Source organism: Pleurodeles waltl, chromosome 5, assembly GCF_031143425.1.
Source record: "Pleurodeles waltl isolate 20211129_DDA chromosome 5, aPleWal1.hap1.20221129, whole genome shotgun sequence".
Classification (NCBI taxonomy): Eukaryota; Metazoa; Chordata; class Amphibia; order Caudata; family Salamandridae; genus Pleurodeles; species Pleurodeles waltl.
In genome coordinates, this window is record NC_090444.1 from 970576940 (window position 1) to 970647834 (window position 70895).

Genomic DNA, 70895 nt, shown 5'->3' on the forward strand with positions numbered 1-70895 from the left:
GGCCAAAATCCACAGGTAGGCACTTTGCAAAAAACACCTGTTTTCTGTAGAAAAATGTGATGTGTACACGTTGCGTTGTGGAGCATTTTTCCTGTCGCGGGCACTATGCCTACCCACACAAGTGAGGTACCATTTTTATCAGTAGACTTGGGGGACCCTGGGTGGAAGGAAGTTTGTGGCTCCTCTTAGATTCCAGAACTCTCTGTCACTGAAATGTGAGGAAAAAGTGTTTTTTTAGCCAAAGGTTTTGAGGTTTGCAAAGGATTCTGGGTTAACAGAGCCTGGTGAGAGCCCCACAAGTCACCCCATATTGGATTCCGCTAGGTCTCTAGTTTTCAAAAAGGCACAGGTTTGGTAGGTTTCCCTAGGTGCTGGCTGAGCTAGAGGCCAAAATCCACAGGTAGGCACTTTGCAAAAAACACCTGTTTTCTGTAGAAAAATATGATGTGTCCACGTTGCGTTGTGGAGCATTTCCTGTCGCGGGCACTATGCCTACCCACACAAGTGAAGTACCATTTTTATCGGTAGACTTGGGGAGAAACACTGGGTGGAAGGAAGTTTGTGGCTCCTCTCAGATTCCAGAACTGTCTGTCACCAAAATGTGAGGAAAAAAGTGGTTTTTTTTAGCCAAGTTTTGAGGTTTGCCAGGGATTCTGGGTAACAGAACCTGGTGAGAGCCCCACAAGTCACCCCGTTTTGGATTCCCCTAGGTCTCTAGTTTTAAAAAATGCACAGGTTTGGTAGGTTTCCCTAGGTGCTGGCTGAGTTAGAGGCCGAAATTCACAGGTAGGCACTTTGCAAAAAACACCTCTGTTTTCTGTAGAAAAATGTGATGTGTCCACGTTGTGTTGTGGAGCATTTCCTGTCGCGGGCACTATGCCTACCCTCACAAGTGAGGCACCATTTTTATTGGGAGACTTGGGGGAACGCTGGGTTGGAAGGAAAATTGTGGCTCCTCTCTGATTCTAGAAACTCTCTGTCACTGAAATGTGAGGGGAAAGTGTTTTTTTAGCCAAATTTTGAGGTTTGCCAAGGATTCTGGGTAACAGAACCTGGTGAGAGCCCCACATGTCACCCCGTCCTGGATTCCCCTAGGTCTCTAGTTTAAAAAAATGCACAGGTTTGGTAGGTTTCCCTAGGTGCCGGCTGAGCTAGAGGCCAAAATTCCACAGGTAGGCACTTTGCAAAAAACACCTCTGTTTTCTGTAGAAAAATGTGATGTGTCCACGTTGTGTTTTGGAGCATTTCCTGTCGCCGGCACTATGCCGACCCACACAAGTGAGGTACCATTTTTATCGGGAGACTTGGGGGTAACACTGGGTGGAAGGGAAATTTGTGACTTCTCTCAGATTCCAGAACTCTCTGTCACCGAAATGTGAGGAAAAATAGTTTTTTTAGCCAAATGTTGAGGTTTGTAAAGGATTCTGGGTAACAGAACCTGGTGAGAGCCCCACAAGTCACCCCGTCTTGGATTCCCCTAGGTCTCTAGTTTTCAAAAATGCACAGGTATGGTAGGTTTCCCTAGGTGCTAGCTGAAGCCAGAGGCCAAAATCCACAGGTAGGCACTTTGCAAAAAACACCTCTGTTTTCTGTAGAAAAATGTGATGTGTCCACGTTGTGTTTTGGAGCATTTCCTGTCATGGGCACTATGCCTACCCACACACGTGAGGTACCATTTTTAACGGGAGACTTGGGGTAACACTGGGTGGAAGGACATTTGTGGCTCCTCTCAGATTCCAGAACTCTCTGTCACCGAAATACGAGGAAAAAGTGTTTTTTTAGCCAAATTTTGAGGTTTGCAAAGGATTCTGGGTAACAGGGACTGGTGAGAGCCCCACAAGTCACCCCGTCTTGGATTCCCCTAGGTCTCTAGTTTTAAAAAATGCACAGGTTTGGTAGGTTTCCCTAGGTGCCGACTGAGCTAGAGGCCAAAGTCCACAGGTAGGCACTTTGCAAATAAACACCTGTGTTCTGTAGAAAAATGTGATGTGTCCACGTTGTGTTGTGGAGCATTTCCTGTCGCGGGCACTATGCCTACCCACACAAGTGAGGTACCATTTTTATCAGTAGACTTGGGGGAACCCTGGGTGGAAGGAAGTTTGTGGCTCCTCTTAGATTCCAGAACTCTCTGTCACTGAAATGTGAGGAAAAAGTGTATTTTTAGCCAAATTTTGAGGTTTGCAAAGGATTCTGGGTAACAGAGCCTGGTGAGACCCCCACAAGTCACCCCATATTGGATTCCGCTAGGTCTCTAGTTTTCAAAAATGCACAGGTTTGGTAGGTTTCCCTAGGTGCCGACTGAGCTAGAGGCCAAAGTCCACAGGTAGGCACTTTGCAAATAAACACCTGTGTTCTGTAGAAAAATGTGATGTGTCCACGTTGTGTTGTGGAGCATTTCCTGTCGCGGGCACTATGCCGACCCACACAAGTGAGGTACCATTTTTATCGGGAGACTTGGGGGAACACTGGGTGGAAGGAAATTTGTGGCTCCTCTCAGATTCCAGAACTCTCTGTCACTGAAATGTGAGGAAAAAGTGTTTTTTTAACCAAATTTTGAGGTTTGCCAAGGATTCTGGGTAACAGAACCTGGTGAGAGCCCCACAAGTCACCCCGTCCTGGATTCCCCTAGGTCTCTAGTTTTCAAAAATGCACAGGTTTGGTAGGTTTCCCTAGGTGCCCGGCTGAGCTAGAGGCCAGAATCCACAGGTAGGCACTTTGCAAAAAACAACTCTGTTTTCTGTAGAAAAATGTGATGTGTCCACGTTGTGTTTTGAAGCATTTCCTGTCGCGGGCACTATGCCTACCCACACAAGTGAGGTACCATTTTTATCGGTAGACTTGGGGGAACCCTGGGTGGAAGGAAGTTTGTGGCTCCTCTCACCTCCAGAACTCTCTGTCACTGAAATGTGAGGAAAAAGTGTTTTTTTAGCCAAATTTTGAGGTTTGCAAAGGATTCTGGGTAACAGAGCCTGGTGAGAGCCCCACAAAGCACCCCATATTGGATTCCGCTAGGTCTCTAGTTTTCAAAAATGGACAGGTTTGGTAGGTTTCCCTTGGTGCCGGCTGAGCTAGAGGCCAAAATCCACAGGTAGGCACTTTGCAAAAAACACCTGTTTTCTGTAGAAAAATGTGATGTGTCCACGTTGTGTTGTGGAGCATTTCCTGTCGCAGGCACTATGCCTACCCACACATGTGAGGTACCATTTTTATCTGGAGACTTGGGGGAACACTGGGTGGAAGGAAATTTGTGGCTCCTCTTAGATTCCAGAACTCTCTTTCACCGAAATACGAGGAAAAAGTGTTTTTTTAGCCAAATTTTGAGGTTTGCAAAGGATTCTGGGTAACAGAGCCTGGTGAGAGCCCCACAAGTCACCCCGTCTTGGATTCCCCTAGGTCTCTAGTTTTCAAAAATGCACAGGTTTGGTAGGTTTCCCTAGGTGCTGGCTGAGCTAGAGGCCAAAATCCACAGGTAGGCACTTTGCAAAAAACACCTGTTTTCTGTAGAAAAATGTGATGTGTCCACGTTGCGTTGTGGAGCATTTCCTGTCGCGGGCAGTATGCCTACCCACACAAGTGAGGTACCATTTTTATCAGTAGACTTGGGGGAACCCTGGGTGGAAGGAAGTTTGTGGTTCCTCTTAGATTCCAGAACTCTCTGTCACTGAAATGTGAGGAAAAAGTGTTTTTTTAGCCAAATCTTGAGGTTTGCAAAGGATTCTGGGTAACAGAGCCTGGTGAGAGCCCCACAAGTCACCCCATATTGGATTCCGCTAGGTCTCTAGTTTTCAAAAATGCACAGGTTTGGTAGGTTTCCCTAGGTGCCGGCTGAGCTAGAGGCCAAAACCCACAGGTAGGCACTTTGCAAAAAACACCTGTTTTCTGTAGAAAAATGTGATGTGTCCACGTTGTGTTTTGGAGCATTTCCTGTCATGGGCACTATGCCTACCCACACACGTGAGGTACCATTTTTAACGGGAGACTTGGGGTAACACTGGGTGGAAGGACATTTGTGGCTCCTCTCAGATTACAGAACTCTCTGTCACCGAAATACGAGGAAAAACTGTTTTTTTAGCCAAATTTTGAGGTTTGCAAAGGATTCTGGGTAACAGGGACTGGTGAGAGCCCCACAAGTCACCCCGTCTTGGATTCCCCTAGGTCTCTAGTTTTCAAAAATGCACAGGTTTGGTAGGTTTCCCTAGGTGCTGGCTGAGCTAGAGGCCAAAATCCACAGGTAGGCACTTTGCAAAAAACACCTGTTTTCTGTAGAAAAATGTGATGTGTCCACATTGCGTTGTGGAGCATTTCCTGTCGCGGGCACTATGCCTACCCACACAAGTGAGGTACCATTTTTATCAGTAGACTTGGGGGAACCCTGGGTGGAAGGAAGTTTGTGGCTCCTCTTAGATTCCAGAACTCTCTGTCACTGAAATGTGAGGAAAAAGTGTATTTTTAGCCAAATTTTGAGGTTTGCAAAGGATTCTGGGTAACAGAGCCTGGTGTGAGCCCCACAAGTCACCCCATATTGGATTCCGCTAGGTCTCTAGTTTTCAAAAATGCACAGGTTTGGTAGGTTTCCCTAGGTGCCGACTGAGCTAGAGGCCAAAGTCCACAGGTAGGCACTTTGCAAATAAACACCTGTGTTCTGTAGAAAAATGTGATGTGTCCACGTTGTGTTGTGGAGCATTTCCCGTCGCGGGCTCTATGCCGACCCACACAAGTGAGGTACCATTTTTATCGGGAGACTTGGGGGAACACTGGGTGGAAGGAAATTTGTGGCTCCTCTCAGATTCCAGAACTCTCTGTCACTGAAATGTGAGGAAAAAGTGTTTTTTTAGCCAAATTTTGAGGTTTGCCAAGGATTCTGGGTAACAGAACCTGGTGAGAGCCCCACAAGTCACCCCGTCCTGGATTCCCCTAGGTCTCTAGTTTTCAAAAATGCACAGGTTTGGTAGGTTTCCCTAGGTGCCGGCTGAGCTAGAGGCCAGAATCCACAGGTAGGCACTTTGCAAAAAACAACTCTGTTTTCTGTAGAAAAATGTGATGTGTCCACGTTGTGTTTTGGAGCATTTCCTGTCGCGGGCACTATGCCTACCCACACAAGTGAGGTACCATTTTTATCGGTAGACTTGGGGGAACCCTGGGTGGAAGGAAGTTTGTGGCTCCTCTCACCTTCCAGAACTCTCTGTCACTGAAATGTGAGGAAAAAATGTTTTTTTAGCCAAATTTTGAGGTTTGCAAAGGATTCTGGGTAACAGAGCCTGGTGAGAGCCCCACAAAGCACCCCATATTGGATTCCGCTAGGTCTCTAGTTTTCAAAAATGCACAGGTTTGGTAGGTTTCCCTTGGTGCCGGCTGAGCTAGAGGCCAAAATCCACAGGTAGGCACTTTGCAAAAAACACCTGTTTTCTGTAGAAAAATGTGATGTGTCCACGTTGTGTTGTGGAGCATTTCCTGTCGCAGGCACTATGCCTCCCCACACATGTGAGGTACCATTTTTATCTGGAGACTTGGGGGAACACTGGGTGGAAGGAAATTTGTGGCTCCTCTTAGATTCCAGAACTCTCTTTCACCGAAATACGAGGAAAAAGTGTTTTTTTAGCCAAATTTTGAGGTTTGCAAAGGATTCTGGGTAACAGAGCCTGGTGAGAGCCCCACAAGTCACCCCGTCTTGGATTCCCCTAGGTCTCTAGTTTTCAAAAATGCACAGGTTTGGTAGGTTTCCCTAGGTGCTGGCTGAGCTAGAGGCCAAAATCCACAGGTAGGCACTTTGCAAAAAACACCTGTTTTCTGTAGAAAAATGTGATGTGTCCACGTTGCGTTGTGGAGCATTTCCTGTCGCGGGCAGTATGCCTACCCACACAAGTGAGGTACCATTTTTATCAGTAGACTTGGGGGAACCCTGGGTGGAAGGAAGTTTGTGGTTCCTCTTAGATTCCAGAACTCTCTGTCACTGAAATGTGAGGAAAAAGTGTTTTTTTAGCCAAATCTTGAGGTTTGCAAAGGATTCTGGGTAACAGAGCCTGGTGAGAGCCCCACAAGTCACCCCATATTGGATTCCGCTAGGTCTCTAGTTTTCAAAAAGGCACAGGTTTGGTAGGTTTCCCTAGGTGCTGGCTGAGCTAGAGGCCAAAATCCACAGGTAGGCACTTTGCAAAAAACACCTGTTTTCTGTAGAAAAATGTGATGTGGAGCATTTCCTGTTGCGGGCACTATGCCTACCCACAGAAGTGAAGTACCATTTGTATCGGTAGACTTGGGGGAACACTGGGTGGAAGGAAGTTTGTGGCTCCTCTCAGATTCCAGAACTGTCTGTCACCAAAATGTGAGGAAAAAGTGGTTTTTTAGCCAAGTTTTGAGGTTTGCCAGGGATTCTGGGTAAGAGAACCTGGTGAGAGCCCCACAAGTCACCCCGTCTTGGATTCCCCTAGGTCTCTAGTTTTAAAAAATGCACAGGTTTGGTAGGTTTCCCTAGGTGTTGGCTGAGTTAGAGGCCGAAATCCACAGGGAGGCACTTTGCAAAAAACACCTCTGTTTTCTGTAGAAAAATGTGATGTGTCCACGTTGTGTTGTGGAGCATTTCCTGTCGCGGGCACTATGCCTACCCTCACAAGTGAGGTACCATTTTTATTGGGAGACTTGGGGGAACGCTGGTTGGAAGGAAATTAGTGGCTCCTCTCAGATTCCAGAACTCTCTGTCACCGAAATGTGAGGAAAAAGTGCTTTTTTAACCAAATTGTGAGGTTCGCAAAGGATTCTGGGTAACAGAGCCTGGTGAGAGCCCCACAAAGCACCCCATATTGGATTCCGCTAGGTCTCTAGTTTTCAAAAATGCACAGGTTTGGTAGGTTTCCCTAGGTGCCGGCTGAGCTAGAGGCCAAAATCCACAGGTAGGCACTTTGCAAAAAACACCTGTTTTCTGAAGAAAAATGTGATGTGTCCACGTTGTGTTGTGGAGCATTTCCTGTCGCAGGCACTATGCTTACCCACACACGTGAGGTACCATTTTTATCTGGAGACTTGGGGGAACACTGGGTGGAAGGAAATTTGTGGCTCCTCTCAGATTCCAGAACTCTCTGTCACCAAAATACGAGGAAAAAGTGTTTTTTTAGCCAAATTTTGAGGTTTGCAAAGGATTCTGGGTAACAGAGCCTGGTGAGAGCCCCACAAGTCACCCCGTCTTGGATTCCCCTAGGTCTCTAGTTTTCAAAAATGCACAGGTTTGGTAGGTTTCCCTAGGTGCTGGCTGACCTAGAGGCCAAAATCCACAGGTAGGCACTTTGCAAAAAACACCTGTTTTCTGTAGAAAAATGTGATGTGTCCACATTGCGTTGTGGAGCATTTCCTGTCGCGGGCACTATGCCTACCCACACAAGTGAGGTACCATTTTTATCAGTAGACTTGGGGGAACCCTGGGTGGAAGGAAGTTTGTGGCTCCTCTTAGATTCCAGAACTCTCTGTCACTGAAATGTGAAGAAAAAGTGTTTTTTTACCCACATTTTGAGGTTTGCAAAGGATTCTGGGTAACAGAGCCTGGTGAGAGCCCCACAAGTCACCCCATGTTGGATTCCGCTAGGTCTCTAGTTTTCAAAAATGCACAGGTTTGGTAGGTTTCCTTAGGTGCCGGCTGAGCTAGAGGCCAAAGTCCACAGGTAGGCACTTTGCAAAAAACACCTGTTTTCTGTAAAAAAATGTGATGTGTCCACGTTGTGTTGTGGAGCATATCCTGTCGCGGGCACTATGCTGACCCACACAAGTGAGGTACCATTTTTATCGGGAGACTCGGGGGAACACTGGGTTTAAAGAAATTTGGGGCTCCTCTCAGATTCCAGAACTCTCTGTCACTGAAATGTGAGGAAAAAATGTTTTTTTAGCCAAATTTTTAGGTTTGCCAAGGATTCTGGGTAACAGAACCTGATGAGAGCCCCACAAGTCACCCCGTCCTGGATTCCCCTACGTCTCTAGTTTTCAAAAATGCACAGGTTTGGTAGGTTTCCCTAGGTGCCGGCTGAGCTAGAGGCCAGAATCCACAGGTAGGCACTTTGCAAAAAACAACTCTGTTTTCTGTAGAAAAATGTGATGTGTCCACGTTGTGTTGTGGAGCATTTCCTGTCGCAGGCACGATGCTTGCCCACACACGTGAGGTACCATTTTTATCGGGAGACTTGGGGGAACACTGGGTGGAAGGAAACTTGTGGCTCCTTTCAGATTCCAGAACTCTCTGTCACCAAAATACGAGGAAAAAGTGTTTTTTTAGCCAAATTTTGAGGTTTGCAAAGGATTCTGGGTAACAGAGCCTGGTGAGAGCCCCACAAGTCACCCCGTCTTGGATTCCCCTAGGTCTCTAGTTTTCAAAAATGCACAGGTTTGGTAGGTTTCCCTAGGTGCTGGCTGAGCTAGAGGCCAAAATCCACAGGTAGGCACTTTGCAAAAAACACCTGTTTTCTGTAGAAAAATGTGATGTGTCCACGTTGCGTTGTGGAGCATTTCCTGTCGCGGGCACTATGCCTACCCACACAAGTGAGGTACCATTTTTATCAGTAGACTTGGGGGAACCCTGGGTGGAAGGAAGTTTGTGGCTCCTCTTAGATTCCAGAACTCTCTGTCACTGAAATGTGAGGAAAAAGTGTTTTTTAGCCAAATTTTGAGGTTTGCAAAGGATTCTGGGTAACAGAGCCTGGTGAGAGCCCCACAAGTCACCCCATATTGGATTCCGCTAGGTCTCTAGTTTTCAAAAAGGCACAGGTTTGGCAGGTTTCCATAGGTGCCGGCTGAGCTAGAGGCCAAAATCCACAGGTAGGCACTTTGCAAAAAACACCTCTGTTTTCTGTAGAAAAATGTGATGTGTCCATGTTGTGTTTTGGAGCATTTCCTGTCCCGGGCACTATGCCTTCCCACACAAGTGAGGTACCATTTTTATCGATAGACTTGGGGGAGCACTGGGTGGAAGGAAGTTTGTGGCTCCTCTCAGATTCCAGAACTGTCTGTCACCAAAATGTGAGGAAAAAGTGTTTTTTTAGCCAAATTTTGAGGTTTGCCAAGGATTCTGAGTAACAGAACTGGGTGAGAGCCCCACAAGTCACCCCGTCCTGGATTCCCTTAGGTCTCTAGTTTTCAAAAATGCACAGGTTTGGTAGGTTTCCCTAGGTGCCGGCTGAGCTAGAGGCCAAACTCCACAGGTAGGCACTTTGCAAAAAACACCTGTTTTCTGAAGAAAAATGTGATGTGTCCACGTTGTGTTGTGGAGCATTTCCTGTCGCAGGCACTATGCTTACCCACACACGTGAGGTACCATTTTTATCTGGAGACTTGGGGGAACACTGGGTGGAAGGAAATTTGTGGCTCCTCTCAGATTCCAGAACTCTCTGTCACCAAAATACTAGGAAAAAGTGTTTTTTTAGCCAAATTTTGAGGTTTGCAAAGGATTCTGGGTAACAGAGCCTGGTGAGAGCCCCACAAGTCACCCCGTCTTGGATTCCCCTAGGTCTCTAGTTTTCACAAATGCACAGGTTTGGTAGGTTTCTCTAGGTGCTGGCTGAGCTAGAGGCCAAAATCCACAGGTAGGCACTTTGCAAAAAACACCTGTTTTCTGTAGAAAAATGTGATGTGTACACGTTGCGTTGTGGAGCATTTCCTGTCGCGGGCACTATGCCTACCCACACAAGTGAGGTACCATTTTTATCAGTAGACTTGGGGGAACCCTGGGTGGAAGGAAGTTTGTGGCTCCTCTTAGATTCCAGAACTCTCTGTCACTGAAATGTGAGGAAAAAGTGTTTTTTTAGCCAAATTTTGAGGTTTGCAAAGGATTCTGGGTAACAGAGCCTGGTGAGAGCCCCACAAGTCACCCCATATTGGATTCCGCTAGGTCTCTAGTTTTCAAAAAGGCACAGGTTTGGCAGGTTTCCCTAGGTGCTGGCTGAGCTAGAGGCCAAAATCCACAGGTAGGCACTTTGCAAAAAACACCTGTTTTCTGTAGAAAAATATGATGTGTCCACGTTGTGTTGTGGAGCATTTCCTGTCGCGGGCACTATGCCTACCCACACAAGTGAAGTACCATTTTTATCGGTAGACTTGGGAGAACACTGGGTGGAAGGAAGTTTGTGGCTCCTCTCAGATTCCAGAACTGTCTGTCACCAAAATGTGAGGAAAAAGTGGTTTTTTAGCCAAGTTTTGAGGTTTGCCAGGGATTCTGGGTAACAGAACCTGGTGAGAGCCCCACAAGTCACCCCGTCTTGGATTCCCCTAGGTCTCTAGCTTTAAAAAATGCACAGGTTTGGTAGGTTTCCCTAGGTGCTAGCTGAGTTAGAGGCCGAAATTCACAGGTAGGCACTTTGCAAAAAACACCTCTGTTTTCTGTAGAAAAATGTGATGTGTCCACGTTGTGTTGTGGAGCATTTCCTGTCGCGGGCACTATGCCTACCCTCACAAGTGAGGCACCATTTTTATTGGGAGACTTGGGGGAACGCTGGTTGGAAGGAAATTTGTGGCTCCTCTCTGATTCTAGAACTATCTGTCACTGAAATGTGAGGAAAAAGTGTTTTTTTAGCCAAATTTTGAGGTTTGCCAAGGATTCTGGGTAACAGAACCTGGTGAGAGCCCCACATGTCACCCCGTCCTGGATTCCCCTAGGTCTCTAGTTTTAAAAAATGCACAGGTTTGGTAGGTTTCCCTAGGTGCCGGCTGGGCTAGAGGCCAAAATCCACAGGTAGGCACTTTGCAAAAAACACCTCTGTTTTCTGTAGAAAAATGTGATGTGTCCACGTTGTGTTTTGGAGCATTTCCTGTCGCCGGCACTATGCCGACCCACACAAGTGAGGTACCATTTTTATCGGGAGACTTGGGGTAACACTGGGTGGAAGGAAATTTGTGACTTCTCTCAGATTCCAGAACTCTCTGTCACCGAAATGTGAGGAAAAAGAGTTTTTTTAGCCAAATGTTGAGGTTTGTAAAGGATTCTGGGTAACAGAACCTGGTGAGAGCCCCACAAGTCACCCTGTCTTGGATTCCCCTAGGTCTCTAGTTTTCAAAAATGCACAGGTATGGTAGGTTTCCCTAGGTGCTAGCTGAGCCAGAGGCCAAAATCCACAGGTAGGCACTTTGCAAAAAACACCTCTGTTTTCTGTAGAAAAATGTGATGTGTCCACGTTGTGTTTTGGAGCATTTCCTGTCATGGGCACTATGCCTACCCACACACGTGAGGTACCATTTTTAACGGGAGACTTGGGGTAACACTGGGTGGAAGGACATTTGTGGCTCCTCTCAGATTCCAGAACTCTCTGTCACCGAAATACGAGGAAAAAGTGTTTTTTTAGCCAAATTTTGAGGTTTGCAAAGGATTCTGGGTAACAGGGACTGGTGAGAGCCCCACAAGTCACCCCGTCTTGGATTCCCCTAGGTCTCTAGTTTTCAAAAATGCACAGGTTTGGTAGGTTTCCCTAGGTGCTGGCTGAGCTAGAGGCCAAAATCCACAGGTAGGCACTTTGCAAAAAACACCTGTTTTCTGTAGAAAAATGTGATGTGTCCACGTTGCGTTGTGGAGCATTTCCTGTCGCGGGCACTATGCCTACCCACACAAGTGAGGTACCATTTTTATCAGTAGACTTGGGGGAACCCTGGGTGGAAGGAAGTTTGTGGCTCCTCTTAGATTCCAGAACTCTCTGTCACTGAAATGTGAGGAAAAAGTGTATTTTTAGCCAAATTTTGAGGTTTGCAAAGGATTCTGGGTAACAGAGCCTGGTGAGAGCCCCACAAGTCACCCCATATTGGATTCCGCTAGGTCTCTAGTTTTAAAAAATGCACAGGTTTGGTAGGTTTCCCTAGGTGCCGACTGAGCTAGAGGCCAAAGTCCACAGGTAGGCACTTTGCAAATAAACACCTGTGTTCTGTAGAAAAATGTGATGTGTCCACGTTGTGGAGCATTTCCCGTCGCGGGCACTATGCCGACCCACACAAGTGAGGTACCATTTTTATTGGGAGACTTGGGGGAACACTGGGTGGAAGGAAATTTGTGGCTCCTCTCAGATTCCAGAACTCTCTGTCACTGAAATGTGAGGAAAAAGTGTTTTTTTAGCCAAAGTTTGAGGTTTGCCAAGGATTCTGGGTAACAGAACCTGGTGAGAGCCCCACAAGTCACCCCGTCCTGGATTCCCCTAGGTCTCTAGTTTTCAAAAATGCACAGGTTTGGTAGGTTTCCCTAGGTGCCGGCTGAGCTAGAGGCCAGAATCCACAGGTAGGCACTTTGCAAAAAACAACTCTGTTTTCTGTAGAAAAATGTGATGTGTCCACGTTGTGTTTTGGAGCATTTCCTGTCGCGGGCACTATGCCTACCCACACAAGTGAGGTACCATTTTTATCGGTAGACTTGGGGGAACCCTGGGTGGAAGGAAGTTTGTGGCTCCTCTCACCTTCCAGAACTCTCTGTCACTGAAATGTGAGGAAAAAGTGTTTTTTTAGCCAAATTTTGAGGTTTGCCAAGGATTCTGGGTAACAGAACCTGGTGAGAGCCCCACATGTCACCCCGTCCTGGATTCCCCTAGGTCTCTAGTTTTAAAAAATGCACAGGTTTGGTAGGTTTCGCTAGGTGCCGGCTGGGCTAGAGGCCAAAATCCACAGGTAGGCACTTTGCAAAAAAACCTCTGTTTTCTGTAGAAAAATGTGATGTGTCCACGTTGTGTTTTGGAGCATTTCCTGTCGCCGGCACTATGCCGACCCACACAAGTGAGGTACCATTTTTATCGGGAGACTTGGGGTAACACTGGGTGGAAGGAAATTTGTGACTTCTCTCAGATTCCAGAACTCTCTGTCACCGAAATGTGAGGAAAAAGAGTTTTTTTAGCCAAATGTTGAGGTTTGTAAAGGATTCTGGGTAACAGAACCTGGTGAGAGCCCCACAAGTCACCCCGTCTTGGATTCCCCTAGGTCTCTAGTTTTCAAAAATGCACAGGTATGGTAGGTTTCCCTAGGTGCTAGCTGAGCTAGAGGCCAAAATCCACAGGTAGGCACTTTGCAAAAAACACCTCTGTTTTCTGTAGAAAAATGTGATGTGTCCACGTTGTGTTTTGGAGCATTTCCTGTCGCCGGCACTATGCCGACCCACACAAGTGAGGTACCATTTTTATCGGGAGACTTGGGGTAACACTGGGTGGAAGGAAATTTGTGACTTCTCTCAGATTCCAGAACTCTCTGTCACCGAAATGTGAGGAAAAAGAGTTTTTTTAGCCAAATGTTGAGGTTTGTAAAGGATTCTGGGTAACAGAACCTGGTGAGAGCCCCACAAGTCACCCCGTCTTGGATTCCCCTAGGTCTCTAGTTTTCAAAAATGCACAGGTATGGTAGGTTTCCCTAGGTGCTAGCTGAGCCAGAGGCCAAAATCCACAGGTAGGCACTTTGCAAAAAACACCTCTGTTTTCTGTAGAAAAATGTGATGTGTCCACGTTGTGTTTTGGAGCATTTCCTGTCATGGGCACTATGCCTACCCACACACATGAGGTACCATTTTTAACGGGAGACTTGGGGTAACACTGGGTGGAAGGACATTTGTGGCTCCTCTCAGATTCCAGAACTCTCTGTCACCGAAATACGAGGAAAAAGTGTTTTTTTAGCCAAATTTTGAGGTTTGCAAAGGATTCTGGGTAACAGGGACTGGTGAGAGCCCCACAAGTCACCCCGTCTTGGATTCCCCTAGGTCTCTAGTTTTCAAAAATGCACAGGTTTGGTAGGTTTCCCTATGTGCTGGCTGAGCTAGAGGCCAAAATCCACAGGTAGGCACTTTGCAAAAAACACCTGTTTTCTGTAGAAAAATGTGATGTGTCCACGTTGCGTTGTGGAGCATTTCCTGTCGCGGGCACTATGCCTACCCACACAAGTGAGGTACCATTTTTATCAGTAGACTTGGGGGAACCCTGGGTGGAAGGAAGTTTGTGGCTCCTCTTAGATTCCAGAACTCTCTGTCACTGAAATGTGAGGAAAAAGTGTATTTTTAGCCAAATTTTGAGGTTTGCAAAGGATTCTGGGTAACAGAGCCTGGTGAGAGCCCCACAAGTCACCCCATATTGGATTCCGCTAGGTCTCTAGTTTTCAAAAATGCACAGGTTTGGTAGGTTTCCCTAGGTGCCGACTGAGCTAGAGGCCAAAGTCCACAGGTAGGCACTTTGCAAATAAACACCTGTGTTCTGTAGAAAAATGTGATGTGTCCACGTTGTGTTGTGGAGCATTTCCCGTCGCGGGCACTATGCCGACCCACACAAGTGAGGTACCATTTTTATCAGGAGACTTGGGGGAACACTGGGTGGAAGGAAATTTGTGGCTCCTCTCAGATTCCAGAACTCTCTGTCACTGAAATGTGAGGAAAAAGTGTTTTTTTAGCCAAAGTTTGAGGTTTGCCAAGGATTCTGGGTAACAGAACCTGGTGAGAGCCCCACAAGTCACCCCGTCCTGGATTCCCCTAGGTCTCTAGTTTTCAAAAATGCACAGGTTTGGTAGGTTTCCCTAGGTGCCGGCTGAGCTAGAGGCCAGAATCCACAGGTAGGCACTTTGCAAAAAACAACTCTGTTTTCTGTAGAAAAATGTGATGTGTCCACGTTGTGTTTTGGAGCATTTCCTGTCGCGGGCACTATGCCTACCCACACAAGTGAGGTACCATTTTTATCGGTAGACTTGGGGGAACCCTGGGTGGAAGGAAGTTTGTGGCTCCTCTCACCTTCCAGAACTCTCTGTCACTGAAATGTGAGGAAAAAGTGTTTTTTTAGCCAAATTTTGAGGTTTGCCAAGGATTCTGGGTAACAGAACCTGGTGAGAGCCCCACATGTCACCCCGTCCTGGATTCCCCTAGGTCTCTAGTTTTAAAAAATGCACAGGTTTGGTAGGTTTCCCTAGGTGCCGGCTGGGCTAGAGGCCAAAATCCACAGGTAGGCACTTTGCAAAAAACACCTCTGTTTTCTGTAGAAAAATGTGATGTGTCCACGTTGTGTTTTGGAGCATTTCCTGTCGCCGGCACTATGCCGACCCACACAAGTGAGGTACCATTTTTATCGGGAGACTTGGGGTAACACTGGGTGGAAGGAAATTTGTGACTTCTCTCAGATTCCAGAACTCTCTGTCACCGAAATGTGAGGAAAAAGAGTTTTTTTAGCCAAATGTTGAGGTTTGTAAAGGATTCTGGGTAACAGAACCTGGTGAGAGCCCCACAAGTCACCCCGTCTTGGATTCCCCTAGGTCTCTAGTTTTCAAAAATGCACAGGTATGGTAGGTTTCCCTAGGTGCTAGCTGAGCCAGAGGCCAAAATCCACAGGTAGGCACTTTGCAAAAAACACCTCTGTTTTCTGTAGAAAAATGTGATGTGTCCACGTTGTGTTTTGGAGCATTTCCTGTCATGGGCACTGTGCCTACCCACACACGTGAGGTACCATTTTTAACGGGAGACTTGGGGTAACACTGGGTGGAAGGACATTTGTGGCTCCTCTCAGATTCCAGAACTCTCTGTCACCGAAATACGAGGAAAAAGTGTTTTTTTAGCCAAATTTTGAGGTTTGCAAAGGATTCTGGGTAACAGGGACTGGTGAGAGCCCCACAAGTCACCCCGTCTTGGATTCCCCTAGGTCTCTAGTTTTCAAAAATGCACAGGTTTGGTAGGTTTCCCTAGGTGCTGGCTGAGCTAGAGGCCAAAATCCACAGGTAGGCACTTTGCAAAAAACACCTGTTTTCTGTAGAAAAATGTGATGTGTCCACGTTGCGTTGTGGAGCATTTCCTGTCGCGGGCACTATGCCTACCCACACAAGTGAGGTACCATTTTTATCAGTAGACTTGGGGGAACCCTGGGTGGAAGGAAGTTTGTGGCTCCTCTTAGATTCCAGAACTCTCTGTCACTGAAATGTGAGGAAAAAGTGTATTTTTAGCCAAATTTTGAGGTTTGCAAAGGATTCTGGGTAACAGAGCCTGGTGAGAGCCCCACAAGTCACCCCATATTGGATTCCGCTAGGTCTCTAGTTTTCAAAAATGCACAGGTTTGGTAGGTTTCCCTAGGTGCCGACTGAGCTAGAGGCCAAAGTCCACAGGTAGGCACTTTGCAAATAAACACCTGTGTTCTGTAGAAAAATGTGATGTGTCCACGTTGTGTTGTGGAGCATTTCCCGTCGCAGGCACTATGCCGACCCACACAAGTGAGGTACCATTTTTATCGGGAGACTTGGGGGAACACTGGGTGGAAGGAAATTTGTGGCTCCTCTCAGATTCCAGAACTCTCTGTCACTGAAATGTGAGGAAAAAGTGTTTTTTTAGCCAAAGTTTGAGGTTTGCCAAGGATTCTGGGTAACAGAACCTGGTGAGAGCCCCACAAGTCACCCCGTCCTGGATTCCCCTAGGTCTCTAGTTTTCAAAAATGCACAGGTTTGGTAGGTTTCCCTAGGTGCCGGCTGAGCTAGAGGCCAGAATCCACAGGTAGGCACTTTGCAAAAAACAACTCTGTTTTCTGTAGAAAAATGTGATGTGTCCACGTTGTGTTTTGGAGCATTTCCTGTCGCGGGCACTATGCCTACCCACACAAGTGAGGTACCATTTTTATCGGTAGACTTGGGGGAACCCTGGGTGGAAGGAAGTTTGTGGCTCCTCTCACCTTCCAGAACTCTCTGTCACTGAAATGTGAGGAAAAAGTGTTTTTTTAGCCAAATTTTGAGGTTTGCAAAGGATTCTGGGTAACAGAGCCTGGTGAGAGCCCCACAAAGCACCCCATATTGGATTCCGCTAGGTCTCTAGTTTTAAAAAATGCACAGGTTTGGTAGGTTTCCCTTGGTGCCGGCTGAGCTAGAGGCCAAAATCCACAGGTAGGCACTTTGCAAAAAACACCTGTTTTCTGTAGAAAAATGTGATGTGTCCACGTTGTGTTGTGGAGCATTTCCTGTCGCAGGCACTATGCCTACCCACACATGTGAGGTACCATTTTTATCTGGAGACTTGGGGGAACACTGGGTGGAAGGAAATTTGTGGCTCCTCTTAGATTCCAGAACTCTCTTTCACCGAAATACGAGGAAAAAGTGTTTTTTTAGCCAAATTTTGAGGTTTGCAAAGGATTCTGGGTAACAGAGCCTGGTGAGAGCCCCACAAGTCACCCCGTCTTGGATTCCCCTAGGTCTCTAGTTTTCAAAAATGCACAGGTTTGGTAGGTTTCCCTAGGTGCTGGCTGAGCTAGAGGCCAAAATCCACAGGTAGGCACTTTGCAAAAAACACCTGTTTTCTGTAGAAAAATGTGATGTGTCCACGTTGCGTTGTGGAGCATTTCCTGTCGCGGGCAGTATGCCTACCCACACAAGTGAGGTACCATTTTTATCAGTAGACTTGGGGGAACCCTGGGTGGAAGGAAGTTTGTGGTTCCTCTTAGATTCCAGAACTCTCTGTCACTGAAATGTGAGGAAAAAGTGTTTTTTTAGCCAAATTTTGAGGTTTGCAAAGGATTCTGGGTAACAGAGCCTGGTGAGAGCCCCACAAGTCACCCCATATTGGATTCCGCTAGGTCTCTAGTTTTCAAAAAGGCACAGGTTTGGTAGGTTTCCCTAGGTGCCGGCTGAGCTAGAGGCCAAAATCCACAGGTAGGCACTTTGCAAAAAACACCTGTTTTCTGTAGAAAAATGTGATGTGGAGCATTTCCTGTTGCGGGCACTATGCCTACCCACAGAAGTGAAGTACCATTTGTATCGGTAGACTTGGGGGAACACTGGGTGGAAGGAAGTTTGTGGCTCCTCTCAGATTCCAGAACTGTCTGTCACCAAAATGTGAGGAAAAAGTGGTTTTTTAGCCTAGTTTTGAGGTTTGCCAGGGATTCTGGGTAAGAGAACCTGGTGAGAGCCCCACAAGTCACCCCGTCTTGGATTCCCCTAGGTCTCTAGTTTTAAAAAATGCACAGGTTTGGTAGGTTTCCCTAGGTGTTGGCTGAGTTAGAGGCCGAAATCCACAGGGAGGCACTTTGCAAAAAACACCTCTGTTTTCTGTAGAAAAATGTGATGTGTCCACGTTGTGTTGTGGAGCATTTCCTGTCGCGGGCACTATGCCTACCCTCACAAGTGAGGTACCATTTTTATTGGGAGACTTGGGGGAACGCTGGTTGGAAGGAAATTAGTGGCTCCTCTCAGATTCCAGAACTCTCTGTCACCGAAATGTGAGGAAAAAGTGCTTTTTTAACCAAATTGTGAGGTTCGCAAAGGATTCTGGGTAACAGAGCCTGGTGAGAGCCCCACAAAGCACCCCATATTGGATTCCGCTAGGTCTCTAGTTTTCAAAAATGCACAGGTTTGGTAGGTTTCCCTAGGTGCCGGCTGAGCTAGAGGCCAAAATCCACAGGTAGGCACTTTGCAAAAAACACCTGTTTTCTGAAGAAAAATGTGATGTGTCCACGTTGTGTTGTGGAGCATTTCCTGTCGCAGGCACTATGCTTACCCACACACGTGAGGTACCATTTTTATCTGGAGACTTGGGGGAACACTGGGTGGAAGGAAATTTGTGGCTCCTCTCAGATTCCAGAACTCTCTGTCACCAAAATACGAGGAAAAAGTGTTTTTTTAGCCAAATTTTGAGGTTTGCAAAGGATTCTGGGTAACAGAGCCTGGTGAGAGCCCCACAAGTCACCCCGTCTTGGATTCCCCTAGGTCTCTAGTTTTCAAAAATGCACAGGTTTGGTAGGTTTCCCTAGGTGCTGGCTGAGCTAGAGGCCAAAATCCACAGGTAGGCACTTTGCAAAAAACACCTGTTTTCTGTAGAAAAATGTGATGTGTACACGTTGCGTTGTGGAGCATTTCCTGTCGCGGGCACTATGCCTACCCACACAAGTGAGGTACCATTTTTATCAGTAGACTTGGGGGAACCCTGGGTGGAAGGAAGTTTGTGGCTCCTCTTAGATTCCAGAACTCTCTGTCACTGAAATGTGAGGAAAAAGTGTTTTTTTAGCCAAATTTTGAGGTTTGCAAAGGATTCTGGGTAACAGAGCCTGGTGAGAGCCCCACAAGTCACCCCATATTGGATTCCGCTAGGTCTCTAGTTTTCAAAAAGGCACAGGTTTGGTAGGTTTCCCTAGGTGCTGGCTGAGCTAGAGGCCAAAATCCACAGGTAGGCACTTTGCAAAAAACACCTGTTTTCTGTAGAAAAATATGATGTGTCCACGTTGCGTTGTGGAGCATTTCCTGTCGCGGGCACTATGCCTACCCACACAAGTGAAGTACCATTTTTATCGGTAGACTTGGGAGAACACTGGGTGGAAGGAAGTTTGTGGCTCCTCTCAGATTCCAGAACTGTCTGTCACCAAAATGTGAGGAAAAAGTGGTTTTTTTAGCCAAGTTTTGAGGTTTGCCAGGGATTCTGGGTAACAGAACCTGGTGAGAGCCCCACAAGTCACCCCGTTTTGGATTCCCCTAGGTCTCTAGTTTTAAAAAATGCACAGGTTTGGTAGGTTTCCCTAGGTGCTGGCTGAGTTAGAGGCCGAAATTCACAGGTAGGCACTTTGCAAAAAACACCTCTGTTTTCTGTAGAAAAATGTGATGTGTCCACGTTGTGTTGTGGAGCATTTCCTGTCGCGGGCACTATGCCTACCCTCACAAGTGAGGCACCATTTTTATTGGGAGACTTGGGGGAACGCTGGTTGGAAGGAAATTTGTGGCTCCTCTCTGATTCTAGAACTCTCTGTCACTGAAATGTGAGGGAAAAGTGTTTTTTTAGCCAAATTTTGAGGTTTGCCAAGGATTCTGGGTAACAGAACCTGGTGAGAGCCCCACATGTCACCCCGTCCTGGATTCCCCTAGGTCTCTAGTTTAAAAAAATGCACAGGTTTGGTAGGTTTCCCTAGGTGCCGGCTGAGCTAGAGGCCAAAATCCACAGGTAGGCACTTTGCAAAAAACACCTCTGTTTTCTGTAGAAAAATGTGATGTGTCCACGTTGTGTTTTGGAGCATTTCCTGTCGCCGGCACTATGCCGACCCACACAAGTGAGGTACCATTTTTATCGGGAGACTTGGGGTAACACTGGGTGGAAGGAAATTTGTGACTTCTCTCAGATTCCAGAACTCTCTGTCACCGAAATGTGAGGAAAAATAGTTTTTTTAGCCAAATGTTGAGGTTTGTAAAGGATTCTGGGTAACAGAACCTGGTGAGAGCCCCACAAGTCACCCCGTCTTGGATTCCCCTAGGTCTCTAGTTTTCAAAAATGCACAGGTATGGTAGGTTTCCCTAGGTGCTAGCTGAGCCAGAGGCCAAAATCCACAGGTAGGCACTTTGCAAAAAACACCTCTGTTTTCTGTAGAAAAATGTGATGTGTCCACGTTGTGTTTTGGAGCATTTCCTGTCATGGGCACTATGCCTACCCACACACGTGAGGTACCATTTTTAACGGGAGACTTGGGGTAACACTGGGTGGAAGGACATTTGTGGCTCCTCTCAGATTACAGAACTCTCTGTCACCGAAATACGAGGAAAAAGTGTTTTTTTAGCCAAATTTTGAGGTTTGCAAAGGATTCTGGGTAACAGGGACTGGTGAGAGCCCCACAAGTCACCCCGTCTTGGATTCCCCTAGGTCTCTAGTTTTAAAAAATGCACAGGTTTGGTAGGTTTCCCTAGGTGCCGACTGAGCTAGAGGCCAAAGTCCACAGGTAGGCACTTTGCAAATAAACACCTGTGTTCTGTAGAAAAATGTGATGTGTCCACGTTGTGTTGTGGAGCATTTCCTGTCGCGGGCACTATGCCTACCCACACAAGTGAGGTACCATTTTTATCAGTAGACTTGGGGGAACCCTGGGTGGAAGGAAGTTTGTGGCTCCTCTTAGATTCCAGAACTCTCTGTCACTGAAATGTGAGGAAAAAGTGTATTTTTAGCCAAATTTTGAGGTTTGCAAAGGATTCTGGGTAACAGAGCCTGGTGAGACCCCCACAAGTCACCCCATATTGGATTCCGCTAGGTCTCTAGTTTTCAAAAATGCACAGGTTTGGTAGGTTTCCCTAGGTGCCGACTGAGCTAGAGGCCAAAGTCCACAGGTAGGCACTTTGCAAATAAACACCTGTGTTCTGTAGAAAAATGTGATGTGTCCACGTTGTGTTGTGGAGCATTTCCTGTCGCGGGCACTATGCCGACCCACACAAGTGAGGTACCATTTTTATCGGGAGACTTGGGGGAACACTGGGTGGAAGGAAATTTGTGGCTCCTCTCAGATTCCAGAACTCTCTGTCACTGAAATGTGAGGAAAAAGTGTTTTTTTAGCCAAATTTTGAGGTTTGCCAAGGATTCTGGGTAACAGAACCTGGTGAGAGCCCCACAAGTCACCCCGTCCTGGATTCCCCTAGGTCTCTAGTTTTCAAAAATGCACAGGTTTGGTAGGTTTCCCTAGGTGCCGGCTGAGCTAGAGGCCAGAATCCACAGGTAGGCACTTTGCAAAAAACAACTCTGTTTTCTGTAGAAAAATGTGATGTGTCCACGTTGTGTTTTGAAGCATTTCCTGTCGCGGGCACTATGCCTACCCACACAAGTGAGGTACCATTTTTATCGGTAGACTTGGGGGAACCCTGGGTGGAAGGAAGTTTGTGGCTCCTCTCACCTCCAGAACTCTCTGTCACTGAAATGTGAGGAAAAAGTGTTTTTTTAGCCAAATTTTGAGGTTTGCAAAGGATTCTGGGTAACAGAGCCTGGTGAGAGCCCCACAAAGCACCCCATATTGGATTCCGCTAGGTCTCTAGTTTTCAAAAATGGACAGGTTTGGTAGGTTTCCCTTGGTGCCGGCTGAGCTAGAGGCCAAAATCCACAGGTAGGCACTTTGCAAAAAACACCTGTTTTCTGTAGAAAAATGTGATGTGTCCACGTTGTGTTGTGGAGCATTTCCTGTCGCAGGCACTATGCCTACCCACACATGTGAGGTACCATTTTTATCTGGAGACTTGGGGGAACACTGGGTGGAAGGAAATTTGTGGCTCCTCTTAGATTCCAGAACTCTCTTTCACCGAAATACGAGGAAAAAGTGTTTTTTTAGCCAAATTTTGAGGTTTGCAAAGGATTCTGGGTAACAGAGCCTGGTGAGAGCCCCACAAGTCACCCCGTCCTGGATTCCCCTAGGTCTCTAGTTTTCAAAAATGCACAGGTTTGGTAGGTTTCCCTAGGTGCCGACTGAGCTAGAGGCCAAAGTCCACAGGTAGGCACTTTGCAAATAAACACCTGTGTTCTGTAGAAAAATGTGATGTGTCCACGTTGTGTTGTGGAGCATTTCCTGTCGCGGGCACTATGCCGACCCACACAAGTGAGGTACCATTTTTATCGGGAGACTTGGGGGGACACTGGGTGGAAGGAAATTTGTGGCTCCTCTCAGATTCCAGAACTCTCTGTCACTGAAATGTGAGGAAAAAGTGTTTTTTTAGCCAAATTTTGAGGTTTGCCAAGGATTCTGGGTAACAGAACCTGGTGAGAGCCCCACAAGTCACCCCGTCCTGGATTCCCCTAGGTCTCTAGTTTTCAAAAATGCACAGGTTTGGTAGGTTTCCCTAGGTGCCGGCTGAGCTAGAGGCCAGAATCCACAGGTAGGCACTTTGCAAAAAACAACTCTGTTTTCTGTAGAAAAATGTGATGTGTCCACGTTGTGTTTTGAAGCATTTCCTGTCGCGGGCACTATGCCTACCCACACAAGTGAGGTACCATTTTTATCGGTAGACTTGGGGGAACCCTGGGTGGAAGGAAGTTTGTGGCTCCTCTCACCTCCAGAACTCTCTGTCACTGAAATGTGAGGAAAAAGTGTTTTTTTAGCCAAATGTTGAGGTTTGCAAAGGATTCTGGGTAACAGAGCCTGGTGAGAGCCCCACAAAGCACCCCATATTGGATTCCGCTAGGTCTCTAGTTTTCAAAAATGGACAGGTTTGGTAGGTTTCCCTTGGTGCCGGCTGAGCTAGAGGCCAAAATCCACAGGTAGGCACTTTGCAAAAAACACCTGTTTTCTGTAGAAAAATGTGATGTGTCCACGTTGTGTTGTGGAGCATTTCCTGTCGCAGGCACTATGCCTACCCACACATGTGAGGTACCATTTTTATCTGGAGACTTGGGGGAACACTGGGTGGAAGGAAATTTGTGGCTCCTCTTAGATTCCAGAACTCTCTTTCACCGAAATACGAGGAAAAAGTGTTTTTTTAGCCAAATTTTGAGGTTTGCAAAGGATTCTGGGTAACAGAGCCTGGTGAGAGCCCCACAAGTCACCCCGTCTTGGATTCCCCTAGGTCTCTAGTTTTCAAAAATGCACAGGTTTGGTAGGTTTCCCTAGGTGCTGGCTGAGCTAGAGGCCAAAATCCACAGGTAGGCACTTTGCAAAAAACACCTGTTTTCTGTAGAAAAATGTGATGTGTCCACGTTGCGTTGTGGAGCATTTCCTGTCGCGGGCAGTATGCCTACCCACACAAGTGAGGTACCATTTTTATCAGTAGACTTGGGGGAACCCTGGGTGGAAGGAAGTTTGTGGTTCCTCTTAGATTCCAGAACTCTCTGTCACTGAAATGTGAGGAAAAAGTGTTTTTTTAGCCAAATCTTGAGGTTTGCAAAGGATTCTGGGTAACAGAGCCTGGTGAGAGCCCCACAAGTCACCCCATATTGGATTCCGCTAGGTCTCTAGTTTTCAAAAATGCACAGGTTTGGTAGGTTTCCCTAGGTGCCGGCTGAGCTAGAGGCCAAAACCCACAGGTAGGCACTTTGCAAAAAACACCTGTTTACTGTAGAAAAATGTGATGTGTCCACGTTGTGTTTTGGAGCATTTCCTGTCATGGGCACTATGCCTACCCACACACGTGAGGTACCATTTTTAACGGGAGACTTGGGGTAACACTGGGTGGAAGGACATTTGTGGCTCCTCTCAGATTACAGAACTCTCTCTCACCGAAATACGAGGAAAAACTGTTTTTTTAGCCAAATTTTGAGGTTTGCAAAGGATTCTGGGTAACAGGGACTGGTGAGAGCCCCACAAGTCACCCCGTCTTGGATTCCCCTAGGTCTCTAGTTTTCAAAAATGCACAGGTTTGGTAGGTTTCCCTAGGTGCTGGCTGAGCTAGAGGCCAAAATCCACAGGTAGGCACTTTGCAAAAAACACCTGTTTTCTGTAGAAAAATGTGATGTGTCCACATTGCGTTGTGGAGCATTTCCTGTCGCGGGCACTATGCCTACCCACACAAGTGAGGTACCATTTTTATCAGTAGACTTGGGGGAACCCTGGGTGGATGGAAGTTTGTGGCTCCTCTTAGATTCCAGAACTCTCTGTCACTGAAATGTGAGGAAAAAGTGTATTTTTAGCCAAATTTTGAGGTTTGCAAAGGATTCTGGGTAACAGAGCCTGGTGTGAGCCCCACAAGTCACCCCATATTGGATTCCGCTAGGTCTCTAGTTTTCAAAAATGCACAGGTTTGGTAGGTTTCCCTAGGTGCCGACTGAGCTAGAGGCCAAAGTCCACAGGTAGGCACTTTGCAAATAAACACCTGTGTTCTGTAGAAAAATGTGATGTGTCCACGTTGTGTTGTGGAGCATTTCCCGTCGCGGGCTCTATGCCGACCCACACAAGTGAGGTACCATTTTTATCGGGAGACTTGGGGGAACACTGGGTGGAAGGAAATTTGTGGCTCCTCTCAGATTCCAGAACTCTCTGTCACTGAAATATGAGGAAAAAGTGTTTTTTTAGCCAAATTTTGAGGTTTGCCAAGGATTCTGGGTAACAGAACCTGGTGAGAGCCCCACAAGTCACCCCGTCCTGGATTCCCCTAGGTCTCTAGTTTTCAAAAATGCACAGGTTTGGTAGGTTTCCCTAGGTGCCGGCTGAGCTAGAGGCCAGAATCCACAGGTAGGCACTTTGCAAAAAACAACTCTGTTTTCTGTAGAAAAATGTGATGTGTCCACGTTGTGTTTTGGAGCATTTCCTGTCGCGGGCACTATGCCTACCCACACAAGTGAGGTACCATTTGTATCGGTAGACTTGGGGGAACCCTGGGTGGAAGGAAGTTTGTGGCTCCTCTCACCTTCCAGAACTCTCTGTCACTGAAATGTGAGGAAAAAATGTTTTTTTAGCCAAATTTTGAGGTTTGCAAAGGATTCTGGGTAACAGAGCCTGGTGAGAGCCCCACAAAGCACCCCATATTGGATTCCGCTAGGTCTCTAGTTTTTAAAAATGGACAGGTTTGGTAGGTTTCCCTTGGTGCCGGCTGAGCTAGAGGCCAAAATCCACAGGTAGGCACTTTGCAAAAAACACCTGTTTTCTGTAGAAAAATGTGATGTGTCCACGTTGTGTTGTGGAGCATTTCCTGTCGCAGGCACTATGCCTACCCACACATGTGAGGTACCATTTTTATCTGGAGACTTGGGGGAACACTGGGTGGAAGGAAATTTGTGGCTCCTCTTAGATTCCAGAACTCTCTTTCACCGAAATACGAGGAAAAAGTGTTTTTTTAGCCAAATTTTGAGGTTTGCAAAGGATTCTGGGTAACAGAGCCTGGTGAGAGCCCCACAAGTCACCCCGTCTTGGATTCCCCTAGGTTTCTAGTTTTCAAAAATGCACAGGTTTGGTAGGTTTCCCTAGGTGCTGGCTGAGCTAGAGGCCAAAATCCACAGGTAGGCACTTTGCAAAAAACACCTGTTTTCTGTAGAAAAATGTGATGTGTCCACGTTGCGTTGTGGAGCATTTCCTGTCGCGGGCAGTATGCCTACCCACACAAGTGAGGTACCATTTTTATCAGTAGACTTGGGGGAACCCTGGGTGGAAGGAAGTTTGTGGTTCCTCTTAGATTCCAGAACTCTCTGTCACTGAAATGTGAGGAAAAAGTGTTTTTTTAGCCAAATCTTGAGGTTTGCAAAGGATTCTGGGTAACAGAGCCTGGTGAGAGCCCCACAAAGCACCCCATATTGGATTCCGCTAGGTCTCTAGTTTTCAAAAATGGACAGGTTTGGTAGGTTTCCCTAGGTGCCGGCTGAGCTAGAGGCCAGAATCCACAGGTAGGCACTTTGCAAAAAACAACTCTGTTTTCTGTAGAAAAATGTGATGTGTCCACGTTGTGTTTTGAAGCATTTCCTGTCGCGGGCACTATGCCTACCCACACAAGTGAGGTACCATTTTTATCGGTAGACTTGGGGGAACCCTGGGTGGAAGGAAGTTTGTGGCTCCTCTCACCTCCAGAACTCTCTGTCACTGAAATGTGAGGAAAAAGTGTTTTTTTAGCCAAATGTTGAGGTTTGCAAAGGATTCTGGGTAACAGAGCCTGGTGAGAGCCCCACAAAGCACCCCATATTGGATTCCGCTAGGTCTCTAGTTTTCAAAAATGGACAGGTTTGGTAGGTTTCCCTTGGTGCCGGCTGAGCTAGAGGCCAAAATCCACAGGTAGGCACTTTGCAAAAAACACCTGTTTTCTGTAGAAAAATGTGATGTGTCCACGTTGTGTTGTGGAGCATTTCCTGTCGCAGGCACTATGCCTACCCACACATGTGAGGTACCATTTTTATCTGGAGACTTGGGGGAACACTGGGTGGAAGGAAATTTGTGGCTCCTCTTAGATTCCAGAACTCTCTTTCACCGAAATACGAGGAAAAAGTGTTTTTTTAGCCAAATTTTGAGGTTTGCAAAGGATTCTGGGTAACAGAGCCTGGTGAGAGCCCCACAAGTCACCCCGTCTTGGATTCCCCTAGGTCTCTAGTTTTCAAAAATGCACAGGTTTGGTAGGTTTCCCTAGGTGCTGGCTGAGCTAGAGGCCAAAATCCACAGGTAGGCACTTTGCAAAAAACACCTGTTTTCTGTAGAAAAATGTGATGTGTCCACGTTGCGTTGTGGAGCATTTCCTGTCGCGGGCAGTATGCCTACCCACACAAGTGAGGTACCATTTTTATCAGTAGACTTGGGGGAACCCTGGGTGGAAGGAAGTTTGTGGTTCCTCTTAGATTCCAGAACTCTCTGTCACTGAAATGTGAGGAAAAAGTGTTTTTTTAGCCAAATCTTGAGGTTTGCAAAGGATTCTGGGTAACAGAGCCTGGTGAGAGCCCCACAAGTCACCCCATATTGGATTCCGCTAGGTCTCTAGTTTTCAAAAATGCACAGGTTTGGTAGGTTTCCCTAGGTGCCGGCTGAGCTAGAGGCCAAAACCCACAGGTAGGCACTTTGCAAAAAACACCTGTTTACTGTAGAAAAATGTGATGTGTCCACGTTGTGTTTTGGAGCATTTCCTGTCATGGGCACTATGCCTACCCACACACGTGAGGTACCATTTTTAACGGGAGACTTGGGGTAACACTGGGTGGAAGGACATTTGTGGCTCCTCTCAGATTACAGAACTCTCTCTCACCGAAATACGAGGAAAAACTGTTTTTTTAGCCAAATTTTGAGGTTTGCAAAGGATTCTGGGTAACAGGGACTGGTGAGAGCCCCACAAGTCACCCCGTCTTGGATTCCCCTAGGTCTCTAGTTTTCAAAAATGCACAGGTTTGGTAGGTTTCCCTAGGTGCTGGCTGAGCTAGAGGCCAAAATCCACAGGTAGGCACTTTGCAAAAAACACCTGTTTTCTGTAGAAAAATGTGATGTGTCCACATTGCGTTGTGGAGCATTTCCTGTCGCGGGCACTATGCCTACCCACACAAGTGAGGTACCATTTTTATCAGTAGACTTGGGGGAACCCTGGGTGGATGGAAGTTTGTGGCTCCTCTTAGATTCCAGAACTCTCTGTCACTGAAATGTGAGGAAAAAGTGTATTTTTAGCCAAATTTTGAGGTTTGCAAAGGATTCTGGGTAACAGAGCCTGGTGTGAGCCCCACAAGTCACCCCATATTGGATTCCGCTAGGTCTCTAGTTTTCAAAAATGCACAGGTTTGGTAGGTTTCCCTAGGTGCCGACTGAGCTAGAGGCCAAAGTCCACAGGTAGGCACTTTGCAAATAAACACCTGTGTTCTGTAGAAAAATGTGATGTGTCCACGTTGTGTTGTGGAGCATTTCCCGTCGCGGGCTCTATGCCGACCCACACAAGTGAGGTACCATTTTTATCGGGAGACTTGGGGGAACACTGGGTGGAAGGAAATTTGTGGCTCCTCTCAGATTCCAGAACTCTCTGTCACTGAAATATGAGGAAAAAGTGTTTTTTTAGCCAAATTTTGAGGTTTGCCAAGGATTCTGGGTAACAGAACCTGGTGAGAGCCCCACAAGTCACCCCGTCCTGGATTCCCCTAGGTCTCTAGTTTTCAAAAATGCACAGGTTTGGTAGGTTTCCCTAGGTGCCGGCTGAGCTAGAGGCCAGAATCCACAGGTAGGCACTTTGCAAAAAACAACTCTGTTTTCTGTAGAAAAATGTGATGTGTCCACGTTGTGTTTTGGAGCATTTCCTGTCGCGGGCACTATGCCTACCCACACAAGTGAGGTACCATTTGTATCGGTAGACTTGGGGGAACCCTGGGTGGAAGGAAGTTTGTGGCTCCTCTCACCTTCCAGAACTCTCTGTCACTGAAATGTGAGGAAAAAATGTTTTTTTAGCCAAATTTTGAGGTTTGCAAAGGATTCTGGGTAACAGAGCCTGGTGAGAGCCCCACAAAGCACCCCATATTGGATTCCGCTAGGTCTCTAGTTTTTAAAAATGGACAGGTTTGGTAGGTTTCCCTTGGTGCCGGCTGAGCTAGAGGCCAAAATCCACAGGTAGGCACTTTGCAAAAAACACCTGTTTTCTGTAGAAAAATGTGATGTGTCCACGTTGTGTTGTGGAGCATTTCCTGTCGCAGGCACTATGCCTACCCACACATGTGAGGTACCATTTTTATCTGGAGACTTGGGGGAACACTGGGTGGAAGGAAATTTGTGGCTCCTCTTAGATTCCAGAACTCTCTTTCACCGAAATACGAGGAAAAAGTGTTTTTTTAGCCAAATTTTGAGGTTTGCAAAGGATTCTGGGTAACAGAGCCTGGTGAGAGCCCCACAAGTCACCCCGTCTTGGATTCCCCTAGGTCTCTAGTTTTCAAAAATGCACAGGTTTGGTAGGTTTCCCTAGGTGCTGGCTGAGCTAGAGGCCAAAATCCACAGGTAGGCACTTTGCAAAAAACACCTGTTTTCTGTAGAAAAATGTGATGTGTCCACGTTGCGTTGTGGAGCATTTCCTGTCGCGGGCAGTATGCCTACCCACACAAGTGAGGTACCATTTTTATCAGTAGACTTGGGGGAACCCTGGGTGGAAGGAAGTTTGTGGTTCCTCTTAGATTCCAGAACTCTCTGTCACTGAAATGTGAGGAAAAAGTGTTTTTTTAGCCAAATCTTGAGGTTTGCAAAGGATTCTGGGTAACAGAGCCTGGTGAGAGCCCCACAAGTCACCCCATATTGGATTCCGCTAGGTCTCTAGTTTTCAAAAAGGCACAGGTTTGGTAGGTTTCCCTAGGTGCCGGCTGAGCTAGAGGCCAAAATCCACAGGTAGGCACTTTGCAAAAAACACCTGTTTTCTGTAGAAAAATGTGATGTGGAGCATTTCCTGTTGCGGGCACTATGCCTACCCACAGAAGTGAAGTACCATTTGTATCGGTAGACTTGGGGGAACACTGGGTGGAAGGAAGTTTGTGGCTCCTCTCAGATTCCAGAACTGTCTGTCACCAAAATGTGAGGAAAAAGTGGTTTTTTAGCCAAGTTTTGAGGTTTGCCAGGGATTCTGGGTAAGAGAACCTGGTGAGAGCCCCACAAGTCACCCCGTCTTGGATTCCCCTAGGTCTCTAGTTTTAAAAAAATGCACAGGTTTGGTAGGTTTCCCTAGGTGTTGGCTGAGTTAGAGGCCGAAATCCACAGGGAGGCACTTTGCAAAAAACACCTCTGTTTTCTGTAGAAAAATGTGATGTGTCCACGTTGTGTTGTGGAGCATTTCCTGTCGCGGGCACTATGCCTACCCTCACAAGTGAGGTACCATTTTTATTGGGAGACTTGGGGGAACGCTGGTTGGAAGGAAATTAGTGGCTCCTCTCAGATTCCAGAACTCTCTGTCACCGAAATGTGAGGAAAAAGTGCTTTTTTAACCAAATTGTGAGGTTCGCAAAGGATTCTGGGTAACAGAGCCTGGTGAGAGCCCCACAAAGCACCCCATATTGGATTCCGCTAGGTCTCTAGTTTTCAAAAATGCACAGGTTTGGTAGGTTTCCCTAGGTGCCGGCTGAGCTAGAGGCCAAAATCCACTGGTAGGCACTTTGCAAAAAACACCTGTTTTCTGAAGAAAAATGTGATGTGTCCACGTTGTGTTGTGGAGCATTTCCTGTCGCAGGCACTATGCTTACCCACACACGTGAGGTACCATTTTTATCTGGAGACTTGGGGGAACACTGGGTGGAAGGAAATTTGTGGCTCCTCTCAGATTCCAGAACTCTCTGTCACCAAAATACGAGGAAAAAGTGTTTTTTTAGCCAAATTTTGAGGTTTGCAAAGGATTCTGGGTAACAGAGCCTGGTGAGAGCCCCACAAGTCACCCCGTCTTGGATTCCCCTAGGTCTCTAGTTTTCAAAAATGCACAGGTTTGGTAGGTTTCCCTAGGTGCTGGCTGAGCTAGAGGCCAAAATCCACAGGTAGGCACTTTGCAAAAAACACCTGTTTTCTGTAGAAAAATGTGATGTGTACACGTTGCGTTGTGGAGCATTTCCTGTCGCGGGCACTATGCCTACCCACACAAGTGAGGTACCATTTTTATCAGTAGACTTGGGGGAACCCTGGGTGGAAGGAAGTTTGTGGCTCCTCTTAGATTCCAGAACTCTCTGTCACTGAAATGTGAGGAAAAAGTGTTTTTTTAGCCAAATTTTGAGGTTTGCAAAGGATTCTGGGTAACAGAGCCTGGTGAGAGCCCCACAAGTCACCCCATATTGGATTCCGCTAGGTCTCTAGTTTTCAAAAAGGCACAGGTTTGGTAGGTTTCCCTAGGTGCTGGCTGAGCTAGAGGCCAAAATCCACAGGTAGGCACTTGGCAAAAAACACCTGTTTTCTGTAGAAAAATGTGATGTGGAGCATTTCCTGTTGCGGGCACTATGCCTACCCACAGAAGTGAAGTACCATTTGTATCGGTAGACTTGGGGGAACACTGGGTGGAAGGAAGTTTGTGGCTCCTCTCAGATTCCAGAACTGTCTGTCACCAAAATGTGAGGAAAAAGTGGTTTTTTAGCCAAGTTTTGAGGTTTGCCAGGGATTCTGGGTAAGAGAACCTGGTGAGAGCCCCACAAGTCACCCCGTCTTGGATTCCCCTAGGTCTCTAGTTTTAAAAAATGCACAGGTTTGGTAGGTTTCCCTAGGTGTTGGCTGAGTTAGAGGCCGAAATCCACAGGGAGGCACTTTGCAAAAAACACCTCTGTTTTCTGTAGAAAAATGTGATGTGTCCACGTTGTGTTGTGGAGCATTTCCTGTCGCGGGCACTATGCCTACCCTCACAAGTGAGGTACCATTTTTATTGGGAGACTTGGGGGAACGCTGGTTGGAAGGAAATTAGTGGCTCCTCTCAGATTCCAGAACTCTCTGTCACCGAAATGTGAGGAAAAAGTGCTTTTTTAACCAAATTGTGAGGTTCGCAAAGGATTCTGGGTAACAGAGCCTGGTGAGAGCCCCACAAAGCACCCCATATTGGATTCCGCTAGGTCTCTAGTTTTCAAAAATGCACAGGTTTGGTAGGTTTCCCTAGGTGCCGGCTGAGCTAGAGGCCAAAATCCACTGGTAGGCACTTTGCAAAAAACACCTGTTTTCTGAAGAAAAATGTGATGTGTCCACGTTGTGTTGTGGAGCATTTCCTGTCGCAGGCACTATGCTTACCCACACACGTGAGGTACCATTTTTATCTGGAGACTTGGGGGAACACTGGGTGGAAGGAAATTTGTGGCTCCTCTCAGATTCCAGAACTCTCTGTCACCAAAATACGAGGAAAAAGTGTTTTTTTAGCCAAATTTTGAGGTTTGCAAAGGATTCTGGGTAACAGAGCCTGGTGAGAGCCCCACAAGTCACCCCGTCTTGGATTCCCCTAGGTCTCTAGTTTTCAAAAATGCACAGGTTTGGTAGGTTTCCCTAGGTGCTGGCTGAGCTAGAGGCCAAAATCCACAGGTAGGCACTTTGCAAAAAACACCTGTTTTCTGTAGAAAAATGTGATGTGTACACGTTGCGTTGTGGAGCATTTCCTGTCGCGGGCACTATGCCTACCCACACAAGTGAGGTACCATTTTTATCAGTAGACTTGGGGGAACCCTGGGTGGAAGGAAGTTTGTGGCTCCTCTTAGATTCCAGAACTCTCTGTCACTGAAATGTGAGGAAAAAGTGTTTTTTTAGCCAAATTTTGAGGTTTGCAAAGGATTCTGGGTAACAGAGCCTGGTGAGAGCCCCACAAGTCACCCCATATTGGATTCCGCTAGGTCTCTAGTTTTCAAAAAGGCACAGGTTTGGTAGGTTTCCCTAGGTGCTGGCTGAGCTAGAGGCCAAAATCCACAGGTAGGCACTTGGCAAAAAACACCTGTTTTCTGTAGAAAAATGTGATGTGGAGCATTTCCTGTTGCGGGCACTATGCCTACCCACAGAAGTGAAGTACCATTTGTATCGGTAGACTTGGGGGAACACTGGGTGGAAGGAAGTTTGTGGCTCCTCTCAGATTCCAGAACTGTCTGTCACCAAAATGTGAGGAAAAAGTGGTTTTTTAGCCAAGTTTTGAGGTTTGCCAGGGATTCTGGGTAAGAGAACCTGGTGAGAGCCCCACAAGTCACCCCGTCTTGGATTCCCCTAGGTCTCTAGTTTTAAAAAATGCACAGGTTTGGTAGGTTTCCCTAGGTGTTGGCTGAGTTAGAGGCCGAAATCCACAGGGAGGCACTTTGCAAAAAACACCTCTGTTTTCTGTAGAAAAATGTGATGTGTCCACGTTGTGTTGTGGAGCATTTCCTGTCGCGGGCACTATGCCTACCCTCACAAGTGAGGTACCATTTTTATTGGGAGACTTGGGGGAACGCTGGTTGGAAGGAAATTAGTGGCTCCTCTCAGATTCCAGAACTCTCTGTCACCGAAATGTGAGGAAAAAGTGCTTTTTTAACCAAATTGTGAGGTTCGCAAAGGATTCTGGGTAACAGAGCCTGGTGAGAGCCCCACAAAGCACCCCATATTGGATTCCGCTAGGTCTCTAGTTTTCAAAAATGCACAGGTTTGGTAGGTTTCCCAAGGTGCCGGCTGAGCTAGAGGCCAAAATCCACAGGTAGGCACTTTGCAAAAAACACCTGTTTTCTGTAGAAAAATGTGATGTGTCCACGTTGTGTTGTGGAGCATTTCCTGTCGCAGGCACTATGCCTACCCACACATGTGAGGTACCATTTTTATCTGGAGACTTGGGGGAACACTGGGTGGAAGGAAATTTGTGGCTCCTCTTAGATTCCAGAACTCTCTTTCACCGAAATACGAGGAAAAAGTGTTTTTTTAGCCAAATTTTGAGGTTTGCAAAGGATTCTGGGTAACAGAGCCTGGTGAGAGCCCCACAAGTCACCCCGTCTTGGATTCCCCTAGGTCTCTAGTTTTCAAAAATGCACAGGTTTGGTAGGTTTCCCTAGGTGCTGGCTGAGCTAGAGGCCAAAATCCACAGGTAGGCACTTTGCAAAAAACACCTGTTTTCTGTAGAAAAATGTGATGTGTCCACGTTGCGTTGTGGAGCATTTCCTGTCGCGGGCAGTATGCCTACCCACACAAGTGAGGTACCATTTTTATCAGTAGACTTGGGGGAACCCTGGGTGGAAGGAAGTTTGTGGTTCCTCTTAGATTCCAGAACTCTCTGTCACTGAAATGTGAGGAAAAAGTGTTTTTTTAGCCAAATCTTGAGGTTTGCAAAGGATTCTGGGTAACAGAGCCTGGTGAGAGCCCCACAAGTCACCCCATATTGGATTCCGCTAGGTCTCTAGTTTTCAAAAAGGCACAGGTTTGGTAGGTTTCCCTAGGTGCCGGCTGAGCTAGAGGCCAAAATCCACAGGTAGGCACTTTGCAAAAAACACCTGTTTTCTGTAGAAAAATGTGATGTGGAGCATTTCCTGTTGCGGGCACTATGCCTACCCACAGAAGTGAAGTACCATTTGTATCGGTAGACTTGGGGGAACACTGGGTGGAAGGAAGTTTGTGGCTCCTCTCAGATTCCAGAACTGTCTGTCACCAAAATGTGAGGAAAAAGTGGTTTTTTAGCCAAGTTTTGAGGTTTGCCAGGGATTCTGGGTAAGAGAACCTGGTGAGAGCCCCACAAGTCACCCCGTCTTGGATTCCCCTAGGTCTCTAGTTTTAAAAAATGCACAGGTTTGGTAGGTTTCCCTAGGTGTTGGCTGAGTTAGAGGCCGAAATCCACAGGGAGGCACTTTGCAAAAAACACCTCTGTTTTCTGTAGAAAAATGTGATGTGTCCACGTTGTGTTGTGGAGCATTTCCTGTCGCGGGCACTATGCCTACCCTCACAAGTGAGGTACCATTTTTATTGGGAGACTTGGGGGAACGCTGGTTGGAAGGAAATTAGTGGCTCCTCTCAGATTCCAGAACTCTCTGTCACCGAAATACGAGGAAAAAGTGTTTTTTTAGCCAAATTTTGAGGTTTGCAAAGGATTCTGGGTAACAGAGCCTGGTGAGAGCCCCACAAGTCACCCCGTCTTGGATTCCCCTAGGTCTCTAGTTTTCAAAAATGCACAGGTTTGGTAGGTTTCCCTAGGTGCTGGCTGAGCTAGAGGCCAAAATCCACAGGTAGGCACTTTGCAAAAAACACCTGTTTTCTGTAGAAAAATATGATGTGTCCACGTTGTGTTGTGGAGCATTTCCTGTCGCGGGCACTATGCCTACCCACACAAGTGAAGTACCATTTTTATCGGTAGACTTGGGAGAACACTGGGTGGAAGGAAGTTTGTGGCTCCTCTCAGATTCCAGAACTGTCTGTCACCAAAATGTGAGGAAAAAGTGGTTTTTTTAGCCAAGTTTTGAGGTTTGCCAGGGATTCTGGGTAACAGAACCTGGTGAGAGCCCCACAAGTCACCCCGTCTTGGATTCCCCTAGGTCTCTAGTTTTAAAAAATGCACAGGTTTGGTAGGTTTCCCTAGGTGCTGGCTGAGTTAGAGGCCGAAATTCACAGGTAGGCACTTTGCAAAAAACACCTCTGTTTTCTGTAGAAAAATGTGATGTGTCCACGTTGTGTTGTGGAGCATTTCCTGTCGCGGGCACTATGCCTACCCTCACAAGTGAGGCACCATTTTTATTGGGAGACTTGGGGGAACGCTGGTTGGAAGGAAATTTGTGGCTCCTCTCTGATTCTAGAACTCTCTGTCACTGAAATGTGAGGGAAAAGTGTTTTTTTAGCCAAATTTTGAGGTTTGCCAGGGATTCTGGGTAACAGAACCTGGTGAGAGCCCCACATGTCACCCCGTCCTGGATTCCCCTAGGTCTCTAGTTTAAAAAAATGCACAGGTTTGGTAGGTTTACATAGGTGCCGGCAGAGCTAGAGGCCAAAATCCACAGGTAGGCACTTTGCAAAAAACACCTCTGTTTTCTGTAGAAAAATGTGATGTGTCCACGTTGTGTTTTGGAGCATTTCCTGTCGCCGGCACTATGCCGACCCACACAAGTGAGGTACCATTTTTATCGGGAGACTTGGGGTAACACTGGGTGGAAGGAAATTTGTGACTTCTCTCAGATTCCAGAACTCTCTGTCACCGAAATGTGAGGAAAAAGAGTTTTTTTAGCCAAATGTTGAGGTTTGTAAAGGATTCTGGGTAACAGAACCTGGTGAGAGCCCCACAAGTCACCCCGTCTTGGATTCCCCTAGGTCTCTAGTTTTCAAAAATGCACAGGTATGGTAGGTTTCCCTAGGTGCTAGCTGAGCCAGAGGCGAAAATCCACAGGTAGGCACTTTGCAAAAAACACCTGTTTTCTGTAGAAAAATTTGATGTGTCCACGTTGCGTTGTGGAGCATTTCCTGTCGCGGGCACTATGCCTACCCACACAAGTGAGGTACCATTTTTATCAGTAGACTTGGGGGAACCCTGGGTGGAAGGAAGTTTGTGGCTCCTCTTAGATTCCAGAACTCTCTGTCACTGAAATGTGAGGAAAAAGTGTATTTTTAGCCAAATTTTGAGGTTTGCAAAGGATTCTGGGTAACAGAGCCTGGTGAGAGCCCCACAAGTCACCCCATATTGGATTCCGCTAGGTCTCTAGTTTTCAAAAATGCACAGGTTTGGTAGGTTTCCCTAGGTGCCGACTGAGCTAGAGGCCAAAGTCCACAGGTAGGCACTTTGCAAATAAACACCTGTGTTCTGTAGAAAAATGTGAGGTGTCCACGTTGTGTTGTGGAGCATTTCCTGTCGCGGGCACTATGCCGACCCACACAAGTGAGGTACCATTTTTATCGGGAGACTTGGGGGAACAGTGGGTGGAAGGAAATTTGTGGCTCCTCTCAGATTCCAGAACTCTCTGTCACTGAAATGTGAGGAAAAAGTGTTTTTTTAGCCAAATTTTGAGGTTTGCCAAGGATTCTGGGTAACAGAACCTGGTGAGAGCCCTACAAGTCACCCCGTCCTGGATTCCCCTAGGTCTCTAGTTTTCAAAAATGCACAGGTTTGGTAGGTTTCCCTAGGTGCCGGCTGAGCTAGAGGCCAGAATCCACAGGTAGGCACTTTGCAAAAAACAACTCTGTTTTCTGTAGAAAAATGTGATGTGTCCACGTTGTGTTTTGGAGCATTTCCTGTTGCGGGCACTATGCCTACCCACACAAGTGAGGTACCATTTTTATCGGTAGACTTGGGGGAACCCTGGGTGGAAGGAAGTTTGTGGCTCCTCTCAGCTTCCAGAACTCTCTGTCACTGAAATGTGAGGAAAAAGTGTTTTTTTAGCCAAATTTTGAGGTTTGCAAAGGATTCTGGGTAACAGAGCCTGGTGAGAGCCCCCCAAAGCACCCCATATTGGATTCCGCTACATCTCTAGTTTTCAAAAATGCACAGGTTTGGTAGGTTTCCCTAGGTGCCGGCTGAGCTAGAGGCCAAAATCCACAGGTAGGCACTTTGCAAAAAACACCTGTTTTCTGTAGAAAAATGTGATGTGTCCACGTTGTGTTGTGGAGCATTTCCTGTCGCAGGCACTATGCCTACCCACACATGTGAGGTACCATTTTTATCTGGAGACTTGGGGGAACACTGGGTGGAAGGAAATTTGTGGCTCCTCTTAGATTCCAGAACTCTCTGTCACCGAAATACGAGGAAAAAGTGTTTTTTTAGCCAAATATTGAGGTTTGCAAAGGATTCTGGGTAACAGAGCCTGGTGAGAGCCCCACAAGTCACCCCGTCTTGGATTCCCCTAGGTCTCTAGTTTTCAAAAATGCACAGGTTTGGTAGGTTTCCCTAGGTGCTGGCTGAGCTAGAGGCCAAAATCCACAGGTAGGCACTTTGCAAAAAACACCTGTTTTCTGTAGAAAAATGTGATGTGTCCACGTTGCGTTGTGGAGCATTTCCTGTCGCGGGCACTATGCCTACCCACACAAGTGAGGTACCATTTTTATCAGTAGACTTGGGGGAACCCTGGGTGGAAGGAAGTTTGTGGTTCCTCTTAGATTCCAGAACTCTCTGTCACTGAAATGTGAGGAAAAAGTGTTTTTTTAGCCAAATTTTGAGGTTTGCAAAGGATTCTGGGTAACAGAGCCTGGTGAGAGCCCCACAAGTCACCCCATATTGGATTCCGCTAGGTCTCTAGTTTTCAAAAAGGCACAGGTTTGGTAGGTTTCCCTAGGTGCCGGCTGAGCTAGAGGCCAAAATCCACAGGTAGGCACTTTGCAAAAAACACCTGTTTTCTGTAGAAAAATGTGATGTGGAGCATTTCCTGTTGCGGGCACTATGCCTACCCACACAAGTGAAGTACCATTTGTATCGGTAGACTTGGGGGAACACTGGGTGGAAGGAAGTTTGTGGCTCCTCTCAGATTCCAGAACTGTCTGTCACCAAAATGTGAGGAAAAAGTGTTTTTTTAGCCAAGTTTTGAGGTTTGCCAGGGATTCTGGGTAACAGAACCTGGTGAGAGCCCCACAAGTCACCCCGTCTTGGATTCCCCTAGGTCTCTAGTTTAAAAAAATGCACAGGTTTGGTAGGTTTCCCTAGGTGTTGGCTGAGTTAGAGGCCGAAATCCACAGGGAGGCACTTTGCAAAAAACACCTCTGTTTTCTGTAGAAAAATGTGATGTGTCCACGTTGTGTTGTGGAGCATTTCCTGTCGCGGGCACTATGCCTACCCTCACAAGTGAGGTACCATTTTTATTGGGAGACTTGGGGGAACGCTGGTTGGAAGGAAATTTGTGGCTCCTCTCAGATTCCAGAACTCTCTGTCACCGAAATGTGAGGAAAAAGTGCTTTTTTAACCAAATTGTGAGGTTTGCAAAGGATTCTGGGTAACAGAACCTGGTGAGAGCCCCACAAGACACCCCGTCCTGGATTCCCCTAGGTCTCTAGTTTTCAAAAATGCACAGGTATGGTAGGTTTCCCTAGGTGCCGGCTGAGCTAGAGGGCAAAATCCACAGGTAGGCACTTTGCAAAAAACACCTCTGTTTTCTGTAGAAAAATGTGATGTGTCCACGTTGTGTTTTAGAGCATTTCCTGTCACCGGCACTGTGCCTACCCACACAAGTGAGGTACCATTTTTATCGGTAGACTTGGGGGAACACTGGGTGGAAGGAAATCTGTGGCTCCTCTTAGATTCTAGAACTCTCTGTCGCCGAAATGTGAGGAAAAAGTGTTTTTTTTAGCCAAATTTTGAGGTTTGCAAAGGATTCTGTGTAACAGAGCCAGGGCAGAGCCCCACAAGTCACCCCATCTTGGATTCCCCTAGGTCTCTAGTCTTATAAAATTCACAGGTTTGATAGGTTTCCCTAGGTGGCGACTGAGCTAGAGGCCAAAATCCACAGGTAGGCACTTTGCAAAAAACACCTCTTTTTTCTGTAGAAAAATGTGATGTGTCCACGTTGTGTTGTGGAGCATTTCCTGTTGTGGGCACTATGCCTACCCACACAAGTGAGGTACCATTTTTATCGGGAGACTTGAGGGAACGCTGGGTGGAAGGAAATTTGCGGCACCTCTCAGATTCCAGAACTCTCTGTCACCGAAATGTGAGGAAAAAGTGTTTTTTTAACCAAATTGTGAGGTTCGCAAAGGATTCTGGGTAACAGAACCTGGTGAGAGCCCCACAAGTCACCCCGTCCTGGATTCCCCTAGGTCTCTAGTTTTCAAAAATGCACAGGTTTGGTAGGTTTCCCTGGGTGCCGGCTGAGCTAGAGGCCAAAACCCACAGGTAGGCACTTTGCAAAAAACACCTCTGTTTTCTGTAGAAAAATGTGATGTGTCCACGTTGTGTTTTAGAGCCTTTCCTGTCGCGGCCACTATGCCTACCCACACAACTGAGGTACCATTTTTATCGGGAGACTTGGGGGAACACTGGGTGGAAGGAAATTTGTGGCTCCTCTCAGATTCCAGAACTCTCTGTCACTGAAATGTGAGGGAAAAGTGTTTTTTTAGCCAAATTTTGAGGTTTGCCAAGGATTCTGGGTAACAGAACCTGGTGAGAGCCCCACATGTCACCCCGTCCTGGATTCCCCTAGGTCTCTAGTTTTAAAAAATGCACAGGTTTGGTAGGTTTTCCTAGGTGCCGGCTGAGCTAGAGGCCAAAATCCACAGGTAGGCACTTTGCAAAAAACACCTCTGTTTTCTGTAGAAAAATGTGATGTGTCCACGTTGTGTTTTGGAGCATTTCCTGTCGCGGGCACTATGCCGACCCACACAAGTGAGGTACCATTTTTATTGGGAGACTTGGGGTAACACTGGGTGGAAGGAAATTTGTGACTTCTCTCAGATTCCAGAACTCTCTGTCACCGAAATGTGAGGAAAAAGAGTTTTTTTAGCCAAATGTTGAGGTTTACAAAGGATTCTGGGTAACAGAACCTGGTGAGAGCCCCACAAGTCACCCCGTCTTGGATTACCCTAGGTCTCTAGTTTTCAAAAATGCACAGGTATGGTAGGTTTCCCTAGGTGCTGGCTGCGCTAGAGGCCAAAATCCACAGGTAGGCACTTTGCAAAAAACACCTCTGTTTTCTGTAGAAAAATGTGATGTGTCCACGTTGTGTTTTGGAGCATTTCCTGTCGTGGGCACTATGCCTACCCACACACGTGAGGTACCATTTTTAACGGGAGAGTTGGGGTAACACTGGGTGGAAGGAAATTTGTGGCTCCTCTCAGATTCCAGAACTCTCTATCACTGAAATATGAAGAAAAAGTGTTTTTTTAGCCAAATTTTGAGGTTTGAAAAGGATTCTGGGTAACAGAACCTGGTGAGAGCCCCACAAGTCACCCCGTCTTGGATTCCCGTTGGTCTCTACTTTTCAAAAATGCACAGGTTTGGTAGGTTTCCCTAGGTGCCGGCTGAGCTAGAGGCCAAAATCCACAGGTAGGCACTTTGCAAAAAACACCTCTGTTTTCTGTAGAAAAATGTGATGTGTCCACGTTGTGTTTTGGAGCATTTCCTGTCGCGGGCACTATGCCGACCCACACAAGTGAGGTACCATTTTTATTGGGAGACTTGGGGTAACACTGGGTGGAAGGAAATTTGTGACTTCTCTCAGATTCCAGAACTCTCTGTCACCGAAATGTGAGGAAAAAGAGTTTTTTTAGCCAAATGTTGAGGTTTGCAAAGGATTCTGGGTAACAGAACCTGGTGAGAGCCCCACAAGTCACCCCGTCTTGGATTACCCTAGGTCTCTAGTTTTCAAAAATGCACAGGTATGGTAGGTTTCCCTAGGTGCTGGCTGCGCTAGAGGCCAAAATCCACAGGTAGGCACTTTGCAAAAAACACCCCTGTTTTCTGTAGAAAAATGTGATGTGTCCACGTTGTGTTTTGGAGCATTTCCTGTCGTGGGCACTATGCCTACCCACACAAGTGAGGTACCATTTTTATCGGTAGACTTGGGGGAACCCTGGGTGGAAGGAAGTTTGTGGCTCCTCTCAGATTCCAGAACTCCCTGTCACTGAAATGTGAGGAAAAAGTGTTTTTTTAGCCAAAATTTGAGGTTTGCAAAGGATTCTGGGTAACAGAGCCTGGTGAGAGCCCCACAAGTCACCCCATATTGGATTCCGCTAGGTCTCTAGTTTTCAAAAATGCACAGGTTTGGTAGGTTTCCCTAGGTGCCGGCTGAGCTAGAGGCCAAAATCCACAGGTAGGCACTTTGCAAAAAACACCTGTTTTCTGTAGAAAAATGTGATGTGTCCACGTTGTGTTGTGGAGCATTTCCTGTCGCGGGCACTATGCCTACCCACACAAGTGAGGTACCATTTTTATCGGTAGACTTGGGGGAACCCTGGGTGGAAGGAAATTTGTGGCTCCTCTCAGATTCCAGAACTCTCTGTCACCGAAATGTGAGGAAAAAGTGCTTTTTTAACCAAATTGTGAGGTTTGCAAAGGATTCTGGGTAACAGAACCTGGTGAGAGCCCCACAAGACACCCCGTCCTGGATTCCCCTAGGTCTCTAGTTTTCAAAAATGCACAGGTATGGTAGGTTTCCCTAGGTGCCGGCTGAGCTAGAGGGCAAAATCCACAGGTAGGCACTTTGCAAAAAACACCTCTGTTTTCTGTAGAAAAATGTGATGTGTCCACGTTGTGTTTTAGAGCATTTCCTGTCACCGGCACTGTGCCTACCCACACAAGTGAGGTACCATTTTTATCGGTAGACTTGGGGGAACACTGGGTGGAAGGAAATCTGTGGCTCCTCTTAGATTCTAGAACTCTCTGTCGCCGAAATGTGAGGAAAAAGTGTTTTTTTTAGCCAAATTTTGAGGTTTGCAAAGGATTCTGTGTAACAGAGCCAGGGCAGAGCCCCACAAGTCACCCCATCTTGGATTCCCCTAGGTCTCTAGTCTTATAAAATTCACAGGTTTGATAGGTTTCCCTAGGTGGCGGCTGAGCTAGAGGCCAAAATCCACAGGTAGGCACTTTGCAAAAAACACCTCTTTTTTCTGTAGAAAAATGTGATGTGTCCACGTTGTGTTGTGGAGCATTTCCTGTTGTAGGCACTATGCCTACCCACACAAGTGAGGTACCATTTTTATCGGGAGACTTGGGGGAACGCTGGGTGGAAGGAAATTTGCGGCACCTCTCAGATTCCAGAACTCTCTGTCACCGAAATGTGAGGAAAAAGTGTTTTTTTAACCAAATTGTGAGGTTCGCAAAGGATTCTGGGTAACAGAACCTGGTGAGAGCCCCACAAGTCACCCCGTCCTGGATTCCCCTAGGTCTCTAGTTTTAAAAAATGCACAGGTTTGGTAGGTTTCCCTGGGTGCCGGCTGAGCTAGAGGCCAAAACCCACAGGTAGGCACTTTGCAAAAAACACCTCTGTTTTCTGTAGAAAAATGTGATGTGTCCACGTTGTGTTTTAGAGCCTTTCCTGTCGCGGCCACTATGCCTACACACACAACTGAGGTACCATTTTTATCGGGAGACTTGGGGGAACACTGGGTGGAAGGAAATTTGTGGCTCCTCTCAGATTCCAGAACTCTCTGTCACTGAAATGTGAGGGAAAAGTGTTTTTTTAGCCAAATTTTTGAGGTTTGCCAAGGATTCTGGGTAACAGAACCTGGTGAGAGCCACACATGTCACCCCGTCCTGGATTCCCCTAGGTCTCTAGTTTTAAAAAATGCACAGGTTTGGTAGGTTTTCCTAGGTGCCGGCTGAGCTAGAGGCCAAAATCCACAGGTAGGCACTTTGCAAAAAACACCTCTGTTTTCTGTAGAAAAATGTGATGTGTCCACGTTGTGTTTTTGAGCATTTCCTGTCGCGGGCACTATGCCGACCCACACAAGTGAGGTACCATTTTTATTGGGAGACTTGGGGTAACACTGGGTGGAAGGAAATTTGTGACTTCTCTCAGATTCCAGAACTCTCTGTCACCGAAATGTGAGGAAAAATAGTTTTTTTAGCCAAATGTTGAGGTTTGCAAAGGATTCTGGGTAACAGAACCTGGTGAGAGCCCCACAAGTCACCCCGTCTTGGATTACCCTAGGTCTCTAGTTTTCAAAAATGCACAGGTATGGTAGGTTTCCCTAGGTGCTGGCTGCGCTAGAGGCCAAAATCCACAGGTAGGCACTTTGCAAAAAACACCTCTGTTTTCTGTAGAAAAATGTGATGTGTCCACGTTGTGTTTTGGAGCATTTCCTGTTGTGGGCACTATGCCTACCCACACACGTGAGGTACCATTTTTAATGGGAGAGTTGGGGTAACACTGGGTGGAAGGAAATTTGTGGCTCCTCTCAGATTTCAGAACTCTCTATCACTGAAATATGAAGAAAAAGTGTTTTTTTAGCCAAATTTTGAGGTTTGAAAAGGATTCTGGGTAACAGAACCTGGTGAGAGCCCCACAAGTCACCCCGTCTTGGATTCCCGTTGGTCTCTACTTTTAAAAAATGCACAGGTTTGGTAGGTTTCCCTAGGTGCCGGCTGAGCTAGAGGCCAAAATCCACAGGTAGGCACTTTGCAAAAAACACCTCTGTTTTCTGTAGAAAAATGTGATGTGTCCACGTTGTGTTTTGGAGCATTTCCTGTCGCGGGCACTATGCCGACCCACACAAGTGAGGTACCATTTTTATTGGGAGACTTGGGGTAACACTGGGTGGAAGGAAATTTGTGACTTCTCTCAGATTCCAGAACTCTCTGTCACCGAAATGTGAGGAAAAAGAGTTTTTTTAGCCAAATGTTGAGGTTTGCAAAGGATTCTGGGTAACAGAACCTGGTGAGAGCCCCACAAGTCACCCCGTCTTGGATTACCCTAGGTCTCTAGTTTTCAAAAATGCACAGGTATGGTAGGTTTCCCTAGGTGCTGGCTGCGCTAGAGGCCAAAATCCACAGGTAGGCACTTTGCAAAAAACACCCCTGTTTTCTGTAGAAAAATGTGATGTGTCCACGTTGTGTTTTGGAGCATTTCCTGTCGTGGGCACTATGCCTACCCACACAAGTGAGGTACCATTTTTATCGGTAGACTTGGGGGAACCCTGGGTGGAAGGAAGTTTGTGGCTCCTCTCAGATTCCAGAACTCCCTGTCACTGAAATGTGAGGAAAAAGTGTTTTTTTAGCCAAAATTTGAGGTTTGCAAAGGATTCTGGGTAACAGAGCCTGGTGAGAGCCCCACAAGTCACCCCATATTGGATTCCGCTAGGTCTCTAGTTTTCAAAAATGCACAGGTTTGGTAGGTTTCCCTAGGTGCCGGCTGAGCTAGAGGCCAAAATCCACAGGTAGGCACTTTGCAAAAAACACCTGTTTTCTGTAGAAAAATGTGATGTGTCCACGTTGTGTTGTGGAGCATTTCCTGTCGCGGGCACTATGCCTACCCACACAAGTGAGGTACCATTTTTATCGGTAGACTTGGGGGAACCCTGGGTGGAAGGAAGTTTGTGGTTCCTCTTAGATTCCAGAACTCTCTGTCACTGAAATGTGAGTAAAAAGTGTTTTTTTAGACAAATGTTGAGGTTTGCAAAGGATTCTGGGTAACAGAGCCTGGTGAGAGCCCCACAAGTCACCCCATATTGGATTCCGCTAGGTCTCTAGTTTTCAAAAAGGCACAGTTTTGGTAGGTTTCCCTAGGTGCCGGCTGAGCTAGAGGCCAAAATCCACAGGTAGGCACTTTGCAAAAAACACCTGTTTTCTGTAGAGAAATGTGATGTGGAGCATTTCCTGTTGCGGGCACTATGCCTACCCACACAAGTGAAGTACCATTTGTATCGGTAGACTTGGGGGAACACTGGGTGGAAGGAAGTTTGTGGCTCCTCTCAGATTCCAGAACTGTCTGTCGCCAAAATGTGAGGAAAAAGTGTTTTTTTAGCCAAGTTTTGAGGTTTGCCAGGGATTCTGGGTAACAGAACCTGGTGAGAGCCCCACAAGTCACCCCGTCTTGGATTCCCGTTGGTCTCTACTTTTCAAAAATGCACAGGTTTGGTAGGTTTCCCTAGGTGCTGGCTGAGCTAGAGGCCAAAATCCACAGGTAGGCACTTTGCAAAAAAAACCTGTTTTCTGTAGAAAAACGTGATGTGTCCACGTTGCGTTGTGGAGCATTTCCTGTCGCGGGCACTATGCCTACCCACACAAGTGAGGTACCATTTTTATCGGTAGACTTGGGGGAACCCTGGGTGGAAGGAAGTTTGTGGCTCCTCTCAGATTCCAGAACTCTCTGTCACTGAAATGTGAGGAAAAAGTGTTTTTTAACCAAAATTTGAGGTTTGCAAAGGATTCTGGGTAACAGAGCCTGGTGAGAGCCCCACAAGTCACCCCATATTGGATTCCGCTAGGTCTCTAGTTTTCAAAAATGCACAGGTTTGGTAGGTTTCCCTAGGTGCCGGCTGAGCTAGAGGCCAAAATCCACAGGTAGGCACTTTGCAAAAAACACCTGTTTTCTGTAGAAAAATGTGATGTGTCCACGTTGTGTTGTGGAGCATTTCCTGTCGCGGGCATTATGCCTACCCACACAAGTGAGGTACCATTTTTATCGGTAGACTTCGGGGAACCCTGGGTGGAAGGAAGTTTGTGGCTCCTCTCAGATTCCAGAACTCTCTGTCACTGAAATGTGAGGAAAAAGTGTTTTTTAACCAAAATTTGAGGTTTGCAAAGGATTCTGGGTAACAGAGCCTGGTGAGAGCCCCACAAGTCACCCCGTCTTAGATTCCCCTAGGTCTCTAGTTTTCAAAAATGCACAGGTGTGGTAGGTTTCCCTAGGTGCCGGCTGAGCTAGAGGACAAAATCCACAGGTAGGCACTTTGCAAAAAACACCTGTTTTCTGTATAAATATGTGATGTGTCCACATTGTGTTTTGAAGCATTTCCTGTCGCGGGCACTATGCCTACCCACACAAGTGAAGTACCATTTTTGTCGTGAGACTTGGGGGAACACTAGGTGGAAGGAAATTTGTGGCTCCTCTCAGATTCCAGAACTGTCTGTCACCAAAATATGAGGAAAAAGTGTTTTCTTTGCCAAGTTTTGAGGTTTGCAAAGGATTCTGGGTGACAGAACCTGGTGAGAGCCCCACAAGTCACCCCGTCTTAGATTCCCCTAGGTCTCTAGTTTTCAAAAATGCACAGGTGTGGTAGGTTTCCCTATGTGCCGGCTGAGCTAGAGGACAAAATCCACAGGTAGGCACTTTGCAAAAAACACCTGTTTTCTGTAGAAATATGTGATGTGTCCACATTGTGTTTTGGAGCATTTCCTGTCGCGGGCACTATGCCTACCCACAGAAGTGAGGTACAATTTTTATCGGGAGACTTGGGGGAACACTGGGTGGAAGGAAATTTGTGGCTCCTCTCAGATTCCAGAACTCTCTGTCACCGAAATGTGAGGAAAAAGTGTTTTTTTAGCCAAATTTTGAGGTTTGCAAAGGAATCTGGGTAAGAGAGCCTGGTGAGAGCCCCACAAGTCACCCCGTCTTAGATTCCCCTAGGTCTCTAGTTTTCAAAAATGCACAGGTGTGGTAGGTTTCCCTAGGTGCCGGCTGAGCTAGAGGCCAAAATCCACAGGTAGGCACTTTGCAAAAAACACCTCTGTTTTCTGCAGAAAAATGTGATGTGTCCACGTTGTGTTTTGGAGCATTTCCTGTTGCGGGCACTATCCCTACCCACACACGTGAGGTACCATTTTTATCGGGAGACTTGGGGGAACACTGGGTGGACGGAAATTTGTGGCTCCTCTCAGATTCCAGAACTGTCTGTCACCAAAATGTGAGGAAAAAGTGTTTTTTTAGCCAAGTTTTGAGGTTTGCAAAGGATTCTGGGTAACAGAACCTGGTGAGAGCCCCACAAGTCACCCCGTCTTAGATTCCTCTAGGTCTCTAGTTTTCAAAAATGCACAGGTGTGGTAGCTTTCCCTAGGTGCCGGCTGAGCTAGAGGACAAAACCCACAGGTAGGCACTTTGCAAAAAACACCTGTTTTCTGTAGAAAAATGTGATGTGTCCACGTTGTGTTTTGGAGCATTTCCTGTCGCGGGCACTATGCCTACCCACACAAGTGAGGTACCATTTTTATCGGTAGACTTGGGGGAACACTGGGTGGAAGGAAGTTTGTGGCTCCTCTCAGATTCCAGAACTGTCTGTCACCAAAATGTGTGGAAAAAGTGGTTTTTTAGCCAAGTTTTGAGGTTTGCCAAGGATTCTGGGTAACAGAACCTGGTGAGAGCCCCACAAGTCACCCCGTCTTGGATTCCCCTAGGTCTCTAGTTTTAAAAAATACACAGGTTTGGTATGTTTCCCTAGGTGCTGGCTGAGTTAGAGGCCGAAATCCACAGGTAGTCACTTTGCAAAAAACACCTCTGTTTTCTGTAGAAAAATGTGATGTAGCCACGTTGTGTTGAGGAGCATTTCCTGTCGCGGGCACTATGCCTACCCTCACAAGTGAGGTACCATTTTTATTGGGAGACTTGGGGGAACGCTGGTTGGAAGGAAATTTGTAGCTCCTCTCAGATTCCAGAACGCTCTGTCACCGAAATGTGAGGAAAAAGTGCTTTTTTAACCAAATTGTGAGGTTCGCAAAGGATTCTGGGTAACAGAACCTGGTGAGAGCCCCACAAGTCACCCCGTCCTGGATTCCCCTAGGTCTCTAGTTTTCAAAAATGCACAGGTGTGGTAGCTTTCCCTAGGTGCCGGCTGAGCTAGAGGACAAAACCCACAGGTAGGCACTTTGCAAAAAACACCTCTGTTTTCTGTAGAAAAATGTGATGTGTCCACCTTGTGTTTTAGAGCATTTCCTGTCGCCGGCACTATGGCTACCCACACAAGTGAGGTACCATTTTTATCGGGAGACATGGGGGAACACTGGGTGGAAGGAAATTTGTGGCTCCTCTCAGATTCCAGAACTGTCTGTCACCAAAATGTGAGGAAAAAGTGTTTTTATAGCCAAATTTTGAGGTTTGCCAAGGATTCTGGGTAACAGAACCTGGTGAGAGCCCCACAAGTCACCCCGTCTTGGATTCCCGTTGGTCTCTACTTTTCAAAAATGCACAGGTTTGGTAGGTTTCCCTAGGTGCTGGCTGAGCTAGAGGCCAAAATCCACAGGTAGGCACTTTCCAAAAAACACCTGTTTTCTGTAGAAAAACGTGATGTGTCCACGTTGCGTTGTGGAGCATTTCCTGTCACGGGCACTATGCCTACCCACACAAGTGAGGTACCATTTTTATCGGTAGACTTGGGGGAACCCTGGGTGGAAGGAAGTTTGTGGCTCCTCTCAGATTCCAGAACTCTCTGTCACTGAAATGTGAGGAAAAAGTGTTTTTTTAGCCAAAATTTGAGGTTTGCAAAGGATTCTGGGTAACAGAGCCTGGTGAGAGCCCCACAAGTCACCCCATATTGGATTCCGCTAGGTCTCTAGTTTTCAAAAATGCACAGGTTTGGTAGGTTTCCCTAGGTGCCGGCTGAGCTAGAGGCCAAAATCCACAGGTAGGCACTTTGCAAAAAACACCTGTTTTCTGTAGAAAAATGTGATGTGTCCACGTTGTGTTGTGGAGCATTTCCTGTCGCGGGCACTATGCCTACCCACACAAGTGAGGTACCATTTTTAACGGTAGACTTGGGGGAACCCTGGGTGGAAGGAAGTTTGTGGCTCCTCTCAGATTCCAGAACTCTCTGTCACTGAAATGTGAGGAAAAAGTGTTTTTTAGCCAAATTTTGAGGTTTGCAAAGGATTCTGGGTGACAGAACCTGGTGAGAGCCCCACAAGTCACCCCGTCTTAGATTCCCCTAGGTCTCTAGTTTTCAAAAATGCACAGGTGTGGTAGGTTTCCCTAGGTGCCGGCTGAGCTAGAGGACAAAATCCACAGGTAGGCACTTTGCAAAAAACACCTGTTTTCTGTAGAAATATGTGATGTGTCCACATTGTGTTTTGAAGCATTTCCTGTCGCGGGCACTATGCCTACCCACACAAGTGAAGTACCATTTTTGTCGTGAGACTTGGGGGAACACTGGGTGGAAGGAAATTTGTGGCTCCTCTCAGATTCCAGAACTGTCTGTCACCAAAATGTGAGGAAAAAGTGTTTTCTTTGCCAAGTTTTGAGGTTTGCAAAGGATTCTGGGTGACAGAACCTGGTGACAGCCCCACAAGTCACCCCGTCTTAGATTCCCCTAGGTCTCTAGTTTTCAAAAATGCACAGGTGTGGTAGGTTTCCCTATGTGCCGGCTGAGCTAGAGGACAAAACCCACAGGTAGGCACTTTGCAAAAAACACCTGTTTTCTGTAGAAAAATGTGATGTGTCCACGTTGTGTTTTGGAGCATTTCCTGTCGCGGGCACTATCCCTACCCACACACGTGAGGTACCATTTTTATCGGGAGACTTGGGGGAACACTGGGTGGAAGGAAATTTGTGGCTCCTCTCAGATTCCAGAACTGTCTGTCACCAAACTGTGAGGAAAAAGTGTTTTTTTAGGCAAGTTTTGAGGTTTGCAAAGGATTCTGGGTAACAGAACCTGGTGAGAGCCCCACAAGTCACCCCGTCTTAGATTCCTCTAGGTCTCTAGTTTTCAAAAATGCACAGGTGTGGTAGCTTTCCCTAGGTGCCGGCTGAGCTAGAGGACAAAACCCACAGGTAGGCACTTTGCAAAAAACACCTGTTTTCTGTAGAAAAATGTGATGTGTCCACGTTGTGTTTTGGAGCATTTCCTGTCGCGGGCACTATGCCTACCCACACAAGTGAGGTACCATTTTTATCGGTAGACTTGGGGGAACACTGGGTGGAAGGAAGTTTGTGGCTCCTCTCAGATTCCAGAACTGTCTGTCACCAAAATGTGAGGAAAAAGTGTTTTTTTAGCCAAGTTTTGAGGTTTGCCAAGGATTCTTGGTAACAGAACCTGGTGAGAGCCCCACAAGTCACCCCGTCTTGGATTCCCCTAGGTCTCTAGTTTTAAAAAATGCACAGGTTTGGTAGGTTTCCCTAGGTGCTGGCTGAGTTGGAGGCCGAAATCCACAGGTAGGCACTTTGCAAAAAACACCTCTGTTTTCTGTAGAAAAATGTGATGTATCCACGTTGTGTTGTGGAGCATTTCCTGTCGCGGGCACTATGACTACCCTCACAAGTGAGGTACCATTTTTATTGGGAGACTTGGGGGAACGCTGGTTGGAAGGCAATTTGTGGCTCCTCTCAGATTCCAGAACGCTCTGTCACCGAAATGTGAGGAAAAAGTGCTTTTTTAACCAAATTGTGAGGTTCGCAAAGGATTCTGGGTAACAGAACCTGGTGAGAGCCCCACAAGTCACCCCGTCTTAGATTCCTCTAGGTCTCTAGGTTTAAAAAATGCACAGGTGTGGTAGCTTTCCCTAGGTGCCGGCTGAGCTAGAGGACAAAACCCACAGGTAGGCACTTTGCAAAAAACACCTGTTTTCTGTAGAAAAATGTGATGTGTCCACGTTGTGTTTTGGAGCATTTCCTGTCGTGGGCACTATGCCTACCCACACGTGAGGTACCATTTTTAACGGGAGAGTTGGGGGAACGCTGGTTGGAAGGAAATTTGTGGCTCCTCTCAGATTCCAGAACGCTCTGTCACCGAAATGTGAGGAAAAAGTGCTTTTTTAACCAAATTGTGAGGTTCGCAAAGGATTCTGGGTAACAGAACCTGGTGAGAGCCCCACAAGTCACCCCGTCTTAGATTCCTCTAGGTCTCTAGTTTTCAAAAATGCTCAGGTGTGGTAGCTTTCCCTATGTGCCGGCTGAGCTAGAGGACAAAACCCACTGGTAGGCACTTTGCAAAAAACACCTGTTTTCTGTAGAAAAATGTGATGTGTCCACGTTGTGTTTTGGAGCATTTCCTGTCGCGGGCACTATGCCTACCCACATAAGTGAGGTACCATTTTTATCGGTAGACTTGGGGGAACACTGGGTGGAAGGAAGTTTGTGGCTCCTCTCAGATTCCAGAACTGTATGTCACCAAAATGTGAGGAAAAAGTAGTTTTTTAGCCATGTTTTGAGGTTTGCCAAGGATTCTGGGTAACAGAACCTGGTGAGAGCCCCACAAGTGTCCCCGTCTTGGATTCCGCTAGGTCTCTAGTTTTAAAAAATGCACAGGTTTGGTAGGTTTCCCTAGGTGCCGGCTGAGTTAGAGGCCGAAATCCACAGGTAGGCACTTTGCAAAAAACACCTCTGTTTTCTGTAGAAAAATGTGATGTATCCACGTTGTGTTGTGGAGCATTTCCTGTCGCGGGCACTATGCCTACCCTCACAAGTGAGGTACCATTTTTATTGGGAGACTTGGGGGAACGCTGTTTGGAAGGAAATTTGTGGCTCCTCTCAGATTCCAGAACTCTCTGTCACCGAAATGTGAGGATAAAGTGCTTTTTTAACCAAATTGTGAGGTTCGCAAAGGATTCTGGGTAACAGAACCTGGTGAGAGCCCCACAAGTCACCCCGTCCTGGATTCCCCTAGGTCTCTAGTTTTCAAAATTGCACAGGTATGGTAGGTTTCCCTAGGTGCCGGCTGACCTAGAGGCCAAAATCCACAGGTAGGCACTTTGCAAAAAACACCTCTGTTTTCTGCAGAAACATGTGATGTGTCCACGTTGTGTTTTGGAGCATTTCCTGTTGCAGGCACTATCCCTACCCACACACGTGAGGTACCATTTTTATCGGGAGACTTGGGGGAACACTGTGTGGAAGGAAATTTGTGGCTCCTCTCAGATTCCAGAACTGTCTGTCACCAAAATGTGAGGAAAAAGTGTTTTTTTTAGCCATGTTTTGAGGTTTGCAAAGGATTCTGGGTAACAGAACCTGGTGAGAGCCCCACAAGTCACCCCGTCTTAGATTCCTCTAGGTCTCTAGTTTTCAAAAATGCTCAGGTGTGGTAGCTTTCCCTAGGTGCCGGCTGAGCTAGAGGACAAAACCCACAGGTAGGCACTTTGCAAAAAACACCTGTTTTCTGTAGAAAAATGTGATGTGTTCACGTTGTGTTTTGGAGCATTTCCTGTCGCGGGCACTATGCCTACCCACATAAGTGAGGTACCATTTTTATCGGTAGACTTGGGGGAACACTGGGTGGAAGGAAGTTTGTGGCTCCTCAAAGATTCCAGAACTGTCTGTCACCAAAATGTGAGGAAAAAGTAGTTTTTTAGCCATGTTTTGAGGTTTGCCAAGGATTCTGGGTAACAGAACCTGGTGAGAGCCCCACAAGTGTCCCCGTCTTGGATTCCGCTAGGTCTCTAGTTTTAAAAAATGCACAGGTTTGGTAGGTTTCCCTAGGTGCCGGCTGAGTTAGAGGCCAAAATCCACAGGTAGGCACTTTGCAAAAAACACCTCTGTTTTCTGTAGAAAAATGTGATGTATCCACGTTGTGTTGTGGAGCATTTCCTGTCGCGGGCACTATGCCTACCCTCACAAGTGAGGTACCATTTTTATTGGGAGACTTGGGGGAACGCTGGTTGGAAGGAAATTTGTGGCTCCTCTCAGATTCCAGAACTCTCTGTCACCGAAATGTGAGGATAAAGTGCTTTTTTAACCAAATTGTGAGGTTCGCAAAGGATTCTGGGTAACAGAACCTGGTGAGAGCCCCACAAGTCACCCCGTCCTGGATTCCCCTAGGTCTCTAGTTTTCAAAATTGCACAGGTATGGTAGGTTTCCCTAGGTGCCGGCTGACCTAGAGGCCAAAATCCACAGGTAGGCACTTTGCAAAAAACACCTCTGTTTTCTGCAGAAACATGTGATGTGTCCACGTTGTGTTTTGGAGCATTTCCTGTTGCAGGCACTATCCCTACCCACACACGTGAGGTACCATTTTTATTGGGAGACTTGGGGGAACACTGTGTGGAAGGAAATTTGTGGCTCCTCTCAGATTCCAGAACTGTCTGTCACCAAAATGTGAGGAGAAAGTGTTTTTTTAGCCATGTTTTGAGGTTTGCAAAGGATTCTGGGTAACAGAACCTGGTGAGAGCCCCACAAGTCACCCCCGTCTTAGATTCCTCTAGGTCTCTAGTTTTCAAAAATGCTCAGGTGTGGTAGCTTTCCCTAGGTGCCGGCTGAGCTAGAGGACAAAACCCACAGGTAGGCACTTTGCAAAAAACACCTGTTTTCTGTAGAAAAATGTGATGTGTCCACGTTGTGTTTTGGAGCATTTCCTGTCGCGGGCACTATGCCTACCCACATAAGTGAGGTACCATTTTTATCGGTAGACTAGGGGGAACACTGGGTGGAAGGAAGTTTGTGGCTCCTCTCAGATTCCAGAACTGTCTGTCACCAAAATGTGAGGAAAAAGTAGTTTTTTAGCCATGTTTTGAGGTTTGCCAAGGATTCTGGGTAACAGAACCTGGTGAGAGCCCCACAAGTGTCCCCGTCTTGGATTCCCCGAGGTCTCTAGTTTTAAAAAATGCACAGGTTTGGTAGGTTTCCCTAGGTGCCGGCTGAGTTAGAGGCCGAAATCCCCAGGTAGGCACTTTGCAAAAAACACCTCTGTTTTCTGTAGAAAAATGTGATGTATCCACGTTGTGTTGTGGAGCATTTCCTGTCGCGGGCACTATGCCTACCCTCACAAGTGAGGTACCATTTTTATTGGGAGACTTGGGGGAACGCTGGTTGGAAGGAAATTTGTGGCTCCTCTCAGATTCCAGAACTCTCTGTCACCGAAATGTGAGGAAAAAGTGCTTTTTTAACCAAATTGTGAGGTTCGCAAAGGATTCTGGGTAACAGAACCTGGTGAGAGCCCCACAAGTCACCCCGTCCTGGATTCCCCTAGGTCTCTAGTTTTCAATAATGCACAGGTATGGTAGGTTTCCCTAGGTGCCGGCTGAGCTAGAGGCCAAAATCCACAGGTAGGCACTTTGCAAAAAACACCTCTGTTTTCTGTAGAAAAATGTGATGTGTCCACGTTGTGTTTTAGAGCATTTCCTGTCGCCGGCACTATGGCTACCCACACAAGTGAGGTACCATTTTTATCGGGAGACATGGGGGAACACTGGGTGGAAGGAAATTCATGGCTCTTCTCAGATTCCAGAACTCTCTGTCACTGAAATGTGAGGAAAAAGTGTTTTTTTAGCCAAATGTTAAGGTTTGCCAAGGATTCTGGGTAACAGAACCTGGTGAGAGCCCCACATGTCACCCCGTCCTGGATTCCCCTAGGTCTCTAGTTTTCAAAAATGCACAGGTTTGGTAGGTTTCCCTAGGTGCCGGCTGAGCTAGAGGCCAAAATCCACAGGTAGGCACTTTGCAAAAAACACCTCTGTTTTCTGTAGAAAAATGTGATGTGTCCATGTTGTGTTTTGGAGCATTTCCTGTCCCGGGCACTATGCCTACCCACACAAGTGAGGTACCATTTTTATCGGTAGACTTGGGGGAACACTGGGTGGAAGGAAGTTTGTGGCTCCTCTCAGATTCCAGAACTGTCTGTCACCAAAATGTGAGGAAAAAGTGTTTTTTTAGCCAAGTTTTGAGGTTTGCCAAGGATTCTAGGTAACAGAACCTGGTGAGAGCCCTACAAGTCACCCCGTCTTGGATTCCCCTAGGTCTCTAGTTTTAAAAAATGCACAGGTTTGGTAGGTTTCACCTAGGTGCTGGCTGAGTTAGAGGCCGAAATCCACAGGTAGGCACTTTGCAAAAAACACCTCTGTTTTCTGTAGAAAAATGTGATGTATCCACGTTGTGTTGTGGAGCATTTCCTGTCGCGGGCACTATGCCTACCCTCACAAGTGAGGTACCATTTTTATTGGGAGACTTGGGGGAACGCTGGTTGGAAGGAAATTTGTGGCTCCTTTCAGATTCCAGAACTCTCTGTCACCGAAATGTGAGGAAAAAGTGCTTTTTTAACCAAATTGTGAGGTTCGCAAAGGATTCTGGGTAACAGAACCTGGTGAGAGCCCCACAAGTCACCCCGTCCTGGATTCCCCTAGGTCTCTACTTTTCAAAAATGCACAGGTATGGCAGGTTTCCCTAGCTGCCGGCTGAGCTAGAGGCCAAAATCCACAGGTAGGCACTTTGCAAAAAACACCTCTGTTTTCTGTAGAAAAATGTGATGTGTCCACGTTGTGTTTTAGAGCATTTCCTGTCGCCGGCACTATGGCTACCCACACAAGTGAGGTACCATTTTTATCGGCAGACATGGGGGAACACTGGGTGGAAGGAAATTCATGGCTCTTCTCAGATTCCAGAACTCTCTGTCACTGAAATGTGAGGAAAAAGTGTTTTTTTAGCCAAATGTTGAGGTTTGCCAAGGATTTTGGGTAACAGAACCTGGTGAGAGCCCCACATGCCACCCCGTCCTGGATTCCCCTAGGTCTCTAGTTTTCAAAAATGCACAGGTTTGGTAGGTTTCCCTAGGTGCCGGCTGAGCTAGAGGCCAAAATCCACAGGTAGGCACCTTGCAAAAAACACCTGTTTTCTGTAGAAAAATGTGATGTGTCCATGTTGTGTTTTGGAGCATTTCCTGTCCCGGGCACTATGCCTACCCACACAAGTGAGGTACCATTTTTATCGGTAGACTTCGGGGAACACTGGGTGGAAGGAAGTTTGTGGCTCCTCTGAGATTCCAGAACTGTCTGTCACCAAAATGTGAGGAAACAGTGGTTTTTTAGCCAAGTTTTGAGGTTTGCCAAGGATTCTGGGTAACAGAACCCGGTGAGAGCCCCACAAATCACCCCGTCTTGGATTTCCCTAGGTCTCTAGTTTTAAAAAATGCACAGGTTTGGTAGGTTTCCCTAGGTGCTGGCTGAGTTGGAGGCCGAAATCCACAGGTAGGCACTTTGCAAAAAACACCTCTGTTTTCTGTAGAAAAATGTGATGTATCCACGTTGTGTTTTGGAGCATTTCCTGTCGCGGGCACTATGCCTACCCACACACGTGAGATACCATTTTTATCGGGAGACTTGGGGGAACGCTGGTTGGAAGGAAATTTGTGGCTCCTCTCAGATTCCAGAACTCTCTGTCACCGAAATGTGAGGAAAAAGTGCTTTTTTAACCAAATTGTGAGGTTCGCAAAGGATTCTGGGTAACAGAACCTGGTGAGAGCCCCACAAGTCACCCCGTCCTGGATTCCCCTAGGTCTCTAGTTTTCAAAAATGCACAGGTATGGTAGGTTTCCCTAGCTGCCGGCTGAGCTAGAGGCCAAAATCCACAGGTAGGCACTTTGCAAAAAACACCTCTGTTTTCTGTAGAAAAATGTGATGTGTCCACGTTGTGTTTTAGAGCATTTCCTGTCGCCGGCACTATGGCTACCCACATAAGTGAGGTACCATTTTTATCGGGAGACATGGGGGAACACTGGGTGGAAGGAAATTCATGGCTCTTCTCAGATTCCAGAACTCTCTGTCACTGAAATGTGAGGAAAAAGTGTTTTTTTAGCCAAATGTTGAGGTTTGCCAAGGATTTTGGGTAACAGAACCTGGTGAGAGCCCCACATGTCACCCCGTCCTGGATTCCCCTAGGTCTCTAGTTTTAAAAAATGCACAGGTTTGGTAGGTTTCCCTAGGTGCCGGCTGAGCTAGAGGCCAAAATCCACAGGTAGGCACCTTGTAAAAAACACCTCTGTTTTCTGTAGAAAAATGTGATGTGTCCACGTTGTGTTTTAGAGCATTTCCTGTCGCCGGCACTATGGCTACCCACACAAGTGAGGTACCATTTTTATCGGGAGACATGGGGGAACACTGGGTGGAAGGAAATTTATGGCTCTTCTCAGATTCCAGAACTCTCTGTAACTGAAATGTGAGGAAAAAGTGTTTTTTTATCCAAATTTTGAGGTTTGCCAAGGATTCTGGGTAATAGAACCTGGTGAGAGCCCCACATGTCACCCCGTCCTGGATTCCCCTAGGTCTCTAGTTTAAAAATATGCACAGGTTTGGTAGGTTTCCCTAGGTGCCGGCTGAGCTAGAGGCCAAAATCCACAGGTAGGCACTTTGCAAAAAACACCTCTGTTTTCTGTAGAAAAATGTGATGTGTCCATGTTGTGTTTTGGAGCATTTCCTGTCCCGGGCACTATGCCTTCCCACACAAGTGAGGTACCATTTTTATCGGTAGACTTGGGGGAACACTGGGTGGAAGGAAGTTTGTGGCTCCTCTGAGATTCCAGAACTGTCTGTCACCAAAATGTGAGGAAACAGTGGTTTTTTAGCCAAGTTTTGAGGTTTGCCAAGGATTCTGGGTAACAGAACCTGGTGAGAGCCCCACAAATCACCCCGTCTTGGATTTCCCTAGGTCTCTAGTTTTAAAAAATGCACAGGTTTGGTAGGTTTCCCTAGGTGCTGGCTGAGTTGGAGGCCGAAATCCACAGGTAGGCACTTTGCAAAAAACACCTCTGTTTTCTGTAGAAAAATGTGATGTATCCACGTTGTGTTTTGGAGCATTTCCTTTCGCGGGCACTATGCCTACCCACACACGTGAGATACCATTTTTATCGGGAGACTTGGGGGAACGCTGGTTGGAAGGAAATTTGTGGCTCCTCTCAGATTCCAGAACTCTCTGTCACCGAAATGTGAGGAAAAAGTGCTTTTTTAACCAAATTGTGAGGTTCGCAAAGGATTCTGGGTAACAGAACCTGGTGAGAGCCCCACAAGTCACCCCGTCCTGGATTCCCCTAGGTCTCTAGTTTTCAAAAATGCACAGGTATGGTAGGTTTCCCTAGCTGCCGGCTGAGCTAGAGGCCAAAATCCACAGGTAGGCACCTTGCAAAAAACACCTGTTTTCTGTAGAAAAATGTGATGTGTCCATGTTGTGTTTTGGAGCATTTCCTGTCCCGGGCACTATGCCTACCCACACAAGTGAGGTACCATTTTTATCGGTAGACTTGGGGGAACACTGGGTGGAAGGAAGTTTGTGGCTCCTCTCAGATTCCAGAACTGTCTGTCACCAAAATGTGAGGAAAAAGTGTTTTTTTAGCCAAGTTTTGAGGTTTGCCAAGGATTCTAGGTAACAGAACCTGGTGAGAGCCCCACAAGTCACTCCGTCTTGGATTCCCCTAGGTCTCTAGTTTTAAAAAATGCACAGGTTTGGTAGGTTTCCCTAGGTGCTGGCTGAGTTAGAGGCCGAAATCCACAGGTAGGCACTTTGCAAAAAACACCTCTGTTTTCTGTAGAAAAATGTGATGTATCCACGTTGTGTTGTGGAGCATTTCCTGTCGCGGGCACTATGCCTACCCTCACAAGTGAGGTACCATTTTTATTGGGAGACTTGGGGGAACGCTGGTTGGAAGGAAATTTGTGGCTCCTCTCAGATTCCAGAACTCTCTGTCACCGAAATGTGAGGAAAAAGTGCTTTTTTAACCAAATTGTGAGGTTCGCAAAGGATTCTGGGTAACAGAACCTGGTGAGAGCCCCACAAGTCACCCCGTCCTGGATTCCCCTAGGTCTCTAGTTTTCAAAAATGCACAGGTATGGTAGGTTTCCCTAGGTGCCGGCTGAGCTAGAGGCCAAAATACACAGGTAGGCACTTTGCAAAAAACACCTCTGTTTTCTGTAGAAAAATGTGATGTGTCCACGTTGTGTTTTAGAGCATTTCCTGTCGCCGGCACTATGGCTACCCACACAAGTGAGGTACCATTTTATCGGGAGACATGGGGGAACACTGGGTGGAAGGAAATTTATGGCTCTTCTCAGATTCCAGAACTCTCTGTCACTGAAATGTGAGGAAAAAGTGTTTTTTTAGCCAAATTTTGAGGTTTGCCAAGGATTCTGGGTAACAGAACCTGGTGAGAGCCCCACATGTCACCCCGTCCTGGATTCCCCTAGGTCTCTAGTTTAAAAAAATGCACAGGTTTGGTAGGTTTCCCTAGGTGCCGGCTGAGCTAGAGGCCAAAATCCACAGGTAGGCACTTTGCAAAAAACACCTCTGTTTTCTGTAGAAAAATGTGATGTGTCCATGTTGTGTTTTGGAGCATTTCCTGTCCCGGGCACTATGCCTTCCCACACAAGTGAGGTACCATTTGTATCGGAAGACTTGGGGGAACACTGGCTGGAAGGAAGTTTCTGGCTCCTCTGAGATTCCAGAACTGTCTGTCACCAAAATGTGAGGAAACAGTGGTTTTTTAGCCAAGTTTTGAGGTTTGCCAAGGATTCTGGGTAACAGAACCTGGTGAGAGCCCCACAAATCACCCCGTCTTGGATTTCCCTAGGTCTCTAGTTTTAAAAAATGCACAGGTTTGGTAGGTTTCCCTAGGTGCTGGCTGAGTTGGAGGCCGAAATCCACAGGTAGGCACTTTGCAAAAAACACCTCTGTTTTCTGTAGAAAAATGTGATGTATCCACGTTGTGTTTTGGAGCATTTCCTGTTGCGGGCACTATGCCTACCCACACACGTGAGATACCATTTTTATCGGAAGACTTGGGGGAACGCTGGTTGGAAGGAAATTTGTGGCTCCTCTCAGATTCCAGAACTCTCTGTCACCGAAATGTGAGGAAAAAGTGCTTTTTTAACCAAATTGTGAGGTTCGCAAAGGATTCTGGGTAACAGAACCTGGTGAGAGCCCCACAAGTCACCCCGTCCTGGATTCCCCTAGGTCTCTAGTTTTCAAAAATGCACAGGTATGGTAGGTTTCCCTAGCTGCCGGCTGAGCTAGAGGCCAAAATCCACAGGTAGGCACTTTGCAAAAAACACCTCTGTTTTCTGTAGAAAAATGTGATGTGTCCACGTTGTGTTTTAGAGCATTTCCTGTCGCTGGCACTATGGCTACCCACACAAGTGAGGTACCATTTTTATCGGGAGACATGGGGGAACACTGGGTGGAAGGAAATTCATGGCTCTTCTCAGATTCCAGAACTCTCTGTCACTGAAATGTGAGGAAAAAGTGTTTTTTTAGCCAAATGTTGAGGTTTGCCAAGGATTTTGGGTAACAGAACCTGGTGAGAGCCCCACATGTCACCCCGTCCTGGATTCCCCTAGGTCTCTAGTTTTCAAAAATGCACAGGTTTGGTAGGTTTCCCTAGGTGCCGGCTGAGCTAGAGGCCAAAATCCACAGGTAGGCACCTTGCAAAAAACACCTGTTTTCTGTAGAAAAATGTGATGTGTCCATGTTGTGTTTTGGAGCATTTCCTGTCCCTGGCACTATGCCTACCCACACAAGTGTGGTACCATTTTTATCGGTAGACTTGGGGGAACACTGGGTGGAAGGAAGTTTGTGGCTCCTCTCAGATTCCAGAACTGTCTGTCACCAAAATGTGAGGAAAAAGTGTTTTTTTAGCCAAGTTTTGAGGTTTGCCAAGGATTCTAGGTAACAGAACCTGGTGAGAGCCCCACAAGTCACTCCGTCTTGGATTCCCCTAGGTCTCTAGTTTTAAAAAATGCACAGGTTTGGTAGGTTTCCCTAGGTGCTGGCTGAGTTAGAGGCCGAAATCCACAGGTAGGCACTTTGCAAAAAACACCTCTGTTTTCTGTAGAAAAATGTGATGTATCCACGTTGTGTTGTGGAGCATTTCCTGTCGCGGGCACTATGCCTACCCTCACAAGTGAGGTACCATTTTTATTGGGAGACTTGGGGGAACGCTGGTTGGAAGGAAATTTGTGGCTCCTCTCAGATTCCAGAACTCTCTGTCACCGAAATGTGAGGAAAAAGTGCTTTTTTAACCAAATTGTGAGGTTCGCAAAGGATTCTGGGTAACAGAACCTGGTGAGAGCCCCACAAGTCACCCCGTCCTGGATTCCCCTAGGTCTCTAGTTTTTAAAAATGCACAGGTATGGTAGGTTTCCCTAGGTGCCGGCTAAGCTAGAGGCCAAAATACACAGGTAGGCACTTTGCAAAAAACACCTCTGTTTTCTGTAGAAAAATGTGATGTGTCCACGTTGTGTTTTAGAGCATTTCCTGTCGCCGGCACTATGGCTACCCACACAAGTGAGGTACCATTTTTATCGGGAGACATGGGGGAACACTGGGTGGAAGGAAATTTATGGCTCTTCTCAGATTCCAGAACTCTCTGCCACTGAAATGTGAGGAAAAAGTGTTTTTTTAGCCAAATTTTGAGGTTTGCCAAGGATTCTGGGTAACAGAACCTGGTGAGAGCCCCACATGTCACCCCGTCCTGGATTCCCCTAGGTCTCTAGTTTAAAAAAATGCACAGGTTTGGTAGGTTTCCCTAGGTGCCGGCTGAGCTAGAGGCCAAAATCCACAGGTAGGCACTTTGCAAAAAACACCTCTGTTTTCTGTAGAAAAATGTGATGTATCCACGTTGTGTTTTGGAGCATTTCCTGTCGCGGGCACTATGCCTACCCACACACGTGAGATACCATTTTTATCGGGAGACTTGGGGGAACGCTGGTTGGAAGGAAATTTGTGGCTCCTCTCAGATTCCAGAACTCTCTGTCACCGAAATGTGAGGAAAAAGTGCTTTTTTAACCAAATTGTGAGGTTCGCAAAGGATTCTGGGTAACAGAACCTGGTGAGAGCCCCACAAGTCACCCCGTCCTGGATTCCCCTAGGTCTCTAGTTTTCAAAAATGCACAGGTATGGTAGGTTTCCCTAGCTGCCGGCTGAGCTAGAGGCCAAAATCCACAGGTAGGCACTTTGCAAAAAACACCTCTGTTTTCTGTAGAAAAATGTGATGTGTCCACGTTGTGTTTTAGAGCATTTCCTGTCGCTGGCACTATGGCTACCCACACAAGTGAGGTACCATTTTTATCGGGAGACATGGGGGAACACTGGGTGGAAGGAAATTCATGGCTCTTCTCAGATTCCAGAACTCTCTGTCACTGAAATGTGAGGAAAAGGTGTTTTTTTAGCCAAATGTTGAGGTTTGCCAAGGATTTTGGGTAACAGAACCTGGTGAGAGCCCCACATGTCACCCCGTCCTGGATTCCCCTAGGTCTCTAGTTTTCAAAAATGCACAAGTTTGGTAGGTTTCCCTAGGTGCCGGCTGAGCTAGAGGCCAAAATCCACAGGAAGGCACCTTGCAAAAAACACCTGTTTTCTGTAGAAAAATGTGATGTGTCCATGTTGTGTTTTGGAGCATTTCCTGTCCCGGGCACTATGCCTACCCACACAAGTGTGGTACCATTTTTATCGGTAGACTTGGGGGAACACTGGGTGGAAGGAAGTTTGTGGCTCCTCTCAGATTCCAGAACTGTCTGTCACCAAAATGTGAGGAAAAAGTGTTTTTTTAGCCAAGTTTTGAGGTTTGCCAAGGATTCTAGGTAACAGAACCTGGTGAGAGCCCCACAAGTCACTCCGTCTTGGATTCCCCTAGGTCTCTAGTTTTAAAAAATGCACAGGTTTGGTAGGTTTCCCTAGGTGCTGGCTGAGTTAGAGGCCGAAATCCACAGGTAGGCACTTTGCAAAAAACACCTCTGTTTTCTGTAGAAAAATGTGATGTATCCACGTTGTGTTGTGGAGCATTTCCTGTCGCGGGCACTATGCCTACCCTGACAAGTGAGGTACCATTTTTATTGGGAGACTTGGGGGAACCCTGGGTGGAAGGAAGTTTGTGGCTCTTCTCAGATTCCAGAACTCTCTGTCACTGAAATGTGAGGAAAAGGTGTTTTTTTAGCCAAATGTTGAGGTTTGCCAAGGATTTTGGGTAACAGAACCTGGTGAGAGCCCCACATGTCACCCCGTCCTGGATTCCCCTAGGTCTCTAGTTTTCAAAAATGCACAGGTTTGGTAGGTTTCCCTAGGTGCTGGCTGAGTTAGAGGCCGAAATCCACAGGTAGGCACTTTGCAAAAAACACCTCTGTTTTCTGTAGAAAAATGTGATGTATCCACGTTGTGTTGTGGAGCATTTCCTGTCGCGGGCACTATGCCTACCCTCACAAGTGAGGTACCATTTTTATTGGGAGACTTGGGGGAACGCTGGTTGGAAGGAAATTTGTGGCTCCTCTCAGATTCCAGAACTCTCTGTCACCGAAATGTGAGGAAAAAGTGCTTTTTTAACCAAATTGTGAGGTTCGCAAAGGATTCTGGGTAACAGAACCTGGTGAGAGCCCCACAAGTCACCCCGTCCTGGATTCCCCTAGGTCTCTAGTTTTTAAAAATGCACAGGTATGGTAGGTTTCCCTAGGTGCCGGCTGAGCTAGAGGCCAAAATACACAGGTAGGCACTTTGCAAAAAACACCTCTGTTTTCTGTAGAAAAATGTGATGTGTCCACGTTGTGTTTTAGAGCATTTCCTGTCGCCGGCACTATGGCTACCCACACAAGTGAGGTACCATTTTTATCGGGAGACATGGGGGAACACTGGGTGGAAGGAAATTTATGGCTCTTCTCAGATTCCAGAACTCTCTGTCACTGAAATGTGAGGAAAAAGTGTTTTTTTAGCCAAATTTTGAGGGTTGCCAAGGATTCTGGGTAACAGAACCTGGTGAGAGCCCCACATGTCACCCCGTCCTGGATTCCCCTAGGTCTCTAGTTTAAAAAAATGCACAGGTTTGGTAGGTTTCCCTAGGTGCCGGCTGAGCTAGAGGCCAAAATCCACAGGTAGGCACTTTGCAAAAAACACCTCTGTTTTCTGTAGAAAAATGTGATGTGTCCATGTTGTGTTTTGGAGCATTTCCTGTCCCGGGCACTATGCCTTCCCACACAAGTGAGGTACCATTTTTATCGGTAGACTTGGGGGAACACTGGGTGGAAGGAAGTTTGTGGCTCCTCTCAGATTCCAGAACTGTCTGTCACCAAAATGTGAGGAAACAGTGTTTTTTTAGCCAAGTTTTGAGGTTTGCCAAGGATTCTGGGTAACAGAACCTGGTGAGAGCCCCACAAATCACCCCGTCTTGGATTTCCCTAGGTCTCTAGTTTTAAAAAATGCACAGGTTCGGTAGGTTTCCCTAGGTGCTGGCTGAGTTGGAGGCCGAAATCCACAGGTAGGCACTTTGCAAAAAACACCTCTGTTTTCTGTAGAAAAATGTGATGTATCCACGTTGTGTTTTGGAGCATTTCCTGTCGCGGGCACTGTGCCTACCGACACACGTGAGATACCATTTTTATCGGGAGACTTAGGGGAACGCTGGTTGGAAGGAAATTTGTGGCTCCTCTCAGATTCCACAACTCTCTGTCACCGAAATGTGAGGAAAAAGTGCTTTTTTAACCAAATTGTGAGGTTCGCAAAGGATTCTGGGTAACAGAACCTGGTGAGAGCCCCACAAGTCACCCCGTCCTGGATTCCCCTAGGTCTCTAGTTTTCAAAAATGCACAGGTATGGTAGGTTTCCCTAGCTGCCGGCTGAGCTAGAGGCCAAAATCCACAGGTAGGCACTTTGCAAAAAACACCTCTGTTTTCTGTAGAAAAATGTGATGTGTCCACGTTGTGTTTTAGAGCATTTCCTGTCGCCGGCACTATGGCTACCCACACAAGTGAGGTACCATTTTTATCGGGAGACATGGGGGAACACTGGGTGGAAGGAAATTCATGGCTCTTCTCAGATTCCAGAACTCTCTGTCACTGAAATGTGAGGAAAAAGTGTTTTTTTAGCCAAATGTTGAGGTTTGCCAAGGATTTTGGGTAACAGAACCTGGTGAGAGCCCCACATGTCACCCCGTCCTGGATTCCCCTAGGTCTCTAGTTTTCAAAAATGCACAGGTTTGGTAGGTTTCCCTAGGTGCCGGCTGAGCTAGAGGCCAAAATCCACAGGTAGGCACCTTGCAAAAAACACCTGTTTTCTGTAGAAAAATGTGATGTGTCCATGTTGTGTTTTGGAGCATTTCCTGTCCCGGGCACTATGCCTACCCACACAAGTGTGGTACCATTTTTATCGGTAGACTTGGGGGAACACTGGGTGGAAGGAAGTTTGTGGCTCCTCTCAGATTCCAGAACTGTCTGTCACCAAAATGTGAGGAAAAAGTGTTTTTTTAGCCAAGTTTTGAGGTTTGCCAAGGATTCTAGGTAACAGAACCTGGTGAGAGCCCCACAAGTCACTCCGTCTTGGATTCCCCTAGGTCTCTAGTTTTAAAAAATGCACAGGTTTGGTAGGTTTCCCTAGGTGCTGGCTGAGTTAGAGGCCGAAATCCACAGGTAGGCACTTTGCAAAAAACACCTCTGTTTTCTGTAGAAAAATGTGATGTGTCCACGTTGTGTTTTAGAGCATTTCCTGTCGCCGGCACTATGGCTACCCACACAAGTGAGGTACCATTTTTATCGGGAGACATGGGGGAACACTGGGTGAAAGGAAATTTATGGCTCTTCTCAGATTCCAGAACTCTCTGTCACTGAAATGTGAGGAAAAAGTGTTTTTTTAGTCAAATTTTGAGGTTTGCCAAGGATTCTGGGTAACAGAACCTGGTGAGAGCCCCACATGTCACCCCGTCCTGGATTCCCCTAGGCCTCTATTTTTTAAAAATGCACAGGTTTGGTAGGGTTCCCTAGGTGCCGGCTGAGCTAGAGGCCAAAATCCACAGGTAGGCACTTTGCAAAAAACACCTCTGTTTTCTGTAGAAAAATGTGATGTGTCCATGTTGTGTTTTGGAGCATTTCCTGTCCCGGGCACTCTGCCTTCCCACACAAGTGAGGTACCATTTTTATCGGTAGACTTGGGGGAACACTGGGTGGAAGGAAGTTTGTGGCTCCTCTCAGATTCCAGAACTGTCTGTCACCAAAATGTGAGGAAACAGTGGTTTTTTAGCCAAGTTTTGAGGTTTGCCAAGGATTCTGGGTAACAGAACCTGGTGAGAGCCCCACAAATCACCCCGTCTTGGATTTCCCTAGGTCTCTAGTTTTAAAAAGTGCACAGGTTTGGTAGGTTTCCCTAGGTGCTGGCTGAGTTGGAGGCCGAAATCCACAGGTAGGCACTTTGCAAAAAACACCTCTGTTTTCTGTAGAAAAATGTGATGTATCCACGTTGTGTTTTGGAGCATTTCCTGTCGCGGGCACTATGCCTACCCACACACGTGAGATACCATTTTTATCGGGAGACTTGGGGGAACGCTGGTTGGAAGGAAATTTGTGGCTCCTCTCAGATTCCAGAACTCTCTGTCACCGAAATGTGAGGAAAAAGTGCTTTTTTAACCAAATTGTGAGTTTCGCAAAGGATTCTGGGTAACAGAACCTGGTGAGAGCCCCACAAGTCACCCCGTCCTGGATTCCCCTAGGTCTCTAGTTTTCAAAAATGCACAGGTATGGTAGGTTTTCCTAGGTGCCGGCTGAGCTAGAGGCCAAAATCCACAGGTAGGCACTTTGCAAAAAAAATCTCTGTTTTCTGTAGAAAAATGTGATGTGTCCACGTTGTGTTTTAGAGCATTTCCTGTCGCCGGCACTATGGTTACCCACACAAGTGAGGTACCATTTTTATCGGGAGACATGGGGGAACACTGGGTGGAAGGAAATTCATGGCTCTTCTCAGATTCCAGAACTCTCTGTCACTGAAATGTGAGGAAAAAGAGTTTTTTTAGCCAAATGTTGAGGTTTGCCAAGGATTCTGGGTAACAGAACCTGGTGAGAGCCCCACATGTCACCCCGTCCTGGATTCCCCTAGGTATCTAGTTTTCAAAAATGCACAGGTTTGGTAGGTTTCCCTAGGTGCCGGCTGAGCTAGAGGCCAAAATCCACAGGTAGGCAATTTGCAAAAAACACCTCTGTTTTCTGTAGAAAAATGTGATGTGTCCATGTTGTGTTTTGGAGCATTTCCTGTCCCGGGCACTATGCCTTTCCACACAAGTGAGGTACCATTTTTATCGGCAGACTTGGGGGAACACTGGGTGGAAGGAAGTTTGTGGCTCCTCTCAGATTCCAGAACTGTCTGTCACCAAAATGTGAGGAAACAGTGTTTTTTTAGCCAAGTTTTGAGGTTTGCCAAGGATTCTGGGTAACAGAACCTGGTGAGAGCCCCACAAATCACCCCGTCTTGGATTCCCCTAGGTCTCTAGTTTTAAAAAATGCACAGGTTTGGTAGGTTTCCCTAGGTGCTGGCTGAGTTGGAGGCCAAAATCCACAGGTAGGCACTTTGCAAAAAACACCTCTGTTTTCTGTAGAAAAATGTGATGTGTCCACGTTGTGTTGTGGAGCATTTCCTGTCGCGGGCACTATGCCTACCCTCACAAGTGAGGTACCATTTTTATTGGGAGACTTTGGGGAACGCTGGTTGGAAGGAAATTTGTGGCTCCTCTCAGATTCCAGAACTCTCTGTCACCGAAATGTGAGGAAAAAGTGCTTTTTTAACCAAATTGTGAGGTTCGCAAAGGATTCTGGGTAACAGAACCTGGTGAGAGCCCCACAAGTCACCCCGTCCTGGATTCCCCTAGGTCTCTAGTTTTCAAAATTGCACAGGTATGGTAGGTTTCCCTAGGTGCCGGCTGACCTAGAGGCCAAAATCCACAGGTAGGCACTTTGCAAAAAACACCTCTGTTTTCTGCAGAAAAATTTGATGTGTCCACGTTGTGTTTTGGAGCATTTCCTGTTGCAGGCACTATCCCTACCCACACACGTGAGGTACCATTTTTATCGGGAGACTTGGGGGAACACTGTGTGGAAGGAAATTTGTGGCTCCTCTCAGATTCCAGAACTGTCTGTCACCAAAAAGTGAGGAAAATGTGTTTTTTTAGCCAAATGTTGAGGTTTGCCAAGGATTCTGGGTAACAGAACCTGGTGAGAGCCCCACAAGTCACCCCGTCTTAGATTCCTCTAGGTCTCTAGTTTTCAAAAATGCACAGGTGTGGTAGCTTTCCCTAGGTGCCGGCTGAGCTAGAGGACAAAACCCACAGGTAGGCACTTTGCAAAAAACACCTGTTTTCTGTAGAAAAATGTGATGTGTCCATGTTGTGTTTTGGAGCATTTCCTGTCGCGGGCACTTTGCCTACCCACACAAGTGAGGTACCATTTTTATCGGGAGACTTGGGGGAACACTGGGTGGAAGGAAGTTTGTGGCTCCTCTCAGATTCCAGAACTGTCTGTCACCAAAATGTGAGGAAAAAGTAGTTTTTAGCAATGTTTTGAGGTTTGCCAAGGATTCTGGGTGACAGAACCTGGTGAGAGCCCCACAAGTCACCCCGTCTTGGATTCCCCTAGGTCTCTAGTTTTAAAAAATGCACAGGTGTGGTAGGTTTCCCTAGGTGCCGGCTGAGCTAGAGGCCAAAATCCACAGGTAGGCACTTTGCAAAAAACACCTCTGTTTTCTGCAGAAAAATGTGATGTGTCCACGTTGTGTTTTGGAGCATTTCCTGTTGCGGGCACTATCCCTACCCACACACGTGAGGTACCATTTTTATCGGGAGACTTGGGGGAACACTGGGTGGACGGAAATTTGTGGCTCCTCTCAGATTCCAGAACTGTCTGTCACCAAAATGTGAGGAAAAAGTGTTTTTTTAGCCAAGTTTTGAGGTTTGCAAAGGATTCTGGGTAACAGAACCTGGTGAGAGCCCCACAAGTCACCCCGTCTTAGATTCCTCTAGGTCTCTAGTTTTCAAAAATGCACAGGTGTGGTAGCTTTCCCTAGGTGCCGGCTGAGCTAGAGGACAAAACCCACAGGTAGGCACTTTGCAAAAAACACCTGTTTTCTGTAGAAAAATGTGATGTGTCCACGTTGTGTTTTGGAGCATTTCCTGTCGCGGGCACTATGCCTACCCACACAAGTGAGGTACCATTTTAATCGGTAGACTTGGGGGAACACTGGGTGGAAGGAAGTTTGTGGCTCCTCTCAGATTCCAGAACTCTCTGTCACCGAAATGTGAGGAAAAAGTGCTTTTTTCCCAAATTGTGAGGTTCGCAAAGGATTCTGGGTAACAGAACCTGGTGAGAGCCCCACAAGTCACCCCGTCCTGGATTCCCCTAGGTCTCTAGTTTTCAAAAACGCACAGCTATGGTAGGTTTCCCTAGGTGCCGGCTGAGCTACAGGCCAAAATCCACAGGTAGGCACTTTGCAAAAAACACCTCGGTTTTCTGTAGAAAAATGTGATGTGTCCACGTTGTGTTTTAGAGCATTTCCTGTCGCCGGCACTATTCCTACCCACACAAGTGAGGTACCATTTTTATCGGGAGACTTGGGGGAACACTGGGTGGAAGGAAATTTATGGCTCTTCTCAGATTCCAGAACTCTCTGTCACTGAAATGTGAGGAAAAAGTTTTTTTTTTAGCCAAATTTTGAGGTTTGCCAAGGATTCTGGGCAACAGAACCTGGTGAGAGCCCCACATGTCACCCCGTCCTGGATTCCCCTAGGTCTCTAGTTTTCAAAAATGCACAGGTTTGGTAGGTTTCCCTAGGTGCCGGCTGAGCTAGAGGCCAAAATCCACAGGTAGGCACTTTGCAAAAAACACCTCTGTTTTCTCTAGAAAAATGTGATGTGTCCACGTTGTGTTTTAGAGCCTTTCCTGTCGCGGCCACTATGCCTACCCACACAACTGAGGTACCATTTTTATCGGGAGACTTGGGGGAACACTGGGTGGAAGGAAATTTGTGGCTCCTCTCTGATTCTAGAACTCTCTGTCACTGAAATGTGAGGAAAAAGTGTTTTTTTAGCCAAAGTTTGAGGTTTGCCAAGGATTCTGGGTAACAGAACCTGGTGAGAGCCCCACATGTCACCCCGTCCTGGATTCCCCTAGGTCTCTAGTTTTAAAAAATGCACAGGTTTGGTAGGTTTCCCTAGGTGCCGGCTGAGCTAGAGGCCAAAATCCACAGGTAGGCACTTTGCAAAAAACACCTCTGTTTTCTGTAGAAAAATGTGATGTGTCCACGTTGTGTTTTGGAGCATTTCCTGTCGCCGGCACTATGCCGACCCACACAAGTGAGGTACCATTTTTATCGGGAGACTTGGGGTAACACTGGGTGGAAGGAAATTTGTGACTTCTGTCAGATTCCAGAACTCTCTGTCACCGAAATGTGAGGAAAAAGAGTTTTTTTAGCCAAATGTTGAGGTCTGTAAAGGATTCTGGGTAACTCAACCTTGTGAGAGCCCCACAAGTAACCCCGTCCTGGATTCCCCTAGGTCTATAGTTTTCAAAAATGCACAGGTATGGTAGGTTTCCCTAGGTGCCGGCTGAGCTAGAGGCCAAAATCCACAGGTAGGCACTTTGCAAAAAACACCTCTGTTTTCTGTAGAAAAATGTGATGTGTCCACGTTGTGTTTTAGAGCATTTCCTGTCGCCGGCACTATGGCTACCCACACAAGTGAGGTACCATTTTTATCGGGAGACATGGGGGAACACTGGGTGGAAGGAAATTCATGGCTCTTCTCAGATTCCAGAACTCTCTGTCACTGAAATGTGAGGAAAAAGTGTTTTTTTAGCCAAATTTTGAGGTTTGCCAAGGATTCTGGGTAACAGAACCTGGTGAGAGCCCCACATGTCACCCCGTCCTGGATTCCCCTAGGTCTCTAGTTTTCAAAAATGCACAGGTTTGGTAGGTTTCCCTAGGTGCCGGCTGAGCTAGAGGCCAAAATCCACAGGTAGGCACTTTGCAAAAAACACCTCTGTTTTCTGTAGAAAAATGTGATGTGTCCATGTTGTGTTTTGGAGCATTTCCTGTCCCGGGCACTATGCCTACCCACATAAGTGAGGTACCATTTTTATCAGTAGACTTGGGGGAACACTGGGTGGAAGGAAGTTTGTGGCTCCTCTCAGATTCCAGAACTGTCTGTCACCAAAATGTGATTAAAAAGTGTTTTTTTAGCCAAGTTTTGAGGTTTGCCAAGGATTCTAGGTAACAGAACCTGGTGAGAGCCCCACAAGTCACCCCGTCTTGGATTCCCCTAGGTCTCTAGTTTTAAAAAATGCACAGGTTTGGTAGGTTTCCCTAGGTGCTGGCTGAGTTAGAGGCCAAAATCCACAGGTAGGCACTTTGCAAAAAACACCTCTGTTTTCTGTAGAAAAATGTGATGTGTCCACGTTGTGTTTTAGAGCATTTCCTGTCGCCGGCACTATGGCTACCCACACAAGTGAGGTACCATTTTTATCGGGAGACATGGGGGAACACTGGGTGGAAGGAAATTCATGGCTCTTCTCAGATTCCAGAACTCTCTGTCACTGAAATGTGAGCAAAAAGTGTTTTTTTAGCCAAATTTTGAGGTTTGCCAAGGATTCTGGGTAACAGAACCTGGTGAGAGCCCCACATGTCACCCCGTCCTGGATTCCCCTAGGTCTC